Source organism: Apium graveolens, chromosome 7 (assembly GCF_009905375.1).
Source record: "Apium graveolens cultivar Ventura chromosome 7, ASM990537v1, whole genome shotgun sequence".
Classification (NCBI taxonomy): Eukaryota; Viridiplantae; Streptophyta; class Magnoliopsida; order Apiales; family Apiaceae; genus Apium; species Apium graveolens.
The window spans coordinates 52,745,089-52,817,177 of record NC_133653.1 but is presented as its reverse complement, the minus strand read 5'-3'; the positions used below and the strand labels follow the sequence as shown (position 1 = coordinate 52,817,177).

At 33.6% G+C, this 72,089-nt stretch overlaps 1 protein-coding gene across 1 annotated transcript; it reads left to right on the top strand.

The window, feature by feature from the left end:
• Positions 1–28,157: 28,157 nt before the first annotated feature.
• On the top strand, positions 28,158–28,918 carry LOC141671250 (uncharacterized). The gene is made up of 2 exons (XM_074477417.1): positions 28,158–28,715; positions 28,808–28,918. The coding sequence occupies exons 1-2, from the start codon at positions 28,207–28,209 to the stop codon at positions 28,884–28,886; spliced, it is 588 nt and encodes a 195-aa protein (XP_074333518.1). The 5' UTR covers positions 28,158–28,206; the 3' UTR covers positions 28,887–28,918.
• Positions 28,919–72,089: the final 43,171 nt, after the last annotated feature.

The following is a 72,089-nucleotide window of genomic DNA, read 5'->3' as shown; positions in this document are numbered from 1 at the left end:
GGGATCATGGAGTCTGTTGAAGGAAAGTCATGGCATGTAGTCCCTGATTTTCTGGTAGTCAGTTGTTTAGCTTTCTATATGTAATAGTGCTGCAGAATAAAAAATAATCTGCGTGGTCTTTTGACAAGCACAAACTTTGTTTCTATGTTCTTACTTCTAAACAGCTTATACATGTATCTATAACTGTTTGATCGTTTACAACAATCTTCAGGAACAATTGCACCTCGAGAAAATGATGCTGTTGGGACTGAAAGATCTGTTCTTATTTGTGATTCGTTTTCCAAAGGGTGGTGTGCAAAGGGAAATTCTTGTAAGTTTCTACATTTACAAGATTCATTCAGTTGGGAGCCATCAACTCCCTTTCAACCATCGTTTCCTCTCACTCAGAGTTTGTTGTCTTCAGTAAAATGAATCAACTCTATTCTTGATGTCACCGAACAATCGAAACCAGGTGAAGTACATTATATAGTTTTTGATGGTTTCCATGGGAGCTCAAAATGTCTATCTTGTGAATAATCTCTTGGCCAAAATATTACGAACCAGCAAAACTATGGAAATGGTTTACCTCCGTTTGAAACAGGAACTGCTGTGACTGGACACGATATGGCTATACCAGAGGATAATGTTAAGATAAGTAAAGATATAGCCAAGGATCCAAAATCAATGAAAAAGTTTCATCTTACTCTCATAGAAAAGGTCAAACAAGTGCTCCGACCTAAAAAGCAGGGGTGCGCCACCCCCCTCGAGCACTGCGCACTAAAAGCTTCGGGGGTGCGGGTGCGTTCGGGGGTGCGCACGGGGTGCGCCACGCGGCGTATCTTCTATTTGGGAGCCGGGATTTGCAGGGGTGCGGGAAGGGGGTGCGGGAAGGGTATGTTAAATAATTTTTTATATTTTTTACTATCAAGTCCATAAAATCACGTAAACTTACGTGTGTTTCATGAGGAGCAGCCCTAATTTCGTGAGTCTAGAGAGGAGAGGCAACCGCGACTTCATCTTCATCGTCTTCTCCGTCACAACTTCGGCATAGGCAGGCGGCAAAGGCAGGTATATAATTGTATGTATAGGCTGTTTATTGTATGTAAAGGTTGTAGCCGTGTAGTGGGTAGCCTGTATGTATGTGTATGTACTGTCTATGTATATTGTATAAACTATAAAGAATAAACTGTGTTTTCTGTTTTATTTTATAACTTTTGTTTGTGTGTGAGTGTGACACACTGCTGTTGTGTAAACTAGCTGCTAATATAATGGTATTATATTAACTTTTGTTAATATAATACCATTATAGTGCTGTGTATCCAGGTGAGGTGGTTGATTTGTGGGTGGCCACGTGACTGCTAGCTGCTACCAACACAAGACCTCTGTCCTGTTACTTTTTCAATTAGATTTGTTAATTTAATGTTTGTTTATTTGTTTAGTAATTAATTTTATTATACTGTTTTGTTTGTATATATAATATACTGTTTTGTTTGTACAATTGTGTAAACATGATTGACTATGTAACGTGTATTGTTTGGCAATTTGTTTTTTATTTTTTGGGTTAAGTATCACTTTGGTCACTGAAATGAGAGGCATGTATCAAAAGTTTCACTCTAGTAATCGGGGTATCACTTGTACCACTATAGTAGAGAATAATGACACATCGTCAGAGTTGACCTGTTGACTTGACGGAAAACGTAACATCTCTGTCGTGGAAGCATATGTGGACACACGTGGACTCTCTCCCTCCCTCCCTCCCTTACCCCCTCTCTCTATCGCTCTCCTTTTACCCTCTCTTTAGCTCTCTCTCTCTCTCTTACCCTCATACCCCATATAATATATTATTATATACATACATACAGATCGATTATGCTTGGACATGACTGCATCAATCATTCTTAGCTTTATCTCTCAAGAAATCATCTGGGTCGGGATGAACCCGGCGAACTCTTTTTCTGGCTAAACCCGCACGATTGTGCTCGGTGTTTAGTCCAAATAGCACAACCAACATCCCAGCAACTCAATTAACATTACCACCCCTTCTAATGATGCCAAAATCTACGTTTCCAATCGGAAACTCCTTCAAATCGGCAAACTCGAACCTTTCCCAGCCAAACATCGATTTCAGTAGTTCATGAAGAAGAATAGAAAATCTATTCAAAGTTCTCAAATAACCCTTAAACTCGACTTGTACCAATTAGCAACAAAATGAACGTGTAAACATCATAAATAGATTATAGACAACATACAGAAGCTATTCATGAACTCAAAAACATCATAAAACCCCTAGAAATTAAAGTCCCAATTCAAGTCCATACCGACGAACAACAAAATTACAAAATACTTGACCTTATTCTGATCCCAATTACATGTACCCTTCTTCATCTTCTGTATATATATGTATGCATAGTTTGTTTGTTTTAATTATTAGATAAAGAATTTTCAGTGAGCTTCTTAAATGTGTGTTTTGGATTTTTTTTATAGTTACTAATTGTTTATGTGGGGTTTGTTTGATAATTTCATGTGCGTCCACGGGTGTGTCCATGTATGCTTCTACGACACTGACGTTACATTTTCCGTTAGGTCAACAGGTCAATTCTAACGGTGTGTCATTACTCTCCACTATAGTGGTACAAGTGATACCCCGATTACTACAGTAAACCTTTTGATACATGCCTCTCACTTCAGTGACCAAAATGATACTTAACCCTTTATTTTTTAATTATGGCTCTAGGATGGTGAATCAGTGACTCAATTTTTACTTCAATTTTGTCAGGTCATGGAGTCTAATTCATCCGAAAATTCGGGGCTACAAGTACCATAGTTTCTCTAAGCCAGCAAGCTGGAGATGTTGATACATTATGGAAACATGTTACAAAAGTTGCAAAAAATACAAGAAAGAGGTGGAAATAAAAAAATCAGATACAATTTTTGTAACAATGAATTAAAGGGTTCTTATTAAAGGGTAAAAGCACATTTGCTAAAGATTAAAGGGCAATCTTGTTGGGTATGTTCCTCCAACTTACAATGCTTTACATACTACCTTGTTACAAAAGGATAGAGCACATGTTGAAAAATTGTTAGATCCCATCAAGACAACATGGAAGGAAAAAGGTGTAACTATAGTTTCCGATGGATGGAGTGACACTCAAAGAAGGCCTTTGATAAATTTTATGGCGGTCACTGAACTTGGTCCTATGTTCATAAAAGCAGTCAACTGTGAAGGAAATGGGAAGGATAAATATTTCATGGCAGACTTAATCAAGGAGGTCATCATGCAAGTGGGAGCTCAATATGTGGTTCAAGTCATAACAAATAATGCTCTTATTTGCAAGGCGACAGGTATTATAACAAAAGAGTCAAATATTTTGTCCATTTTTTGATATTTTGTTTTGTATGTCTATTTATGTTGCTTATGTTTATTTATTTTTTTAGGCATGCTTGTTGAGGCTCAGTTTCCTCACATCTTCTGGACATCGTGTGTAGTACATACTCTCAACTTGGTATTGAAGAATATTTGTGATCCTAGTAATATTCAGTCTAATAAAGATGCTTTCATTGAGTGTCATTGGATTAAAGAAGTGGTCGATAGAGCACTAATGATTAAGAATTTCATTCTTAATCACAATATGGTGGCAAAAATGTTCAACAATATTGCACCTTTAAAGCTTCTTGGAGTTGCTGAAAGAAGATTTGCATCAACGATCTTTATGCTCAAAAGACTTAAACTTCCGAAACGTGCTTTAGAGAGGTTGGTGCTTAGTGAGGAGTGAAGCACTTATCGTGAGTATGATCAAGCCAAAGCCTCCCTCATAAGGATGGCAATTCTTGATGAACTATGGTGGGATCAAGTTGATTACATTCTTGAGTTTACAGATCATATATATGTTATGGTTCATTTTGCAGACACGGACAAGCCTTCACTTCATTTGATTATGATATGTGGGATGAAAATATTGAAAAAGTGAAGGGCATCATATATAGGCACGAGAGGAAAGAACATTTTGAGGAGTCCCCATTTTATGATGTAGTTTATCCCATTCTCATTGATAGATGGACTAAGAGTTCTTCACCACTTCACTGCTTAGCTCATTCGCTCAATCCAAGGTCAACTTATAACTTTTAAATATTATGCAAATGCAACACTCACAACTTTAACACTTTGATTTTACTAATTTTATTTCTCACCTTATTTGTAGGTGTAATAGTGACGCATGGCTTAATGGAGTTCAAGGCCGCCAACCTTCTCATCTAAATGTTGAGTTATCTGTTGAATGAAACAAATGCATAAGAAGATATTTTTCGGATGGGGAGGCAAGAAAAGATGTGAATGCGGAACTTGCTAGATTTTCAGGACAAATGGATATCTTTGGTAGTGCCGATTCTATAGAGGATAGAGGCACCGAGGATCCCAAGATGTGGTGGATCATTCATGGAGCTTCGGCTCCAAATCTTCAAAAAATAGCTTTGAAGTTATTAGGACAACCGTGTTCTTCTTCTTGTTGTGAAAGAAATTGGAGCACTTGCTCTTTTATTCACTTGGTTAAAAGGAATAAGATTCTACCATCACGGGCGGAAGACTTGGTTTATGTCCATACCAATCTTAGACACCTTTCAAGAAAGAGTGCACTATATATGAAAGGAGAGACAAAGTTGTGGGATATTGGAGGTGATCGATTTGATCCACTTGATGGTGCTGAAGAGCTTAAGATAGCTACTCTTTGACTTGATGAGCCGGAGATAGAGTCTATGATCATTGAAGATGACTGAATTTCTATAGTTATTTGTCTTTTAATTATTAATGATTGCTATTTGAGATGTTGAACTTGTTTATTTGACAACTTTATTAAATCAAAATGCAATTTTTGAATCATAGATATCTCTGTAATATTATATATAATATATATTATTTTATTTTTTTTGCCGTACCCCCCGCACCCGAATCCCCATATTTTTATTTTTGCCGAATTCATGTATCCCCGCACCACGCACTCGCACCCCCGCACCCGCACCCTTGCTTTCTATGCTCCGAACCATGGGCACGGTCAAAAAAATTTCATCAACTCTGCAATCAGCGGATCCGTTTTCTTCTCCAGAGGACAAGATCATTGCGAAATGGGTCAAAGCGTATTAAGAATTATGAATTTTTTGAAGAACTTAAGTAGCATTATATGTTTATAGCTTCATGCATGTACTCGAACATCAGATTCTTGGATTGATTAAATTGGTTTTTACATGCAGCATAACATGGAAAAATATGGAAAACAGTGACCTGGATGTCCTTCATGTATGTGTTTCTGCCTTGAAGCGGTGAAATTTAGTTCAGTAAAGGACATGTTTAGTCAAAGGAAAGAACTGGGAGCAAGAATCGTGACAAACAAACATTATGTATTTCTTTTAATATTTCTAGTTTTGACAATAAGACTGTTTCTTGTTATGAGATTTTTAGGTTACCAAATAAACAAACAATTTTCCCAAGGAGGATAAATCTTTAATTAGTACTCGGTCCATCCCCCCTCAATGTCCCCCTTCAATTATTTACATGGGGCACAAGAGCTCTTGTAGTTGCATATTTTTTTTAAATTTTTTTTGTTCAAAATAAAAATATAATGTTCAAATGTTTATACAAAAAAAAATTAAAAATGAATTATAGAACTATAATTTATAGATTCCTTAAAATGTGTGTCCAGCATGAAGCATGTAAAGCATGTGAAAAAATATATAGAGAAATGAGGGGGACGCATGTAGTATATTTTATTCAATTATGATCTATTTAGGTTTTTCTCAACAACATAATTAGAATAGTTAATAATTCTTAATAGATAGCTCCTTAAATAATTTAATAATTTACTAGCCCAATCAGATAGCTCAAGTGGTTAAAGAATTATTCCTTACCGATCTCGGTTCGACTAGATACCATTGTAAGTCATAGAAACTCTTTATAATGAAAAAAAATAAAATAAGAAAAATTCTAAATCGCGTGAAAATATAACAAATATGATATGTAAATTGATCAGTTGGAGAAGGTGAAAAATACAGTGAAGTCGTATTTCAGAAAAAAAACTTAACAATTGGCCAGAAAAATCAAATTAAAACAGAGGGCATTAGCTGAGATTCTATGTGGGAGGCTGTATGTTAATTCTCTTTAGTGACTATAGGGTAGACCTGGAAAATTGGATAGTCGGATAGGTTTTAGATCGGATCAATTCAACATTTAGATTATAATATAATTGGAAACCAATCGGATTAGATCAGATATGATTCGGTTTAGGACTTCTTCGGATTTAAAGCAAATAAAATTCGGATAAAAATCAGACATATTTGGTTTGGTTTAAATTCGATTCAGATATTTTTGGACCATAACTTATTCATTTTTTAATTTATGAGACTTTAAAAAAAAATTTATTAAATATAGTACTTTTAATATAATATATTATACTTTTACAAAATATTATGATTAAATAATAATATTATCATAAACATAAAATAATTTGAAATATCAATTTTGCTTATTTCGGATCACATTCGGTTTAGATAATATATATGACTTGGTTTTGTTCGATTCCAGTTTATAATCGGATCTAGTATTTCAGATCATTTCGGTTAATTTTTAGTTTAGATAATTTTTGGATCGGTTTAATTTGGTTTTCTGATAATTATTAGATTATATGATTCAAATCACGGTTCCGTGAATTTCGGTTTGGTTTTTCGGATCTAGACCCATTTTTCCACGTCTACTATGGGGACCATTAGATTAGATTGATATAATGATTTTGATTAATTTTTAATTTTCATTTTATCTTGTAACCGTTGTCTAATGTTTATTAAAAAATAAAAAACGGGTACATCAATTTACCGAATAACCATTGTCTTATCTCAATTTATTAAAAAAACAAAAAAATGGCTTTATACATACATGCTCTTGCCTGCTTTTATTACAACGTTCAGTTTCAGTTTCCCCTACCCCAAAATTCTAATTTCTCCCCATATGTCCCAATTATTCCCTTCTTTCACCCTCGGCCACCTTCTCTCTCACTCTCCACCATCTCTCTCAATCTCCACTCTCTCTCATTCACTCCGTCACCGTCCCTCTCTCCTGCATTGTCTCTCCCTCCCTAATTTTACTACACAAATCTCTCTCACTCGCTCCCCCCCTCTCCCTCTCTCCCCTCCCTCATGCTCTCTCTCACGCCTCGCTCTCTCCCTCAGGCTTTAACAAAAAACCCCTTTATAAGAAGATATGAACCCTAATTGAAATTTAGTACAAACTAAGCCAGATTATTTCAACCCATCTTAGGATTCTTGGTTAGCTTTCAATTAGTAAGATTATGTACTATTTCTCCATATTTTATTTAATTTATTTTCATATTTTAAGATTCTTTGGTTTGGGTTTTCATATTTTTTTTTGGTTTTTACCGATCTGAAGTATATAGAGTTGCGGAAGCTGGTGCGAAGATTGATGCTGATGATTTAGCTGTATTTCTCGCTGATATTTCCGTGAGTTTGTTTGCTCGATTTCGTAATTTTAGATTTTTTAAATTTTTATGAATTAATGTTTGATTGTTTGAATATCTCGATTAAGTGATATATATCGATTATAGTGAATGTGTATATGTTTTTGGTTTTGATTAATTGATAATAAAATGTTGATGTGATGTGAATTTATTAATGTTTTAGACAAATGAATATTTGAAAGATGTGATTTTTATTGATTGTTGGTTGTGCTGTGATTTCAGGCATTATATGAGTGTCGGTAGGATATTCAAATGATGTGTTTTGCGGATTATTTTTTGGATTAATTAATAGTGATTATTATTGCATGACATTTTTATGAAATCCTGAAAATTTTCCGGTTTCGCATCCTTGTTTTGGTTCATATTTTATGTTTAAAATTCAGTTATTTTTTATTTTAATTGATAAATTTGGTTCGAATGATTATGAGTTTGTTATGTAATTTATTGAATGTATTAAGTAGGTAATTTCAGAATGTTAAAGAAGAAAGAGTACTTGGTTCCGTATTGGATTCGAGGTTTTGTTATACTTTGGGTATAAATTATGTAAATTTCGGGACATGTGAGATGGATTAAATGTAGAATTGAATTTGCATGTAGTAGATATGTATTAGTAAGTGCTAAAATGGTTTTTGTTGATTGTTATTATTGAGAAATGGAATAACATATTTACGAATACGTCATGCCCTATTTTTGAAAGAAATTATAGATATGTAGCAGGATTATAGATGATATGATTTAATGTGATTTGGTTATAAATAAAGTGTGTCAGATTATGTGAATACGTGATTGCTTGCTATATGTAAAGTGATGAGTGAATCGAAGGTATAAAGCGTATAAAGGTGCTAACCTATTATGTGTTATGAGTGATATAAGTATAATAAGAAAATTGAATAATACGTTTGGGGTAGAAAGTTAGACATTCTGAGAAATGTAGGGAATTGATAAGGTTTCTAATTAGGGTTCGTTTGTATTGTAGATTTGGAAAGCGAAGGCATTCAGGATATGAAAGAAAAAGAGGTCTTAAGTTACAGTAGCTCAAATCCTGTGAAAAAGGAAAGCTTTTTGAGGCAAGTAACTCTGCCTTCTATTGTGATTTTATTATAGAGAGATGTTGATGTTATGCATTGAGAAAGTAAAAAATCCTCTTAATACTATTATTGAACCTCGTGATAAAACCTTGTTATTAGTTCATTTGTTTCAAGTACATATACCATGTATTTATTTCTTGTTACCGTTACGATCTTTTGACCCTAAGTGATGTAATGAATCTTTCATACCCAATACCTTGTTAACCTAGATTCTTATGATAGTAAACTTGTGCCATGTTAATGTACCTTTCCTTAAAACTATCATGATAACAGCCTTTTTAATACCTTGCTTTCAAAGCTTGGTTTGATCTTCACAAAAGTTATGAGAATCTCTCTGAGAACCCTATCATTTGAACTTATGAAATGTTGATATACAAGGCTCGAATCTTGAAAGCCTTGAAACCCTATTTTGAATTCCTTTCCTAGATATTGTAAATATACTGTCACCTAGTTTGTTAAAAATAAGAATGCCTCTACTGTCATAATATTTAGAAATTGTTTTAATAGTTACTTGCTGAGCCTTTTTGTTCATTTATTTGTGTTGATCTAACCATGGTAGTTAAGCAAGAAGATGGTCAGACTTAGATGCACCGCTCATAAGAGCGTTCCTAGCGGTCCTAGCGGTCCTTTCCGTACCATCGGATTTTAGGTGACAGATCAGGTAGATGATGTGTGAGGAAGCGACGATAGTTGGTAGGAATTGTAATAGCTGGTTCAGATACTTTAAGGTTATCTGCTGATTTCAAGTCGGAATCAAATAATTTGGATTTATTTATAATAAGGGTTGTAATTATAATATCCTGGTTGGTAGTTATAATCTTTTCTCATACTTTATCCTGTTTAGATCCTAGTAGTTTTCGAGGTTTATTATATTTCTGCTGCTATATTATATTAGTGAAAGTGTTGTGGGTTCTCATTCTTAACCCCAAGTTTGAGGGCGTCACACCATGCATAGCTTTGTGAAATGTGCTCAAATAATTTCTGAAGAGTAAATTGGCATAGACATATGTTAGTTTATTTTATAGAATTTATATCGTAGTGATTTCGAGAGGAACCTACGACCATTGAATTCTAGCTAGTGAGTTGTGCTCTTATTGTAGTATTACACTGCATTATTACTGACATGAACGAACATATTAGAGTGAAGTAATTATCTTAGCTCGACTTCTCATATTCGAACATCCAACTCTCTTTGCTAGCATATTATTAGTTTGTTAATCTAGTTATTAATTAGTTTAATTAGATAAATCAAAAACTTTAATTCTTGTGTTCTACAGACCAATTGTTGGATATTATTTACTATTTATACAAACTTACAATCCTTGAGGAAATAAATTTAGTATTTATTACTATATTACTTTTTTACCATTGTACACTTGCACTTTAGTATTTCACGCAACATCATCCACATGTCCACGCGAAGCTAAAAAAATTATCTCTAATTTGAAATTGGTTTTATAATTTATTTTTGACTAGATCATCTCGGAAACATGCCTGATCGAGTTAATGAACTAGTGCTCAGCCAATCATATTCTCTTTTATTAGTCAAAAGCCCTTTAACTTTTTTTGCTCATGAGCCCTACACTGAGGTCCCGTGACCGAACAACGCATCTTTTTTTTACTCACAAGCCGTGAGCCAAGACTCAGTCGTGAACATGTCAAGAGAATTCACAACTCACTTGTCAACTAAAACTAAAATAACATTTATACAAATTAGCAGTTTTGCACTAATTTCTTCATGAATGTCACTAAAAAAATGTCTTAGATCCACATATGAATGTTTACATCCTAATAGAAAGAAATGACTTCCACTTATTAGTTTCCAGAAATTATATCAAAAACACATCTAATTTGTGCCTCAAACTTTCAATTTTCTGAAAATCCCCCACAAATTCATATAGAAATGCATATTATGCTCATGAATTGTTGTTCACAGTTGGTACACTTATGGGTCTGAACCCTTTTAAGTCTCCTACTTCAAATTGTAGTGGATATATATAGAATATTTCACCTTGATTTTTTTTCTTTTTGGTGTAATAACACTTCATAGATGATGAAAATTCAATGGCTATGATGCCGATCTACGATTTGGAGATGTTAATGGTCATGTCCCGATCATGTTTATCGAATGCTTCTAGGAATAACCCTTTCGTCAAATTGCAACCTCAAAATAATATTCGTTTAGCTGGAATTCTATAAAGATGTATGACTAACATCTCATCTTAAGATTGACCTCATTCAGAGTTCTAAGAACTCTTTCCATACTAGCAGTATCACTATCTCTTGAGGTTTACATGGGGTAGAATCAGATACGTGAGTATATATACATATATACATTAAAGGTACTACAGTTTCATCCTTATGACTTGTTATTACCTTATTGAATACACTTCGAGGGATCTCCTCCCAGATATATTGGGTTCCCGCTGTATATGAACCAATATTGAAAGTTACCAACAGTTCACATTAAGGCTTAATGACCTTTTATCCCTTAAAGTCTGGACGATTATACCTATAAGCCCCAAAAGTATGAACTCATACCTTTTGGCTCCTAAATTATAGTGTATCATTCCCTTTCATCCTTTTCGGCACTAAAATGACATCTCGGCCAAACCCAGAGGGTAAAAATGTCATTTAATAAATTTGTTTCCCTCCAAAACACACGCTATAAAATCTAATAATTTTTAAAAAATAGCATAATCACTATTAAAAAGCACGTGATATAAAATCTAATTTGACTATTAAAAAGCACGTGATATAAAATCTAATTTGACAATACTAGGTAACAGGAACCTGTGTTGACCGTAATTTGACTATTAAAAAGCAGGTGATATAAAATCTAATTTTTTTAAAAAAAATTAAACATCTCTAAAATTAGAAGGTAACATCATTCATACGGTTGGATCATTGAACAAGAATTTAAAAAAAAATACAATCACCACTTGGGACAAGTCTTGGTTATAGGAACCGTGTTGACTGTAATTTGACTATTATGAAAATACACGATATAAAATCTAAATTTTTTAAAAAATATTTAGACATCTCTAAAATTAGTAGGTATCATCATCCGCATGGTTGGATTGTTGAACAAAATTTTTAAAAAAATAAAATAACCACCCGGAACAAGACTACGCAATATGAACTCGTGTGTACCGGGGTTTGCCTATTAAAAAAGCACGTGATACAAAATTTATTTTTTTTAAAAAAATACACATCTCTAAAACTAGTAGGAAATAACAACTGTATTGTTGGATCAATTAAAACTTATTTAAAAAAAAATTAGAACATGAATATAACAAATAAATTTTAAGAATAGTACAATAACTAAGGCACCTCTAAATAACCAATTACAATACCACAAAGCAAATGCAATGCCTGAAGTGCCACGTCAGCTGCCACGTAAACAAGTGGGCCCCACTATGTACCACGTCAGCATGCCACGTCAGCATTTTGGGACCCACTGGTGCCACGTTAGCATGCCACGTCACCGGTGGGTCCCACATGTGGGGCCCAAAATGCTATTGTGGCATGACACGTCAGCATGCCATGTAAACACCCGTGGGTCTCCAATATGCCACCTCAGATTTATTTTCTATGTCAGCATTTAATAAATAAAAAAATATCTAATGCAACGCTATAACCTCTACTTTTGCATGCTGCGCAACACTAACATTTATTAGCAACGGTGGCTTCAATGTACCGCAACGTTTTCACCACTGTGTTGCAATAAAATGAAAATTTTGTAGATAATGCAACGTTTTTCGTGGAACGCTGGATAAAAACCGTTGCCTATGTGCACTTACGGCGTAGTGATATGTACATCCTCTTGAAGGTACCTTCATATTCTGCAAGAGGTAGATCTAACATTGTTAATAATTAAAAAAGAATTTGACTTGATAAATGTATGGAAACCACTAATCCAGATCTGACCTGGGTCTATCTCAATCTCCACTTTGGAGTTGGGATTCCTTTTCAAGAACTCTATTCTATAATCCAATAGCTTCTGGAACTGCTCTTCCTGGGATCCATTTATAATCTTTATGCGCTTTCTTTTTTCTTTTCTGAGAATATGATGTTTGAAATCTATTTGCAAATCCTTCAACACAGTCTTGTGAAAGGCTTTATTTGGCCAGTTTGGATTAATTTTGAAATCTCGGAGGTATTTTCTGCATAAAAACCCAGAATTGATGAGGGGTAACCCAACTTGCTCTCTAGCATATATATGGTCTGCAAATGCAATAAAGAAATGGTCAGTTATTAAATTATATACAGTCCAAAAGGTACAATAGAGAAGATAAAGAAAAAGGAATAAATATACATGGTCCCACAGTTTTTATTAGCATGCTTTTGTCAAAATTTAATGATGCAAATAAAGTCCAAGACATGGTGGTTGACACATAGCCCTGAACCTAGTTCTTTCACCTTTCCTGAACCTTATGACCCTCCCCTCAGTAGCACTATGATTCTGTATTACCTCCCTGCACTGTCTATGATTAGTGAATATCATTCGAACTCGCCACTTTGGGTTTTCTTTCTCTTTAAACACTGGAAATGCTTTTCTCCTCTTCTCAATCAGAATGACATCTTCAATTTAATTGTCTGCCCGGCTCTCCAGATCATCATGGCCATATTCACCCATCGTGTCCACATCCGTCTCAACCTGTCTCTCTTCACTTAGGCCAAGTCTTTGCTTAAGTTTACCAATCCATTCAACTTCCTAATCTACATTCTTAGAAAAAAAGAAGGTCATCATCTATCATAAAGTAGTCACTATCAACAAAGTCATAATCATCAATTTCATCACTCCAATCTCCTACATCATTGTTGTCATCTCCTTCGCTCCTTTGAACATTTTGATCTTCAAATGGTACTAATGCTTCCTCATTCGAATGGTAGACATACACATCTATTTTATTATCATTCTCTAAAACATAAGACTTCATTGTAGATACATCTACTTCATTTTTTTACTAACACTAACCCCACTTCCAATTCTCTCTTACACAGTCGGAAATACAGCGAACCAAAGGCCGCATAACCCAACGCCTTAGTCAACCCTCTAAGATTTTCTAAAGTAATTTCATCAAGGTCTCGGAAATGATACACAATGACTTTTCCTCCTATATATTCAGTTCTAGGAATCCATTTTAACTTTCCACCATAAAACAAAGACATAATTACAACATCATCACCTTCAACAGAAAATAAATGGATGTAAACACATTTAACACACAAATATATACATCTGACTACATTATTTACTCATTAGGTTTAACACACAAACAAATCAAAGGTCAAGAACTACTGGGTAAACATAATAAATGGATAAACATTAACAAGAACAAACATACCCAGTATTTTAAGCATTATATTCAACCAATCGATCAAAATATACAATATTTATCAGTAAAATATAAAAGGAGGATAAGAGAGATACCAACAGAGGTGTCGTCGCTATATGCCATTGAATGATCCGTACAATCCAAGCTCAAAAATTGTTAATCGCCACTATAATCGCCACTAATATTGAGTTTATCATGTTTAATTTGGGAGAAACGGAAGTCTTCGCAACTCTAGGGTTCAAAGACTGTAAAAACATCAATCGTTAGGGAGCAAATTTAGTAAAAGACATTTTTACCTCTCTGATATGGGTTGAGATGTCGTTTAAATGCCGATACGAGCTAAAGGGAACGATACATAATAATTTAGGGGCCAAAATGTATGAGTTCATATTTTTTGGGCTGATATGTATAACGGCCAAAAGATCATTAAGCCTCATATTAATAAACAATTATTTTGAAGTCAAATTATTTCCCAATGAATGATAAAATAAATGTTAAAAAGATCAAGTTATAGATTTTTAGATTACATTTATTAAACGTTTGCTCGAAATATAAACTAACAATATCTAATATGCAAATTGTCAAAAAAATTGATAAATTTTATAAGAGAAATTAGAAGATGAGTTAGTATAAAAGCAAAATTTTATTTAAGAAAGTGTATTAGATTCAAATTCTAGTAAAAAATTGAGAGTTCATAAATTTTGATAGATTGTAGCTAATTTACGATTATATGCATGCGAGATTTCAAAAAGTGTAACATACACTATAAAATCCAACAAAATTTATAAAATTTTAAAATCCTTTTAAGTCATTATTTTTAATATCACTATATTTTAAGATTATTTAAACTTGATTGAATAAAGTTTTTGAAATACATATACAATACCATTGGTGTTTGTAAGATTTTTTAAAATCTTTGTTGAATACACCTATTGAAATTAAAAAAAAATCATATATAATCCAAATTAAATACACCAATTCTTTTATTTAAAAAATTCTTTTAATATAAAATTTATGCAAATACAATGTTATAGAGAGTAGAATCCATACTATTAAGTACCTCAATAGGGCACTCACCCCCAATTTCGAAACGCTGCCCAAAAGACACTCATACTCACCAAACACAACAAAAATTCAATTTTCACCCTCAAACATTGTTGAAATTCACTAAAGCTAATAATAAGAACAACAATGCAATGCAGAAAAAGCAACACTTGTATTTACAAACTGGAATGTATTTAATGTCTACATTGTGTTCTCTCTAGTAAAAATATAAAATTGAACGTTTACATGCACTTATATAAGGCTAAAGCCCACCCAAGATGGTGGCTAGAAAATAGCAAACTAACCTAGCTAATTTATCTCCACTATTCCTACTAATTCAAACTACCTCCTACAAATACTCAACTAGCTACTTGACGAGATCACACCTATACATATAAAGTATTACACGTTTAAATTATTCTTAACGTTAAACATAAATATAAACCCAATCCCATCAGCTAAATAAAGTCCATCAACCTAAACAAATGCCATTAGTTTAGATTAAAATCCAAACAATCTCCCCTTAATCTAAACTTCTCTTCGTTGCCCATCTGGAATCTTATTTATCAGCCCATATGGCTCTCAACTTAGCCCGTATGGCTCTTTCAATATAGCCCGTATGGCTCTTTTGTTTGCCCGTATGGCTCTTTTATTTGCCCGTCTGACAATTTCATTTTTCCCATCTGGCATGACCTTCAGTGCCCGTCTGGCAAGATCTTCGGTGCCCATATAGCAAGCTTCTTTATCGGCCTATTTGGCTAAGCCCGTAGAGCTTTTCTTCACAAGCCCGTATGGCTTTCAATCTTTACACCCTCTTTAACCTTTGAAGATATACATCGATCCATCATCCACAGATACGTACACGTGCTACACGTTCACTCCATAAATCACAACAGTATTATTGTAAAATTGACCATCCATTACAACCGTTGTCCTCCATCAACCACATGTCCAGCATATCCGTATACATATCATGTACACACACATCACCCTGTACTCCTTTTGACACAACCTTTTACTCCACCAACATATCCTCCTGGAATGGCCTTAAAAATCTTCATTGTCCAGCAATGAAGCATCACTCTAACGCTGTGCAGCAAAAAACAACTCATCTTCTTTTCCCTTGTCTCGCCATTTCCGTCAGTGCACCATACTGCTACTTTCTTCATTCTCTGTGACAACACCTTCTCATGTCCTCTTGAATCGAAAGCTCTGATACCATGTTGAAATTCACTAAAGATAATAATAAGAACAACATTGCAATGCAGAAAAAGCAACACTTGCATTTACAAACTGGAATGTACTTAATGTCTACATTGTGTTCTCTCTGGTAAAATTATAAAACTGAACGTTTACATGCACTTATATAAGGATAAAGCCCACCCAAGATGGTGGCTAGAAAATAGCAAACTAACCTAACTAATTTATCTCCACTATTCCTACTAATTCAAACTACCTCCTACAAATACTCAACTAGCTACTTGACCATATCACACCTATACATATAAAGTATTACACGTTTAAATTATTGTTAAAGTTAAACATAAATATAAACCCAATCCCATGAGCTAAACAAAGTCCATCAACCTAAACAAAGCCCATTAATTTAGATTAAAATCCCAACAATAATGTCAAATTCTAATAATGAAATTCACCTTCACAATGCCATCTCCTATCTTAGGATCTCAAAATACAGATCCCTCAATATTTAATCAATTTCAGCGAAATGGTTAGCATTTGATCAACTTATACCCTTTTCTTATATGTGTGCATATATAAATTATGTGTGTGTTGGTGTATTTGTTAATTTATTGCACTTAATGTTATGTATGTATGCATATATATATATGTACATATGCATATATGTATGTGTATATGTAACTATGTAACCATGTCACTAGATTGATCTTCTGATTTTTTTTCAATTTGTGATGTTTTGTAATTGGTAAGTTTGGGTTTAGAGTGATTTAGGCTTACCTTATATTTTTGATACTCAAATAGTAGGCTACCTTTCATTTTATGAAAATTCAGAATAATTTGGTATATGTTATTAACTTTTTATTTTGAGTTTATTAGAGATTGTATTGTTAAAATTGTTTGAAAGTTCTTTTTCAATTTTCTGAAATTCATGTGTATGAAAAAACAGAGGTCACTAATTATTGATACATACACTTTTTGTATTTCTTTGAAACTTTTTGAAGAAAATGTTGAATATTTTTTACTTTGCAAAATTTTAATAATGGCACAAAATTAATTTTTGGATACAAATATGTTTAAAAAATAATAATAAATAAGGGTGTATTTAGTGTTTATGTAATATACCATCAAGAAATAGTAAGCTTTATTCATGTGAATTCTAAGTAATGTATCTTGAAAGAGAAGCTTAGGCATATTTTTGAGTTTCTGTGATTGCAAACAAGTAAATACTGATTTTAAATACAAATAACTAACAATTTGCATCATTATAAATTGTTTGGAGATAATTAAATCATTGATAAATTGACAAGAACATATTGACAATGATTAGAAGGGGTGTGTACAATTGCAAGCTGCTTTGTCAATAGAAAAGATTTATCAATATAAGTCAATCTTGTTGGTACAAATTAAAAAATGTTTGTAATTTGCATACCCAAATATGTTGGAGAAGATAATGATAACGATGACAATGATTCACCTAATGACGAGTATTGATGAAAAGAAAAAAAGGCATGTGCACTTCTGGACAGACATATGAGAAAGAGTAGATCGGTAGCTATGAAGCTTCTGTAACTATGAGGGGGTTTACAGATAACTGGCCAGTTTTGATATTAAAAAATAATACACATTTTTGTGTATTTACTTTAGATATGCATAAGACATGTTTATATTGCATTTGTACTATAAATATACATATACACTAGATATGCACATATAGACATATATAAGAGTTAAGAGAGTGACCTTAAAATAACATAGTGATTGGAAAATGATTGCATGTGGGTTCGTGGATCCATTCATTTTTTTTCTTTAATTCGAAGCTTTTACAAAAAAAAATTATATTTGTGATTGTGTTATGGGAGGAGTTATATCTTTAGAGTTGAGAATTAAGGATTCTAGGTAGTTGGTCTTGCAGTCAGATGCAAGTTTTTGATTTAGGTGGAAGTGAACAATATTTAAGGACAATGACATATGGCCATTATACAAATTAGGTATTCAATAATATTTAATAATCAACTATATTTATTTTGATACTTGGCGTTTAGATAAATATTTGAATAACATAATCTTGATTAAAATGACGTATGGACTAAGCCAATAAATATAAGATATTCTACTGTAATTAGAATAGTTCATACACCTAAACCCTCATTTTTAATCATTAATAAAATTGAAAGATCATTTATTTTCATTTTCAAAAGTAGTAAATATACATGTCCTGTTGTTGGGAATTTGACCTGATTTAAGGTGAATGCGGAAGCATTTTGATAACATGTGTGCTCACATCATGCAAATCTATATGACAATTACCCAAAAATAAACCAAAAATATAGTAAAAGAGAGGGGAAATTTGACCTGGTTCAACAAGCTTACATGGACAATAGGAACTTCACTAGATAAACAGAGATTATAAATCAATATATGCTACACGAAATTTATTTTCAAATTCAGCCTATCATACCTATTATGTATATCCCTTACTCACTAAAGTGCTTTCCTCCAAATCTCTCCCTATCACTATTTTCTAACAAACTTTCCTTCTCTCCATCTTCCAAAGTAGACATAACTATCCTTTGAAAAGTTAATCAGATAACTTGGAGAACTATAAGGCCTAGACGGAATGCTAATGTTTTAGCCACTTAACTCACCCGAAAAAAAATATTAGGGAAGTAGGTGTGTCCTCAATTATGACCACCCACAAACTAGCGCAAGGAAAGTTTCGTACTAGATGGAATATCTGGTAGCTATAGAGTAGGAAATGGGAGAATGAAGTGAGTAATGTGCATTAACATATAATAAGGATGGGTATTCATAGAAGTAGTGGATGATATGAGTGCTAAATAAGTTGAAAGAGATATGTAGTGATAAGATGAGGAGAGTAGGTTGTGATGTGGCCAAATAAGGGCCACTTATTTCACCATCACCCCCTTTCGAACCTCCAACTCTTTCCATCCCTTTTCTTCAAAAAGAAACAACTTTTCCTACCATAGATTACATTAAAAAAAAGCCCCTCTTAAAGGCTCCAAACTATACCCCAGTTTGCACATTCATTCTCCAGTGGCCCAATATTTTCATTTAAAATGTTAAGCCTGTAGGGTACTTACACCTACAAAATAAATTATAAAAATAAGATATATACACAAAGGTGTGTGTACCTACCTAAATCTAAAGAAATTTGAAAATAGAAAAATTTAATACATACATTCAATCAAATCTCTTTAAGCTGTATAAACTGCCAAGCTCATCTTTTTGATTAATTTTATATTTCATTTGATCATCCAAACATGAATTGAACAAGTTTTCATATGCAAATATAAAGGCAAATGACATATTTACCCAAATGTTTTAACACATACACATGCAAAACCCGGGTGTATGTATATATAACTTGTGCACCTTGTGTATGGAACATGCACATGCAAAAATGCTTTTTACTTTCTCGACTTTTGTTGCTTCACATTTCAGTCCTTTGAACTTTCACAATTTGCAACCTCAAGATATAATATTGGATTCTTTGCAATGTGGGCCACCTCTAACACCATTTTCTCAAAATTCTCGGTCAATATTAAATCTTTTAAATCCCACAAACATTTTCAAAACTTAACAAAATTAAATTTAATTGATACTCTAATTTTTTCGGCACGGCTCCTTATCCTGACCTCTACATGAAATTACACCAAAGTAAAAGACAGTAAGGTACATTTGATAGGGAATGAGGATTGGCAATATATATATATATGGTGATATGAGAATAAAAAGCAATAGTGGCCCAATAAGGGCACTTATTTAACATTCATGACTTATATGTTGAAGATGATATATTTTTTTGACTTTTATTTGACATCATGTAATTCTTTTTCTTTTCAATAATATCATGAATATTTTTATATTATAATGCCTCTATTTGATTAATTACTTGAATATGATCAGGTTGTCACATATCTTTATTGAAAAATATCTTTTATCCTATAAATTTATTTTTTAATAATTAAACCATCTCATGGGAAACCGAATATCGCAGATGTATCTATTTTTTATATATTTTTATTATATGTATCAATTATTTTCTGAAAATCCGTACTGTAGCTAATTTATTCACTCAGGCTAAAAGCCAAACAATATTTCATTTGTGACCGCGATAAAAATATTATTAACATTCATAGTCACCCAAACTTTTTGTTTTATTTCCCATGCATAACACAATAATTAAATGTGACTGAGCGTAGATGCATGATACCCCGGTGTATGCTTACTCTACTTAGATTTGTTTGTCTAGAAATTGTCATAAACATGGATATCCATCCAATCTGTGAGTATATGCTTACTCTTGTTAGACTTCATGTCTTTGGTGTTGCAAAATAGTAAATAACCTTCCAACTAATTGTTGGGATTATTATTAATCTAAACATATTTTTTTGTTTGTTTTATTTATATTCTTGAATAAATATGTGAATGTTGCAGCATAGAACAAGTCTGTAGGTGGTTGAGTATGTTTAGGAAACAAACTAGTCTTCAGAGAAAAACTAGGGAGTGCTCCTGTTTTTAGAAGCTTTAGTTATACATTTATATTATAGTTTGGTCTCTTCTTGTAACTGCTAATAATACCAATTGTAAGCATTCCATATTAGAAGTAATATATTCAGCTTCTTTCTGTTAACTTTCATTTATAGACTATCATCTGGTATCAGAGCACATCTTTCATGTGAAGCAAATCAGAGTCCAAGGTTGATGGAGACGAGTAAGAGTAAGGAAGGAACGTTTGGACTCAGCTACCCAATGCTGACAAAAACGAATTACACTACCTGGGCCATTAAGATGAAAGTCTTTATGCAATCTCACGGGGTTTGAGATGTTGTCGAACCAAAAGGATCCTAAAGCTGCAGTGGAAGAAAAGATGGACAAGCGAGCCTTGGATGTCATCTATCAAGGCATTGCTGATGACATGCTCTTGACAATTGCTGAAAAAAAACATTAAAAGAAGCCTGGGAGCCATTAAGATTCTGTGTCTAGGTGCTGATAAGGTGAAACAAGCGAAGGCTCAAACACTCAAATCAGAGTTCGAGTCACTAAGAATGAAAGATTCGGAGAAACTGGATAACTTATGTATGAGACTTAATGGTCTGTTGACCAACATCAGGGGTTGGGAGAGATAATTGTAGAGGAGTACGTGGATCTTCAGATTACTCTTACATGGATCTTCAGAGAACACCGATGAGGGACATCAACTCTTACTGACAGAAGATGAATGGCAAAAGAGAAAAAACAACGAGGGTAAGCTTCTCTTAATAAAAGAAGAATGGTTAAAAAGCTCTGGTAAAAATGTGCAGCCTAGTGGGAGTGATTATCATACAAAAGACAATCATTTTGTTCGCGATATGAGTCAAGTAAAATGCTTCAACTGTGGGTATGGCCATTTTGCAGCTGAGTGTCGTAAACCTCGAAGAATAAGATAGAAAAGAGGTGAGGTAAATTTAACACAGCTAACTGATGATGAACCTGCACTATTGATGGCTCTGTGTGAGAATTGTGCAGATGGCATGGTTACGTTTACTGAAGACAAAGTCTCGAGTGATATTAAAGAAATGGAAGCAAATACTTAGTATCTCGACAACGGAGCCAGTAATCATATGACTGGTCATCGAGTGAAATTGGAAAAATTAGACAGATCGGTGAAATGAGATGTTAAGTTTGGAGATGGCTCGCTAGTAAAGATTGAAGGCAAAGGTTCAATCAAAATCGTGTGCGAAAATGGAGAAATTAGAGTCTTGCAGGGAGTATACTATATACCTACACTTCGAAGCAACATAATAAGCTTAGGCCAATTGTCTGAAGAAGAAAATCGAGTGGTGATGAATGGTGAAAACTTGTGGGTTTATGACAGCTGCGGTAGGTTACTTATACAATTCAGAAGATCAGCTAATCGACTATATAAAATATAGATTCAGGAAGCTCAACACTATTGTTTCCTGACAAAGGGTGAGGAAGAAGCATGGCTATGGCATCAACACCTCGGACATGTGAACTTTAAGGCAATACAGATGATGTTAAAACACAACATGGCACACGGGATGCCCCATATCTGCCAACCCAATGAAATTTGCAGTGGTTGTCTCATGTCTGAACAAACACGTAAGTCCTTTCCATCTCAAGCTAACTTTACTGCAAATATAGCATTAGAGTTAATTCATTTGGATTTATGCGGCCCAATATCCCCACCCATTCCAGCAGAAAACCGTTATTTTATGCTTCTAGTTGATGATTATAGCCGTATGATGTGGATTTATATGCTTAAAACTAAAAATGAAGCCTTGGATTGTTTAAAAAAATTTAAATTGCTTGTTGAGAATGGTGCAAAGCAGGGAATTCGAGTGTCAAGGACAAACCGTGGAGGTGAGTTCTGCTCAAAGGTGTTTGAATCTTTTTGTGAGGCACATAGTATACTACGATATTATACAGAACCCTACACACCGCAACAAAACAGTGTAGTAGAGCACCGTAACTGAACTGTAGTTGCCATGGCCAGAAGATTACTTAAAGAAAGAAAAGTGCCTACACAATATTGGGGAAAAGCTGTTAAGCACGCTGTTTTTGTCTTAAATAGAGTTCCAACTCGAGCCATGTCAAACATTACTCCACATGAGGCCTTTTTCGATAAAAAGCCACATGTTGATTATCTAAAAGTCTTTGGATGTATAGCTTATTAGAAGACCCCGACTGTGCATGCAAAGAAACTCGATGATCAAAGTCAGATGGTAGTACATTTTGGTAGAGAACCAGGTATAAAAGCTTACCATCTATTTGATCCACTCACCAGGAGAATACATGTCAGTAGGGATGTAGTTTTTAATGAAAGAAAGGCATGGGATTGGGACTCTAACACAGACTCTTAATTGAGGAGAGATGGACATTTTATTCTGGGAGATTATACACCAGACATCATGACACAAGAAGATGATTTTGACATGGAACGAGATGAATTTATCTCGCCTGAAACTTCTTCTATGCACATGGAACAAGATGAATCTGTCTCGCCTGCAACACCACGGACGCCTCGGCCCTCTTTATCAGTTGCTACGACCTCTCAAAATGGAAGTGAAGACATCACACTATCCAGTGCATCGAGTGTTAGCAGTGAACATCCTCAAAGATTTCGAAATCTCGCTGATATATATGCCAACACAACCGAGATAGAAGTCGAAAAAGAATTATTGTTAATGGGTGTTGATGAACCCATTTATTTTGAACAAGCTATTACAGATACGGTATGGAAAGAGGCAATGGATCATGAGATCAACTCTATTGAGAAAAATAATACCTGGTAACCGACAAATCTACCAAAAGGACACAAAGCCATCAATCTTAAATGGGTTTTTAAAGTGAAGAAGGATCAACACAGACAAGTGAAAAAGTACAAAGCACGTCTCGTGGCGTAAGGCTATGTCCAACATAAGGGAATAGACTATGACGAAGTCTTCACCCCCGTGACGAGACTCGAAATAGTCCGTTTACTTCTTGCACTAGCAGCCAAGCATGACTGGGAGGTGCATCAGTTTGACATCAAATCTGTATTCCTTAATGGAGTAATATACGAAGAGGTCTATGTATCACGGCCTAAGGGGTATGTCAAAACAGGTTATGCACATAAAGTTTAAGAGCTGTTAAAGGCACTATATGGCCTCCGTCAAGCGCCAAGGGCCTGGTAAGCTCGCCTTATTCAATATTTATTGAAATTAGGATTTGCTAAATGCCCATTTGAGCATGCAGTTTACACCAGAAAAGATGGTGACAATTCTTTAATTGTTGGCGTTTACGACGATGATTTACTAGTTACAGGTACCAGCCTCTCTGACATTGTCAAATTCAAGGGGGAGATGGGTCGTGAATTTTACATCTCTGATCTTGGAAAGTTATCGTATTATCTGGGATTAGAAGTGACTCAGGGTAATGGTTTTATTGAGCTGAGACAGACAAATTACGCAAAGAAAATGCTCGAAAAGGCGGGTATGGCTGAATATAACGTTGTCAAGTTTCCAATGGAACACAAGCTTCAACTGAGTGGCGACTTGACTGGTAAACCCGTAAATCCTACACACTTCAAGAGTATAGTTGGTGGTTTGAGGTACTTGGTACACACACGGCTTGATATCGCTTACGCAGTGGGAATCGTCAATAGATATATGGATAGGCCGATAGAAACACATATGAATGCTGTGAAAAGAATTTGTCGCTATGTGAAAGGGACACTGTTGTATGGGCCGGTGTATGCAAAAGGATGAGGAAACTATATTTTATCCGGGTTCTCTGATAGCGACTTGGCAGGTAGTTTAGATGATCGGAAAAGTACAGGATGAATAGCATTTTATCTCGATGAAAATCTGATCACATGGGTCTCACAAAAACAACGTTGTGTTGCTCTTTCTTCGTGCGAGGCAGAGTTCATGGCAGCTACAACTGCTACTTGTCAAGCAATATGGTTACAAAGAATTCTTGGTCATATTATAGGCAACAAGCTAGGCCAGGTTACTCTATACATCGATAATAGATCTGATGTTGATTTAGCTAAGAATCCTGTCTTTCATGGGAGAAGCAAACACATAGACCTGAGATACCATTTTATTTGAGACTATGTTGAGCAATGTTTAATTGTGATAAAACATGTTGAAACAAGTGAGCAGCGCGCAGACATCTTAACCAAAGCATTAGCGGCAGTGAAGTTTGAAAGAATGAGGGATTTACTGGAAGTTCGAAATCTGGGGAATGTTTAGATTAAGGAGGAGTATGTTAGGATTATTATTAATCTAAATATATTCTTTTTGTTTGTTTTATTTATATTCCTGAATAAATATGTGAACGTTGCAGCATAGAACAAGTTTGCAGGTGGTTGAGTATGTTTAGGAAACAAACTAGTCTTCAGAGAAAAACTAGGGAGTGCTCCTGGTTTTTAGAAGCTTTAGTTAGACGTTTATATTTATAGTTTGGTCTCTTCTTGTAACTTCTAATAATACCAATTGTAAGCATTCCATATTAGAAGTAATATATTCAGCTTCTTTCTGTTAACTTTTATTTATAGAATATCTCTAATATTATATTAGTTGGTCATTTAGAGCCTCCTAGAAATCATAAGTCATATGTATATTATTACAAATATAGAATAGGTTGATGAGGTGTATTAAGTTGAATTTAAAGTAATCTAGGTGACCAAAAATAAACTTAATTGTTCTTTATTACCAAATGTCAATAAATTATCAGGAATATTTAAGATAAATTTTTAGTTTTTACCTATGTAAGTCTAAGGGGATTATTAGTTTTCAGATGTTGATTAAACAATGAAATGACTTTTTCATCTTGTTATTGGTTTCCATCCATATAGATTTATCTTTTCTGCATTTGGTTCCACCAAAACTTGTTTTTCTATTTTTGTTTAATTTCAAAAGCTATTATTGTATATTCTTTTCTTATATCACCTTCAGGAACAATTGCACCTCGAGAAAATAATGTTGTTGGGACTGAAAGATCTGTTCTTGTTTGTGATTCGTTTGACAAAGGGTGGTGTGCAAAGGGAAATTCTTGTAGGTTTCTACATTTACAAGATTCATTCAGTTGGGAGCCATCAACTCCCTTTCAACCATCGTTTCCTCTCATTCAGAGTTTGTTGTCTTCAGTAAAATGAATTAACTCTATTCTTGATGTCACCGAAAAATTGAAACCAGGTGAAATACATTCTATACTTTCTGATAGTTTCCATGGGAGCTCAAAATGTCTATCTTTTGAACAATCTCTTGGCCAAAATATTGCGAACCAACAAAACTATGGAAATGGTTTACCTCCGCTTGAAACAGGAAAACACGATATGGTTATACCAGAGGATAATGTTAAGATAAGTAAAGATATAGCCAAAGATCCAAAATCAATGACAGTGTTTCGTCTTACTCTCATAGAAAAGGTCAAACAAGTGCTCCGACCTAAGAAGCAGGGGTGCGCCACCCCCCTGGAGCACTGCGCACTAAAAGCTTCGGGGGTGCGGGTGCGTTCGGGGCTGCGCGTGGGTGGGCACGGGGTGCACCACGCGGCTTATCTTTGTATTTGGGAGCTGGGATTGGCAGGGGTGCGGGAAGGGGGGTGCGGGAAGGGTATGTTACATAATTTTTTATATTTTTTTTACTATCAAGTCCATAAAATCACGTAAACTTACGTGTGTTTCATGAGGAGCAGCCCTAATTTGGTGAGTCTAGAGAGGAGAGGCAACCGCGACTTCATCTTCATCGTCTTCTCCGTCACAACTTCGGCATAGGCAGGCGGCAAAGGCAGGTATATAATTGTATGTATAGGCTGTTTATTGTATGTAAAGGTTGTAGCCGTGTAGTGGGTAGCCTGTATGTATGTGTATGTACTGTCTATGTATATTGTATAAACTATAAAGAATAAACTGTGTTTTCTGTTTTATTTTGTAACTTTTGTTTGTGTGTGAGTGTGACACACTGCTGTTGTATAAACTAGCTGCTAATATAGTGGTATTATATTAACTTTTGTTAATATAATACCATTATAGTGTTGTGTATCCAGGTGAGGTGGTTGATTTGTGGGTGGCCACGTGACTACTAGCTGCTACCAACACAAGACCCCTGTCCTGTTACTTTTTCAATTAGATTTGTTAATTTAATGTTTGTTTATTTGTTTAGTAATTAATATTAATATACTGTTTTGTTTGTATATATAATATACTGTTTTGTTTGTATATATAATATACTATTTTGTTTGTACAATTGTGTAAACATGATTGACTATGTAACGTGTATTGTTTGGCAATTTATTTTTTATTTTTTAATTATGGCTCTAGGCTGGTGAATCAGTGACTCAATTTTTACTTCAATTTTGTCAGGTCATGGAGTCTAATTCATCCAAAAATCTGGGGCTTCAAGTACCAGAGTTTCTCTAAGCCAGCAAGCTGGATATGTTGATACCTTATGGAAGCATGTTACAAAAGTTGCAAAAATACAAGAAAGAGGTGGAAATAAAAAAATCAGATGCAATTTTTGTAACAATAAATTAACGGGTTCTTATTAAAGGGTAAAAGCACATTTGCTAAAGATTAAAGGGCAAGGAGTTGTAGTTTGTGCAAAAGTCACTTCTGAACATTTAAAAGAGTTTCAAAGGGAATTGGCGGAGGTCGAAGAAAGAAGGAGACTGATAGATATTCCGCTACATCCTTCAACTCAAGCTCAATCTTGTAGTGCATGGGGACCAATTGAGAAAAGGCAACCCATAGAAACAAAAATAAGGGCTGCGGATCCAAACAATCCAAATAACAAAGCATATAAAATGGAGATGTGAGCACTATTGGATAGTGAGATTGCAAGGGGATTTTATTCCAAGGGTTTGCCTTTTCATTATGCTAGAAGTCCACATCACATCAAATCATACAACATGGCTTCCGAGTTCAATCTTATTGGGTATGTTCCTCTAACTTACAATGCTTTACATACTACCTTGTTACAAAAGGAGAGAGCACATGTTGAAAGATTGTTAGATCCCATCAAGACAACATGGAAGGAAAAAGGTGTTACTATAGTTTCCGATGGATGGAGTGACACTCAAAGAAGGCCTTTGATAAATTTTATGGCGGTCACTGAACTTGGTCCTATGTTCATAAAAGCAGTCAACTGTGAAGGAAATGGGAAGGATAAATTTTTCATGGCGGACTTAATCAAGGAGGTCATCATGCAAGTGGGAGCTCAACATGTGGATCAAGTCATAACAAATAATGTTCTTATTTGCAAGGCGGCAGGTACTATAACAAAAGAGTCAAATATTTTGTCCATTTTTTGATATGTTGTTTTGTATGTCTATTTATGTTGCTTATGTTTATTTATTTTTTTACGCATGCTTGTTGAGGCTCAGTTTCCTCACATCTTGTGGACTCCGTGTGTAGTACACACTCTCAACTTGGTATTGAAGAATATTTGTGATCCTAGTAATATTCAGTCTAATAAAGATGCTTTCATTGAGTGTCATTGGATTAAAGAAGTGGTCGATAGAGCACTAATGATTAAGAATTTCATTCTTAATCACAATATGGTGGCAAAAATGTTCAACAATATTGCACCTTTAAAGCTTCTTCGAGTTGCTGAAAGAAGATTTGCATCAACGATCTTTATGCTCAAAAGAATTAAACTTCCGAAACGTGCTTTAGAGAGGTTGGTGCTTAGTGAGGAGTGGAGCACTTATCGTGAGTATGATCAAGCCAAAGCCTCCCTCATAAGGATGACAATTCTTGATGAACTATGGTGGGATCAAGTTGATTACATTCTTGAGTTTACAAATCATATATATGTTATGGTTCGTTTTGCAGACACGGACAGGCCTTCACTTCATTTGATATATGATATATGGGATGAAATGATTGAAAAAGTTAAGGGCATCATATATAGGCACGAGAGGAAAGAACATTTTGAGGAGTCCCCATTTTATGATGTAGTTTATCCCATTCTCATTGATAGATGGACTAAGAGTTCTTCACCACTTCACTGCTTAGCTCATTCGCTAAATCCAAGGTAAACTTATAACTTTTAAATATTATGCAAATGCAACACTCACAACTTTAACACTTTAATTTTACTAATTTTATTTCTCACCTTATTTGTAGGTGTAATAGTGACGCATGGCTTAATGGAGCTCAAGGCCGCCAACCTTCTCATCCAGATGTTGAGTTATCTATTGAATGAAACAAATGCATAAGAAGATATTTTTCGGATGGGGAGGCAAGAAAAGATGTGAATACGGAACTTGCTAGATTTTCAGGACAGATGGATATCTTTGGTAGTGCCGATTCTATAGAAGATAGAGGCACCGAGGATCCCAAGATGTGGTGGCTTATTCATGAAGCTTCGGTTCCAAATCTTCAAAAAATAGCTTTGAAGTTATTAGGACAACCGTGTTCTTCTTCTTGTTGTGAAAGAAATTGGAGCACTTACTCTTTTATTCACTCGGTTAAAAGGAATAAGATTCTACCATCACGGGCGGAAGACTTGGTTTATGTCCATACCAATCTTAGACACCTTTCAAGAAAGAGTGCACTATATATGAAAGGAGAGACAAAGTTGTGGGATATTGGAGGTGATCGATTTGATCCACTTGATGGTGCTGAAGAGCTTGAGATAACTACTCTTTGACTTGATGAGCCGGAGATGGAGGCTATGATCATTGAGGATGACTGAATTTCTATAGTTATTTATCTTTTAATTATTAATGATTGCTATTCGAGATGTTGAACTTGTTTATTTGACAACTTTATTTAATCAAAATGCAACTTTTGAATCATAGATATCTCTGTAATATTATATATAATATATATTATTTTATTTTTTTTGCTATATCCCCCGCACCGGAATCCCCATATTTTTATTTTTGCCGAATTCATGTATCCCCGCACCACGGACTCGCACCCCCGCACCCTTGCTTCCTAGGCTCCGAACCATGGGCATGGTCAAAAAAATTTCATCAACTTTGCAATTAGTGGATCGGTTTTCTTCTCCAGAGGATAAGATCATTGCGAAATGGGTCAAGGTGTGTTAAGAATTATGAATTTTTTTAAGAACTTAAGTAGCATTATATGTTTATAGCTTCATGCATGTACTCGAACATCAGATTCTTGGATTGATTAAATTGGTTTTTACATGCAGCATTACATGGAAAAATATGGAAAACAGTGACCTGGATGTCCTTCATGTATGTGTTTCTGCCTTGAAGCGGTGAAATTTAGTTCAGTAAAGGACATGTTTAGTCAAAGGAAACAACTGGGCGCAAGAATCGTGACAAACAAACATTATGTATTTCTTTTAATATTTCTAGTTTTGACAATAAGACTGTTTCTTGTTATGAGATTTCTAGGTTACCAAATAAACAAACAATTTGCCCAAGGAGGATAAATCTTTAATTAGTACTCGGTCCATCCCCCCTCAATGTCCCCTTCAATTCTTTACATGGGGCACAAGAGCTCTTGTAGTTGCATATTTTTGTTTTTAAATTTTTTTTGTTCAAAATAAAAATATAATGTTCAAATTTTTAAACAAAAAAAAATTTAAAAATGAATTATAGAACTATAATTTATAGATGCCTTAAAATGCGTGTTGAGCATGATGCATGTCAAGTATGTGAAAAAATATACAGAGAAATGAGGGGGACACATGTAGTATATTTTATTCAATTATGATCTATTTAGGTTTTTCTCAACAACATAATTAGAATTGTTAATAATTCTTAATAGATAGCTCCTTAAATAATTTAATAATTTACTAGCCCAATCAGATAGCTCAAGTTGTTAAAAAATTATTCCTTACCGATCTCGGTTCGACTAGATACCATTGTAAGTCATAGAAACCCCTTATAATGAAAAAAAAATTAAAATAAGAAAAATTCTAAATCGCGTGAAAATATAACAAACATGATATGTAAATTGATCGTTTGGAGAAGGTGAAAAATACAGTGAAGTCATATTTCAGAAGAAAAAAAAACTTAACAATTGGCCGGAAAAATCAAATTAAAACAGAGGGCATTAGCTGAGATTCTATGTGGGAGGCTGTATTTTAATTCTCTTTGGTGACTATAGGGTAGACCTGGAAAATTGGATAGTCAGATCAGTTTCGGATCGGATCAATTCAACATTTGGATTATAATATAATTGGAAACCAATCGGATCAGATCGGATATGATTCGGTTTAGGACTTCTTCGGATTTAAAGAAAATAAAATTCGGATAAAAATCAGACATATTCGGTTTGGATTAAATTCCATTCAGATATTTTTGGACCATAACTTATTCATTTTTTAATTTAAGAGACTTTAAAAAATATTTTTATTAAATATAGTACTTTTAATATAATATATTGTACTTTTACAAAATATTATGATTAAATAATAATATTATCATAAACATAAAATAATTTGAAATATCAATTTTGCTTATTTCGAATCACATTCGGTTTAGATAATATATATGACTTGGTTTTGTTCGATTCCAGTTTATAATCGGATCTAGTATTTCAGATCATTTTCAGTTAATTTTTAGTTTAGATAATTTTCGGATCGATATAGTTTGGTTTCTTGATAATTATTAGATTATATGATTCAAATCACGGTTCCATGAATTTCGGTTTGGTTTTTCGGATGTAGACCCATTTTTCCAGGTCTATTATGGGGACCATTAGATTAGATTGATATAATGATTTTGATTAATTTCTAATTTTCATTTTAAGAGATGTTAGTATTTGATCATATACCTATTTATATATCTATTACACCTGTCACATTATTGCAGTACATTTGGTTGTAGAGGGTGCCATTTCCTTTGACATGATTGACTACAAATTAAGTTCTTGCCGGTATGTATTGATGTATGCAGAGTGTTTATTAATGTTGATAAGTATCCAATGGTTAAATCTATATATTTCATGTACTTTTGTTAGAACTTACTTTCTGATTCTTTTTTTTTGAAAAAGAGGTTATATATGTGATTTATTCTGTGTAATCAAGGTGCAATTCCTATTAATGATTTTGTTGTTGTGTAATCAATGATTTTGTTGGTGTGCAATCAAGCTGCAAGAACAAATAAAAACTTTTCCTAATGATGGTTGTTAATAACCATTGATTTGCTATTTATACGTAAATATTTGTTTAAGGAAGCAATATGAACTTATATTTAGTATAGTACTATATTATAAATTTAAGACAATTTTTTTGTTTATATTTTACATATAGAGAAGTATATATTTTCTCTTTAAAAAAAGAACAATAATTTGTTATGAAAATTGCAACTTGTAAATTATTAATGTTACCTAGGGATGATCAGGTAGGCAAAAGATACAGCTTTATCTATTGACATATACATGACCGAAAAATAAAGTATCCATTATTCGTGTGTTTCTGTAGTTCACAATTGTAGGAAAACGGCGGCAAATGAGTAATATTTATGTGAGAATGTGAGATGCGGAGGAAAGTGAGTTGTGATGGATTTAATCTTGATTTGTCATGTCATTTGGTTATTTTTATTAATCATAATCAACAACGTATACAGTAAGTTTTGATCATTTGTATCCACAGATATGTGGTTGATTTTTAATATGGGTGTCAACATATGACAACAGGTGGCAGCCTATGTCAGTAGAAGAGCCGATAACCGACCAACGTCTATAACGACTCGTGTGTTTTTGAATTATTTAAATATGTGATTATTACGGAAATTATTAAAATAAAATATGTGTATTGGTTTTGACCGCTCTGTGTTGGTTGATTATTGTATATGTGTAATTTATAATATACCGGTTTGTTCGTGTGATTAATTATGGAGTCGTATTGGATTGTTGTTATTTTCTAAAGTGGATTTGGTGCAAATTTATTTGCATAAATATTGGGAATGTTTCAAATATTATTTTTATGATTTTATAATTACAATAATTATTTTTAGGATTTTATAAAATTGAGAAATCAATATTTGATTAATTATTTATCTTTAAACGATTTTCTGAGTATGTTTAATGGTAAAATCCATATTTAATTCTAAAATTCTTCAAAAATTACGAAACTCATATTTATTTAAGTTTGGAATATTCTGAGAATTTTAAAATTATTTTGGAAATTTTCGGGATTAATTTTACCTGCGCGTTATTTCGTTAATTGTTAAAAAGCGGGTATAAATCGCACTTCAGAAATTGTTTTAAAATTTCAAAATTTATGTTTTTATTTACTTTGGGATATTTGTAACATCTTAAGACTGTTTTCGTAAATTTCTGAATTTATTTAAAATGCAGCTTGATTCGTTAATTTCGAAATGGTGATACGAGTTACATTTCAAAAATGTTTTAAAAATTATAAAAATTCTATTTCATTAGTTTCGGGATTTTTAGAAAATTTTAGGATTTTTTTGGGTACGGTTTGGGTAATAATTATTCGCAGATTTTACCGTTAAAATCAATTAAAATGATACGAATCGGTTCGTAATCAGCCAGGACACGACACGTGTCCATTAAACGGGACACGTACCGTGTAATTAAACGAAACAGAGGAGTGAGTCGTTGGAGATGGTAAACATCAATTTGTAGTCTCTCAATCTCTCATCTCTCGTCCTCTCTCTCTCACTCTACTCTCTCTCTCCGCTCTCTCTATTATTAATCTCTCTCGATCTTTCATTTCTTTTCTTGTTGTCGTTCCTTCTTATTACTCCTTATGCCGCCTGTGTTTCGGTAACTACTTCCAGCCTTTTTGTTTCGATTGCTAATCGATTCATCTATGATGTTATATGTATATGTATACATACGTGATTGTATGTATGTATATTGATGTGTGTATACAGTTCGTGTATGTGTGTGTTTATGTGGGTGAAGTTTGGGTGCTTGGCTTTGAACTTTCCGGTCGTCCCTGTGTTCTTGGTAGCTTTGCGATGTTCGTGTTGTGGCACGTTGTGCGCGTGTAACCCTGTTCTGTTACCTTGTTCTGTTGGTTGTATTCCGGTTCAGTAATTTGAATTAATCCGTGTAATTATTTTAATTGCAGGGAATTATGACTACGATTCATGATATAAATAATTTTGTGCGTTTGGTTTTAACTGAATTAATTGGTGGAATTTTTGTGTTGGAACCCGAATAATTGGGTGCCCCGAAAATTTTGCCGCCGTCGGCGATGAGCTTCGGCGAGCCGACGGTGGACAATGATGAATCATTTCTGAGTCCTACAAATAAAAATATAAACATGCGAGTAATAATAATTAATAACTAAATTATATCGGTGATTGGAATTTGTAAGTTAGAACTGGTTGTCGTGGTTCGAATTGGATTGTGATTTGTGTTATTGACGTCGATTGATGTTTCGACGGGTAGTCCGATAAACAAAGGAGACGCTTCCCGATTTCTGGGAAATCAACTATGGAAATGTGGGGACATCGAATGAATATATATACCTATACTTTATACGAGCGTGATTGTATGTTGTGATGAATGTTCTGTCCAAAATGACGAGTATACGTATTTTCTGACAATGAACACTGGATCGATTTCGAGAATATGAACCCTAATTGTGTTCTGTATTATTCTAATATGAATAATTACGAGTCGGGTTTGAATATCGTTGGGTAAGAATTAGTATCGAGGATATGTCAAGCATACCTAAACGTCTAACGTAGGGCATTTCGACCCTGTAGGTTATGATCGAGAACCTGAAAGTGGACGATGGACTAAAGATAACCTAGTGGTCAATTGACGAGTTCAGTAGAGTTTCAACAGGAAGACCTAAGTGTCAAGGTCGAATCCAGAGTTACATAGTGGTTGGACGTAAAAGCCTAAGCGGCAGAGTTGGTCCAGAATTGATCAGTAATAGTTATAAAGCCTTGTAAGGCAAGTATTTCTGAACTTTGCTTCAAGTTATATATTACCAATGTTTTCGAACTGTTTCATAACATGTCGCTATTATTCAAAATAACCCTTGTTTACATTGCAAGTGCATTAACTATTTACCCTTGAATCCCTGATTTTTCTTGATCTTGAGCCATAAGCCTTATTCTTTATAAAACCATCCTTTGCTGATCCTCATATACAAACCACACAAATATGATACTACTTTTCAAATGTATCACTACCAAATACAAAACACTGAAACCAAATTGTTTGAAAACACATAAACTTTTATACTTCAACCATTCTTTATAACATCAAAGAACTATACCTTGAAAAATCATTTCTGACCTAATACCGGATGCTGGTACAAATTGAAAACCGTTTCTTATACATACCCTGATATATCCTTGAGATATCCATGAGTTTCCTTACGTTTTTATGCAAATGTTTAACCATAATTGTTTATGATCTTGTTTTATTGAATTTTATTGTTATCATATGGAACTGCTTCAGGTTTGGATATTTTTTATTTATTTGGACCAGATTCGTGGTCAGACCATACCAATGGTCAAGTTAGCCAATGTGTGCCTTGGATCCAGTAATTAGAGTAGTGTTGTGTGCTTGCTTGGGGTTAGAGCGTGACTGATCAGCAGCCTAACCTTGGTTTTTAAAACTTAAAAATGAATATCCAATTCTAATGATGAGTTAAAAAGCAACTTGATTTCTTTGAATCATTTCAATTGATCATTGTTTAACCTCAGTTATCACTATTATGACTTGCTGAGCTAGTTAGCTCACCCTTGTGAATCTTTTATATATTTTACAGTTGAAAAGAATGTGGATGATAGTGAAGTTCCTCAGGCCAAAGTGCAGGCTAAGGTTCCAGGGAGTTGAATCAAGCTAGCAGAAGCTTCATGCGATATAGAGATAATCAGATTGTAAGAATGATTTTATTATCAATTGTAAGTTAAATTAGTTAGGATTTGGTACGTTGTAATAAAAGTTAAGGTTGTGGCTTGTTTTCATACTTTAACCTGTTGCGATCCGTGGTTTTGTGAAGCAGGGTCATTATAAATAATATTTCCTATACGGGTTGTTATATTGTGTTTGTGCTGTGGACCCCAAACTTCTGACCCGGGTTTGGAGGGCGCCACAGGTTGGTATCAGAGCTACAGGTTATAAGTCACTGAAACAAGCCTAGATTGTTGGGATTGGGTAGAGGGATTAGGAATAGGAATAGGAAGTAGAAAGATAAGACGTTGTGAGATTGAGTGCGATGGTATAGTAGGTCTCCGGCATAGTTCGTATTGCGATTCGGGATTCTCAGCTTGTTACGTGATTTCCAGACAATGGTAATGGCATATCATGATTCCCCGGTGTCATTGGATCATTTGGAGCTTTCCGTTCAAGGATCGTCACCTTCTCCCAGATTGGATTTGCACCTTGTTCCTTCACCAGCATTAATGATACTACCTTCTGTTATAACGATTGCACTTCTTCAAGCTATTCTACGCTACTTTTCTACCTCTTGATATGAGACTACCTATTCAAGAACCTCCATCTATTTATTCTTGTTTCACTGGACATTCGGTTGTGAGCGTATCTCTTTAATCTACCCTACATCCTGTTCTATACCCCCAGCTTAGAACTTGTCCTATGAAGCAATTGTACCTACAAGGATGGATTCGAGAGCTATGGTAAATGGTGAGCGCTTGAGTTATAAATAGAGGTGAGACGAAGTTTAGAAAGGAGATTTAAGTGTTTCATAGGATAGCTGTTATTAGGTTAAAAGAAGCCCTTAGTGACTAAGTCACCCGTAAATAAGTATGGGATGAACTAGATGAATTTTGAAGGAGTAAGTGAGAAAAGTATAAACCTGAGATTTTTGTGAAATTAAATGATGATGATATGATAACTGCGATATGTAAAGTAGTGATATGATGTGATACGGGTAAACTTTGTTCTATGAAATAGACTTGTGGACTATTGGATAGTCTGTTCTATTTAACTACTGTAACGATAATGTCGGGAGTATCACCAGTATGGGAGCTTTGATGTGAAACTACGAATAAGATAATGTGCGACAATAATTGAAGTTTCATCAATTAAGGAAGGTAAGTGGATGCGATGAAGGAGAAAAAGGTAGATTGAAGTGAACGAACTTTTATGTGATTGTTTCTTTAATATGGTACCTCGTTATAGGTCGGAAGGACAACAATCAACTCATATAGTAAGGACAGCCAGGTTTGTGATTTTTCAAACTTTTTAGACAAATTTTCGAAAAAGATTTTGCTTTATAAATTTCTAAAAGCCTTTTTGAATAAAATGATTTTTAAACATTTGTTGTCGAGTTACTATTTGAGTTTCTTGTTTGTTAGAAAGCATGGATTACCTGGAAAGATGCTGTTTCAGACCTAGTATTGCTAATTCCAAGAACGAAGTAACCTGCGATTATGAAGAAGTTGATTATTCCTAACAGTAAGGTGCAAGTATTGTTTGATAAAATTTACAGCATAATCGGTGTACGGAGTAACTATACATTGAATTACTAGGACTATCAGAGTTCGAAGAATTCATTGATTCACCAGAAGCCGGAGCGTGATCGAAAAGATTGAAAATATTTCCAAACCTCTCTAAAAGAAGAATATTATTAACAAAAGGATAGTTATATCGTACGGTTCGTGGTTATTCTAAATTAAAAGAGGATGCCTGAAGTTATCAGATAAGAATGCCATTATGATCGAATTGTTAAAGTATTATACGTGTAGGTGCGACGTTATAGACGCGAGACTTGACAAGTAAGAATCTACCAAAATGCTTAATTTCCGAAGGCATTTCAACGTACTTTCTAAAGCTATTATATGACACAATGGAGATATGATCGAACAAGCTCGAAAGATGAATATAAGTGAAATGTGGATGGTAACCAACGGTATCGTTCTTGTCTTCAATATTACAGCGTATATTCCTTCTCAATTCTTAAAAATGTATGAACTTCTTTTCTCAGATAAATTCTTTTCAAAGATATCAAAAAGGAGGATATTCCAATCCTTTCAAATTTATTTGCTTCCCACAAGTTTTGCTTTCTGATTGGGATAAACAGTGTTATGGTGAGACACTTTGTCAGAATGACGAAGAGTCGGGTGGGACACCACCTAATCATGTGATGTATGCCATACGGTATGAAAGGTTGGCCATCTTAAGTACCAATGTGGTTGTCTCATTCATATTCAAATCCTTGTTTCTTCTTTGTTTTCAACTTTCAATTTTGTTGAATTGTGAATCCTTCTAGTTGTTTCGTTGTACTGTCGTTCTTTGCAAGAGGTTTTTAAGCAGAAATCAACGTATCCTTAATCAAGCGGACGAAGTTCCATCTACCTCTTATGCATGGAAAGGAAACACGGGCACATGACGAGGATTACAAATTACTAGCCCCAGTGAAGAATCCACTAAGAGTCAAGGAAATTTACTCCAATGAGGAATATGTTTCCGAGAACGAGAAATTGTGATTTTCTTGTGAAATATGTTATTCAGAATACGTACGTGATGACATGGATGATTAGGGTGAATACCTTATGCATTAAAATATTAAAAGATATGAGAGAAACTTAATTGTTTATCTCTCAAGGTTTTATTGATAAGATTAGGATCAAAGGATTAATAAGTTAAGACTGTGAAAGTGTTGAATAAGGGAGTACTAATGGTGAAATTAAGATTCCCGGCAATAAGATGTGAAGAATTGATATCATGGAAGATAAGAGGTTTTGATATTATTCTAAGGAATGGATTAAGTATTAAAGCGTGATGTCCAGGAAGACCGTCTTGATGAAAAGATAAATTCTGAGGATGTGAAATGAGAAGGTGATGTGGTTCAGAATATGAAAGAAGGTAAAGAATTTGTTGATGATGATTATGGTAATCAAGATGTGAGCATTACGGTGAATATGAGATAAATAAAAGTCAGGAGTAAACAGAATTTGAAGATTTTATAGTTTTAAGATATATTTCCAGACGAATTACCAAAAATTTTCTTCCCGATAAAGAAAAAAAAAAGCTCGCGATTTACTTAGCGCTTGAGATGAAACTAATGACTACGGCCTTATCTAAAATGGCACCAGTTAGAATGAGGAAGTTAGCAAAGCGGATGCAAGAAATGCTAGGAGAAGAAGCAATTAAACCCAGTATATTCCATGAAGTGTACCAGTATTATTTGTTAATAAAAAACTGGAAGTATGAGATTATGCGTCAACTAAAGCCAGTTCAACAAATTTACTATCAAAAGCAAGTACAGGTTACCTCGACCCAATAATTTTTTTGATCAAACGAAAGAAGCAAAGTACTTTTATGAGATTGATTTAAGACTTGATATTTCACTAATTGAAGATTAAACCTATGGATGTATCAAGGATAATTTTCATAACTAAGTACTGTTCTCATATTGTCATCTATATTAACCAATATACCAGTAATATTTGAACTAGATGGACATCACCTTTAAGGAATATACGAGTAAGCTATAGTTGTGATACTTAAAGTCAACGGAGGACCATGCGAAGCAATTAATGATAACTGGGAAGTTAGAGAAGAAAGAAGTTGTATGAAATATAGTTCTTAGCATAAATAGTCAATATAGAAAAGATCAAAAGAGATTCAGCAGAAGTTAAAGTTACTATGAATGAAAAGAGACCAGAAACACTCACAAAAGTAAGAAGTTTATATGAAGTAAAGAAGGGTAACGAAAGTTTTACAGAGTTAAGTGAAAGAATGGTTACAACACCTGTTTTATCATTTTAAAAATATCAAGGAGGTTTGGTAGTGTATAGTAATGCTTCTCATTAGGAAATAGGATGTGTGTTGATGCAACACAATAGAGTTATTATATATGCATCCAGACAACTGAAACTTTATGAGCAGAAGTATCCTACCCATAATTTGGGATTAACAGTAATAATATTTGTTTTTAAGGATTTGGGAAACATGATATGTATAGAGAAAGGTGTAAGATCTATACGGGCCATAAGAGGTTGAAGTATGTGTTCACGAGGAAAAACAAAGATAAAGGAAAGTAATAACGGATATAGAAACTATACCAGAGGAATTAACTATAGAATTCTGAAAGTTGGAATTGGAAGCTAAAGTTCATAATCCAAAAGGAAGAAGATGGATAGTGTAACCTTTCAGTTGAAGTTGTGAAGGGAAAAATAAGATGTCAAGAGAAAATAATGGATCACGATGTTAGTAGTTAGAAAATAGAAATTTATACGCCCAGGAGAACGATCACGATATCTCCAGATTTTCTTCCAGCACTTGGATGCTACAAGTAGAAGAATTAAGAAATGAGATCCCACAGGGAATTCACAATATTAAGTATTTAAGTTATTGAAGAGATGTCATGATATATGGATATTTAAAGAAAAATAGTGATAACCAAGTATAAAAATGAAATTTCAGGATAAATCAGGAGGTGTTGGACAGGTCAAAGAGTTAAAAACGAAATATTGGAATGCCTAGTGGATAAAGCAGATCCAGGAAGTGACTTTACAAGAGGCGACTCGTGAAGTGGGAGTTTAATAAAACAACGAATAAGAATAAGTGACCCCTATAAAGAATTAATTTCCTACGAGACCTAATTCAAGCAATCTATTATATCTCGAGGAATAACTTAAGATCCAACCTAAGAAAATTTCAGAGATTATGATTATAAGGAATTAAGGAACATGGTGTATAAGGAGTGCTTGGATAAGCAAACAGTATTTATTGATAACATCCTCAGCTACTCAAAGAATAAGAAAGTCTGTGTGGAATGCCCATGAATTTCTCTCCAAGGATCAGAAGGAAAGTAACTATGCATTGAGTCTTCAAGAATGAAATTTTGACTAGGGTTAACAAGAGATTCTGAATTAATCCATTAACAACTACCTTAGTAAAACTGTATGGTAATAGATGCATTATGCCGGAAGAGAAGATTGGATGTAATTAAGACCACCAAGGAGCTAATAGACGAATTGGAAAGAGTGGAATCTGGAGTTTAAATACTTAAAAGTGATAATACGTGAATATATGAGACTACTTTTCAGCCTTAATTGATGAAAAAAAATAAGAGATGCTTAAACGTTTAGAAACCAAGTTACAAACGAGCATAATCTAACATCCTTATGTGGTGAGTTAAAGTATGGAAATGATTTAGGAAATGTAAGATATGTTGAGAGGTGAAGTTTTAAGGAAACACTGGAATGATCATTTGTGAGCAATGTCAGTTTTGGAATGCCCCTGTATCAAGCTTCATGTGAACGCAAGTGTACGTTCCCATTTCTATCCTAAGTTGTTAAATCCTAAGTTAAATCGGCACGCCAAGAGCGTAGTGCTATTAGTTGAAGCAGCTCGGAGTAGACAAAGAAAGAAAACGAAATTGTATTGAGAGAAAGTATGAGTATAGAAATAGGACCAGTAGTGTTAGTAAAAATGTCGTCTTGAAAGAGATTGGATAAGTTTGAGTAGAAGGGACAAGCTAAGTCCTAAAATTAGTAAACCATTCGAGGTATTGATGCATATAGGTAAAGTTGTTCATAAAATGATATGACCGTCACTCCAGTGTGCATACCTAATGTATTTTACTTGTCAATATTAAAGTGATAAGTATTGAGTTTAAACTAATCAATATAGCTCTTGTCTGAGTCATATTGGATTGTTTTTTATTTTCCAAAATGGATTTGGTGCAAATTTATTTGCATAAATATTGGGAATGTTTCAAAAATTATTTTTTATGATTTTATAATTACAATAATTATTTTTAGGATTTTATAAAATTGAGAAATCAATATTTCATTAATTATTTATCTTTAAATAATTTTCTGAGTATGTTTAATGGTAAAATCCATATTTATTCTAAAATTCTTCAAAAATTATGAAACTCATATTTATTTAAGTTTGGAATATTCTGAGAATTTTAAAATTATTTTTGAAATTTTCGGGATTAATTTTACATGTGCGTTGTTTCGTTAATTATTAAAAAGCGAGTATAAATCACGCTTTAGAAATTGTTTTAAAATTTCAAAATTTACGTTTTTATTTACTTTGGGATATTTGTAATATCTTAAGACTGTTTTCGTAAATTTCTAAATATATTTAAAATACAGCTCGATTCGTTAATTTCGAAATGTGGATACGAGTTACATTTCAAAAATGTTTTAAAAATTATAAAAAATCTATTTCATTAGTTTCGGGATTTTTAGAAAATTTTAGGATTATTTTGGGTACGGTTTGGGTAATAATTATTCGCAGATTTTACCGTTAAAATCGATTAAAATGATACGAATCGGTTCGTAATCAGCCAGGACACGACACGTGTCCATTAAACGGGACACGTGCCATGTAATTAAATGAAACAGAGGAGTGAGTCATTGCAGATGGTAAACATCAATATGTAGTCTCTCAATCTCTCATCTCTCGTCCTCTCTCTCTCACTCTACTCTCTCTCTCCGCTCTCTCTATTATCAATCTCTCTCGATCTTTCCTTTCTTTTCTTGTTTTCGTTCCTTCTTATTACTCCTTATGCCGCCTGTGTTTCGGTAACTACTTCCAGCCTTTTTGTTTCGATTGCTAATCGATTCATCTATGATGTTATATGTATATGTATACATACGTGATTGTATGTATGTGTATTGATGTCTGTATACAGTTCATGTGTGTGTGTGTCTATGTGAGTGAAGTTTGTGTGCGTGGCTTTGAAATTTCCCATCGTCCCCGTGTTCTTGGTAGCTTTGTGATGTTCGTGTTGTGGTGCGTTGTGCGCGTGCAACCCTGTTCTGTTACCTTGTTCTGTTGGTTGTATTCCGGTTCAGTAATTTGAATTAATTCGTGTAATTATTTTAATTGCAGGGAATTATGACTAGATTCATGATATAAATAATTTTGTGCGATTGGTTTTAACTGAATTATTTTGTTGGAATTTTTGTATTGGAACCCGAATAATTGGGTGCCCCGAAAATTTTGCTGCCGTCGACGATGAGTCTCGGCGAGCCGACGGTGGACAATGATAAATCATTTCTGAGTCCTACAAATAAAATATAAACAAGCGAGTAATAATAATTAATAACTAAATTGTATCGGTGATTGGAATTTGTAAGTTATAACTGGTTGTCGTGGTTCGAATTGGATTGTGATTTTTGTTATTGACGTCGATTGATGTTTCGACGGGTAGTCCGATAAACAAAGGAGACGCTGCCCGATTTCCAGGAAATCAACTATGGAAATGCGGGAGCGTATGCGATAATTATCGGGATGTCGAATGAATATATATACCTATACTTTATACAAGCGTGATTGTATGTTGTGATAAATGTTCTGTCCAAAACACAGTAACCCTAATTTCGTAAAATGACGAGTATACGTATTTTCTGAAAATGAACACTGGATCGATTTCGAGAATATGAACCCTAATTGTGTTCTGTGTTATTCTAATATGAATAATTATGAGTCGGGTTTGAATATCGTTGGGTAAGAATTAATATCGAGGATATGTCAAGCATGCCTAGACATCTAACGTAGGGCATTTCGACCCTGTAGGTTATGATCGAGAACCTGAAAGTGGACGATGGACTAAAGATAACCTAGTGGTCAATTGACGAGTTCAGTAGAGTTTCAACAGGAAGACCTGAGTGTCAAGGTCGAATCCAGAGTGACATAGTGGTTGGACGTAAAAGCCTAAGTGGCAGAGTTGGTCCAGAATTGATCAGTAATAGTTATAAAGCCTTGTAAGGCAAGTATTTCTGAACTTTGCTTCAAGATATATAATACCAATATTTTCGAACTGTTTCATAACATGTCGCTATTATTCAAAATAACTCTTGTTTACATTGCAAGTGCATTATCTATTTACCCATGAATCCCTGATTTTTCTTGATCTTGAGCTATAAGCCTTATTCTTTGTAAAACCATCCTTTGCTGATCCTCATATACAAACCACACAAATATGATACTACTTTTCAAATGTATCACTACCAAATACAAAACACTGAAACAAAATTGTTTGAAAACACAGAAACTTTTATACTTCAACCATTCTTTATAACATCGAAGAACTATACCTTGAAAAATCATTTCTGACCTAATACCGGATGCTGGTACAAATTGAAAACCGTTTCTTATACATACCCTGATATATCCTTGAGATATCCATGAGTTTCCTTACGTTTTTATGCAAATGTTTAACCATAATTGTTTATGATCTTGTTTTATTGAATTATATTGTTATCATATGGAACTGCTTTAGGATTGGATAGTTTTTATTTATGTGGACCAGATTCGTGGTCAGACCATAACAATGGTCAAGTTAGGTCAATGTGTGCCTTGGATCCAGTAATTAGAGCAGTGCTGTGTGCTTGCTCGGGTTTAGTGCATGACTGATCAGCAGCCTAACCTTGGTTTTTAAAACATAAAAATGAATATCCAATTCTAATGATGAGTTAGAAAGTAACTTGATTCCTTTGAATCATTTCAATTGATCATTGTTTAACCTCAGTTATCACTATTATGATTTGTTGAGCTAGTTAGCTCACCCTTGCGAATCTTTTATATATTTTACAGTTGAAAAGAATGTGGATGATAGTGAAGTTCCCCAGTCCAAAGTGCGGGCTAAGGTTCCAGGGAGGTGAATCAAGCTTGCAGAAGCTTCATGCAGTATAGAGATAGTCAGATTGTAAGAATGATTTTATTATCAATTGTAAGTTAAATTAGTTGGGATTTGGTACGTTGTAATAAAAATTAAGTTTGTGGCTTGTTTTCATACTTTAACCTGTTGCGATCCGTGGTTTTGTGAAGCAGGGTCATTATAAATAATATTTCCTATACAGGTTGTTATATTGTGTTTGTGTTGTGGACCCCAAACTTTTGACCCGGGTTTGGAGGACGCCACAACGTCGATCATTGATGTTGGTCGATTGTCAAGTCTTCCGCTGACGTAGGTCGATGTTGGTCGGTTATATGGTTTTATAAAAATGTTAAAAAAATATAAAATTGATGGTGGATAAAACTTTTCCTACAATCGGGTTTATGGAAGACGCCATGTAAAAACTTCATAAATCGGCCATATTATAACTAACCACTATATGACAAAGATGGTCGGTGGTATTAAGAAGACAATCGGTTATATGGCAATACCCTAGGTTTTTAGGTAAATTATATTTTTTAAAATGGATTGTTATATCTTTAGTCAGTCGGTTATCTGGTTTATAAGTGGAAAAAAACTGCGGCAGTTGCAGTGGAATTCCCATATACCAAAATCATTCTATAAAAAGAAATTCGATTGCACATCAAATATAATACTAATCTGACATCAAATCAAATGTTATTCTAAATCATGTAGAACACATCCAAACACTACATGAAATAAAGCAAAAGGCATCACCCTTTTAACAGCGGTTTGAAATGCCACTGATGTTAACAGGTTTTTTACCATCGCTTGAATTTTAAATGATATTAAAGTATTTGTAGACATCAGTTTAACACATAACTGTGTCTAATCTCATTTAAAAAAAAACTAAAAAGAACGACTACAATACAAATATATACATTCCTCCTCAATGAAAATTCTAATTTCCCCCATCCAAAATTATATTCAACTTTCCCCCTTTCTTTTCCCCTCACTTTACTTCACACCTCCGAACTCTCTCTCCCTCTCTCCCTCTCTCTTCCCCCCGCTCTCTCTCTTTCGTCTCGCTCCCTTTTCAAGCTTCAACTCTGAATTTATCCTTAATTTTACAACACCCCCCATTTTAAGAATGTATAAACCTTAATTTTAATTAAGTACAAATGGAGCAAAATTAGTTCAACAAACCTTCAATTTCTTGGTTTGATTTCTACAATTAGTTGAACCCGACTTTAATTAGCAAGATTGGGTTAATATTTGCTCATATTTTGTATAAATTTTATTCTTTCTCTCAATACATCTGGGATTTTATTGAGTTTAGGAGTTAGTTTTATCTATAGAGGTACGAACTCTATGTTTTTTCTATGGAATTAAAAAGCATTATAAATATTGTTTTCATTTTTCTTTCATGTTGTATAGCGTTTAAATGATTTCTTTTCGGATCTTCGTTTAACAGAAAGATCCAAAAATAGGAGAAATTGAATTTTTATCATATATTTTCAACTTAAAATTAAACCATCACTATCTCACCGGAGAGAAGTTAGATTGAAGCTTGTGTGACCTTTTGTTTAAGTTATCATTATTTGTATCATTATTTTTTTTACTGAGCTAATCATATAACCTTGAAGATTTCTTAGTTCTTAGTTTCTAATCAATTCCTTAGTTATCTCAATATTTTTTAAATACAAAGTTTAATGTAAATTCCAGTCTATTAGAAATACACAAATGCAATTTTAGATATGATCACTGCAAGGTCATAATTCTATTGCGTACGCAATTATCAAGATTTTTGTAAATGGTCATGGGATGCTTTAGTTGCTTATGACTTTCCCCCATAATGGATTTGATGTTTGAAAAAATAGGGAGAAGCTTCATTATGTATGCCACTCATTGGTAAGATTATCTAAATTTTCACTAATAATAATTGTCTTCAATAGTTAGTTACTGTAGGTGATCTCTTGTTGAGTTGAATTTGGTACACATGAATGATAGAGTTAGGTACTCTATCAAGTAGCACTACTAGAAATATGGGATCATACATCGGTTCAGAACCGATGTTAAAAAAAACTCTGAACTGATGTCTTCACGTGTGATGTTAAATGTCATCAGCCTTTGACATCGGTTAACAGCCGATGTCGATTACAATGCTATACATCAGTTTTAAGATTAAATGTGATGTCTTAGCAACAAATTTCAGCTTATATTACAGTATTTCTAGGTGAATATGGGTATATTATAAGGTATTTATCCATTAAAACATGAAATCTACAAGCTCTAAACGCCATTTATTAAAATTCTTTCGAACAAACCGATGTGAAATGCTACATCAGACATCGGTTAGATTAGTTGCCCGATGTGAAATGTTTGGTCAGACATCGGTTAAGCTAGCCCCCCGATTTGAAATGATGGATAAGACATGGGTTTTCTTCATGAAACGGATGTTAAATCTTTTTGTTTAACATCATCCAATTTCTCTAACAGATGTTATTTGACTTAAAATATATTGTGTTTCTTTTCAGAACCGATGTCAAATGACTATTTCACATCGGTTTTTTTAATTCTTTTTCGTTTAATATTATTTTAGATGATGTCTTTTGTACATTTTTTTACATCGGTTTACATGTACCATTGTGATTTTAATGTTCTGTAAATTGCATGTCATCCTGGTACTATTTACAGCCATAGGGAACCAAAAGAATGCAACATCCCAACAAAAAACATCCAAACAGAAACATAAAGGTATTTATCCAAATTACAAGTCTAATACCAAAATATTACTCATATCATACTATACATACATTTCAAATAAAATACAAGCATTCCATTAGCCAACTTATACTATACTAATTTTTAAGTACCCTATTCTTAAATACCGACAACTCCATCTAATTTAGCCAATCAACCCAATTCCGACAAACTAAAGAAGAGTCTCACTTCTACATGATCAAACCAAAGAGCAGCAAATCAACCATGCAGGCCGATAATGTGTACGTCTGGTTCTAATGGTGCCGATGATTTAGACTGTAATAAAAATAAACAATATCAATCATTATTGTAGAACATTTGATATATAAACTAGAATTAATAAAAAGTTTATGTTAGATGATAATATGATTTCATAAAAAAAAGAAATAGAGATATAAAATAATCTTATTACCGTGTGAACAAATTTTATTATTTGATTATTTGAGAATACAATATCACTAATACATGTACCAAATTCAAATATGTTATCCTCTATATAGCAGAGAATCACAGTGAGTGTCAAACACCAACAATAATGTCCAGTCATCAATAAACCACATTCATAAAGCATTTCCTATAAACTAATCAGGTCGAGGGAGACCAACTGTGTTCTTAATAGAATCCGTAATAAAAACAGTTATCAGTACAGCGGATAAGAGGCCTGCATAATGAGTATTTATCATTAGCTCATCATCAGTGTACAAGATTTTCAGTAGGATATTGACTAGGTGATGAAAAAGCAGTTTATCTTTAACTGCTGAGATTATATAATCAATATGTACCCACCTAAAATACTATGGTGCAGGTCATAGACACTTCTTCTCCGGATATAAAAAAGGTTGAATACAGCAATCGGCAGCAAAACTACATACATCTGTACAATACATGAACATGCTATCAGCAATGCTATCTCTATAGTCCGGAAAAATCAATTGGTCTTTACACAGTGAGAGCATAAGAAAATAGAGAATGTACTCATATATTAGATAGGGCTATATACATCTTCTCAAAATGAGCTTAACACTATAACTAATACCCACAACTAATCCAGGTATCCTAGTCACAGTTAAGCAATACTTACATAACCAACATCTCAAATGACAAAAGCGGCCAGGATGCACAGAGAGACATTGATTGCAAAATGATACAAGTACAAGCTCTGGATAATTAACTGGATACATATTAGAGTTCTTGAACCAGAAACGACATAAATTTTTGTCGTTAAAAGAATAAATTCAATTGTGAGACAGATTCGTTCATTTGGTTCACAATGATTCAATTTTTTCATAATTGCATTTGTTGTCCATAAAATCCATAGGACTACCATTTTCTTTGCTAAGAAAAATATGTTATAAATTGAGGTCTGTATGTTAGTTCAAATAGAGGGAAGGGCGGTTGGATAAATGCTGCAGTAATTTTATAAAGAGAGTTAAAAGAAAACCCTAGCATTTCATCCCTGATTCATGTGAACAAAAAGTAGTAAATCACATAGACCCCTTAACATATGAAAGACTGGTGGTGAAAGCCTTTCAAGTATACCAAATGGAGTAAATTAGAAAGATTTATAGTTTCATACTACATATTCACCAGCAAGTCAAGCCTAAAGTAAATACATATACTAAATCTCAAGCAAGTTGTAAAAGATAATATGCAAAAAGGCTAGCTTTTACCAATAATTGGTGATATATTAGAAAGGGTTATTACAACTTTTACACACATGCATAAGAAATTAGTGGCAAAGATTAGATATATTTACCTTTGCAAATTCATACAATCAAACATAATGTTCTTATGTAGTGATTAAAGGATCAGAACTTGCGATGACATAATCAGCAACCCTGTCCAATTATGGGTAAAAACTAAATTTAGCAGATAGTATATTTTATAACATAGATACTGGATAATGTCAGTAGTTTCAAATGCTGAAGGTGATGGTACAAAAAATAATATCTTTAATAATGAACAGGTGGAAGGAGGGTAATACATATGTAAGACCAAATACATACTCTTTGCAGGACTGTGAAGCAGTTTCAATACGTCCAACAGATTTCAGTTCTTCTTGAGAAATATAGGTCAAAAAATTAGTATATCGACGTGAAAATATTCATCTTTATAATCACAAGGTGAAACAAGAAGAAGAAAGAGTGACTGGAAAATATACAGGTACCATGTTATACATATAAATAAGGTTTGATTATTAACACATTACAGGTACCATTAGAATATATATTATCACTTATCACTTAACAAAGAAAAATGAGACGGTGTATCATCTGAATTACTAAAAACAGTAAAGAAATATTAAGTGTCTGTTTAATCATTTAAAATAACACAGAACATATAGATATCACAAAAGAATATTATTGGATGTTGCTAGTTATCTACTTTTCTTATTAAAGACGTCAACAACCAAATGAGACCTGTTAGTTGGTCCATTTGAGAAAAATTCTACTTATGCCATCTTGTCAGTTCAACACAGAATTAGGTGAGGCATGAATCTGTGGCTCTCAACATTATTATTCAAATATGGCCAACATACTAGCCTTTTTTTGGACTATATAATGAATATGACAGAAATCACATAAAAACGGTGCACCCAGAGTTCCTACTCTTGTACATTTAATATTTACATACAGACCCTCTAAGAAAGACATAAGAGGCGATATATAACTCACCAGTCTGGTACAGATCTTGAGAAAAAATAGTCCTAGAGCCCAATCCTGATACAAAAGGAATGCATGACTTTCATCTACTGGTACCAGCATTGGCACAATTACCAAAAGTTCAAAGAGCAATTCAATCAAAACTGGGATGACAAAAATCTGGGGAGAGAAATCAATGTCAGAGTTGATAAAATAAATTAGAGAAGTTGTAATCAAAGACCAGATTCTTACCCATATTGGCAATAATACAGAGCTCTTCAGAACAATGCCACACCACTTCCATATATGCTTTAAAAGAACTACAGCTACAACAGTCCAAATGACATAGCTCTCAATGATAAAAGCATGGAGATCTAATACAAAAAATCTAGAGCTAAATGTGTTAATAACACCTAAACTTAATTGCAGAACATAATAGAATAAACAAAACTGAACATACAAATATAAATATACACCAACATATCTATATAAATACACAATGGATGTAAATAAAGCTAAAAGAGAGAGAAAGAAATATGTTACCGATTGAAGGTTGGTTTCAAGCTTCAAAGCTTCAGACCTATAATAAAAGCTTCATTGAAATCAAAACATAAAAGTTTGAAATAAATTTAAAATTTACATACATAATCAAACCAAACATTTGCTTTCTCGGCTTGATTTTAAGCTACTAAATTAACTAAGACCACCAATTTCTAGCCCGATTTGTAATGGAAAACTCCTTCCCTTTTTCAAAACATCGTCAATCGCTTTTACCATGGCCAGAATCTTCCACCAAGATCTAGATAGGGAGACGGAAGAGAGAGCATAATGAGATGGTAATAGAGAATACAATAGAAGAGTGAAGAAAGAGAGAGTAAATCTCGATTCAGTGATTTTGTATTAGGTTTAAATTGGGTTTTACAAGAAAGGAGCGGTAAGAAAGGAGACAAAGAGAGACATAAAGACAGAGAGGGAGAGAGAGAGAGAGAGAGAGAGAGAGATGAAGGAGATGAAGTTTAATATTTGAGAGAGAGAATCAGAGTTTTTGAGATAGAGCGGAGGTTTGAGAGAGAATTGCAATTGTGGTCTGAGAGAGAGACAACAAAGAGAGAGAGCCGCGAGTTTGAGAGAGAGAGCCCTAATGTGTGAGTCGAGGTTTGGGGGAGAGAGGGAGAGAGATAAAGATGGAGATGGAGAGAGAGATATAGAGATATATGGGTGTGTGAGTAAAGGGGAAGGCGGAAATAATTTTTTAACTTTTTTGTTACGGGGGAAAATTTGGGTACTCAGCGGGGAACAGAAACATTTATTTAGTCATTTTTTATTAATGGTTATAGACAACGGTTAGGATAAATAACCGATGTTAAAGTGAAAAACATAAATTTGTTATTATTTTAAAATTGAACATAGACAACGGCTACTATGTAAAACTGATGTTAAACAGGCTTTTAACATCGCTTTTTTTAAAACCGATGTTAAATAGGGTTTTAACATCGGGTGCATTACATACCGATGTCTAAGCACCGATGTCGTATCTACTATTTTTTAGTAGTGTAGGCCATCCAAACACTTTAGTTCACCTAGATGTTAGGGAGCTTAAGAACACTTTTGTACTTATTAATGGTAGTCGTGGAATGAGCCATATACAATTATCTTTGTTAATAATAACTAGCATTTTTTATATTTTTTTAGTCTAGTATTTACCTAGCGAGTGTCTGTTGTTTGATATATGTTCATCTTGTTACATGGTATGCTTATAACTTTCAATTTATTCATATAGGCTAATAAAAATTATTCCAGCTTTCTTGATGTAACCTTCTTCTTCAATGCAAGTTCAAAAGGAAGGTAAGGAAAAATTAAAAGTTTATGAAGTTGTGTTAATGTCTGAATGTTAATTTCGTATCCAATTCATCACATATATGTCAATTTTTTGAGAAGTGTCATATGTCAAGTTGATTAATTTTAATCATTGTCTTTTTCTATTATTGGTTTATGGTATGTCAAATTGTAACCTGGAAGATAGACTGAATTTTCATAGTTGGTAGCATTTTAGGAACAAGAAAGAAATATGGTATCTATTAAAATTATGGTGAATTTGAACAGGTTTATGTTTTATTGCATATTTTATTATTTTAATTATTTTTAAAGCCACTATTCACTTGGTATTTTGGATCTATATGGTGGTGTTGAAAAAGCTACAACATATAAGCTTCAACACCTATCAGTAGTGGCCTTTCACCGGCATATAGTTCAACATCCGATCAACTAAATTATTGTCCATACTCTGCACTTGGGACACATGAATGGGTGTTGTTGCACATTCCATTGATCTGCGTCTTGAAGAAATGGATGATGGTCCACCAAAATAACTTACGTATTCTTTCAAGTTTCAACTAATTAGCTTTTCACTTCGATTAATTTTACTTATGTTGTTACTAATTTTATTTATCGATATTTTATGTTTTCTTGCATTCTATATTTCAATATTTCAACAATGCCTTATGGGTGCCTCAAACTAATCATCCACTCTAATTGTGGAATTAATATTTATCAACTCCCAGTTCTAAAGACTACACTGTAGACAACTCAGACATAAATTCAAATTCTACTCTAACTAGTGACGAACATGAGGTGCATGTTTTTTGTTTGTGTAATTATGGGCGTAATGTAGATGTTTATATTTTGTTAGATGTTTGAATGTAAACCTGTAGTAATAAATTGGATGTTCGGGTGTTAAAAAATTAGTGGCTATTGAAAATTTGGTAATGAAAACAGAATTGGATTTTGGTTTTGATTGCGATATTTTATTGGTTAGTATTTGGTTTATAGCTATGCAAGCACAGGGTATACAAATCAAAACCTAACAACGGATTCAAAAGATACATATAATTGATGTCTCCCATGAACAAAACTTCAGTTTAGTTTAAGAAAATCAATGTTAAATTATATCTTTAACAATAGTTAAAAATTAATAAAAAATAATGGCCTATATAACTAATGTCTAAGATTATAGTTTACATCATTCCAGAAAATAATTGATGTTAAAATTACTTTTTTACAACGTTCTGATTTGCATAAACGTTATCTTTGTCTTTTTATCCCTTATGTATCGCGTACATAAATTGATAGAAATTACAAGATAAACTAATGTTGAACTAGTGATCATGTGTTAAAATGTAAGATATTAAAACAAAGACATCAGTTTCTAAGTTATAATTGTGGTCTAGGTATATCCTAAACAACGGTTATGAACCGATGTCTAAAAAACTGGAACTTTCTCTACACATGCGAATACATTACTTTTAAAAAAATTTAACATCAGTTTACAACCAATGTCTATTGCTCTACTTAGTGAAGTGAAACTAATTTAAAATATTAAAATCGTCCGATAACTAGCAAAATCATTAACACCCTCGACAAACCATCAAATATTAAAATCATCGTTGTAGATGATTACGTCACAACAATGTTGAACCACACATTCCGATATTATAGGACATACCACCATACAAAATTTATATCAACGAAACTAGAAACCAAGTTCACGGAAAAAAACATTACTAATCAAACCAAGTAACATCAAATGATCCACCTTCTTCATTTTCGTCCACGCCACAGCCACTGCCTCTAACCTCAACATCATTTTCCTCATCCATGTTCGTGTATCCTTTTCTTCCTCCAACACAAGGCGTTAAGTTTCCTACATACATATGCATCTGAATCAATTAAAGAGCAATAATTAATATTAATTGGTACAATATAAAAAATAAGGAATCAACTATAACTGCTTCAATACGAGCTTGTTTAAAACAAGATTCAATTTCTTTTGAGGAGGTCCTCAAATATGATCCCGATAATATGCACAATTTCACTATTGATGAAACTATTATATTTATCCTTTCGAGTTGGGTTAGCGGATAGATCGGAAGTCTCTAGAGCAATGTATTGAAAGTTGCCTAGATCTTCATCATATAGCGGAGGTGGAAATTGTTGAGGATTGACATGGATCACCATCAACACATTTCTAACAATCGGGAGAAAGATATTATTAGGGAGGACCGGCCTCAAACATAATTTCTATAGTGTGTGGCAAGGGGGCATAAGATGGATAGCTCTAGCATTGATAACATAATTTTTTTGGGCTTTTACCCATTAAAAATCAATGTTGCTTCTATCTACCAATCTCATAGCTAATTCCTTGATATGGTTTGGGTAACCTCCAATGGCATACGATCAAGTATCGCGGGATATAGCTCTTATTCATTATTCAAGTTTAATTAGTAAATTTTTCTCATTCTCATGATATAAACATGCATGTATGTAGTCTAAAAAATCAAAATATGCTAATTAGGAAAGATTTCCACAATGCGCATAGAGGCTGGGGTATTATATACGGAATTTTTTGGATGTGAGTTGAACCTAGTGTGAGATATATCCAAAATATCAGATTTTGTAGTAGATTGTTTGAACTTTTTTGATCATTTCCTTCAAAATAAGAAAACAATGTATATTATCAACAAATGAACGAGTTTAAATTCATCACCAATCTCTCAAACATATAACATGTCAAAAACAAGGTTTTAACTTTCTAGAAACAAGTAGAGGAATATATTTTTACTTATTACGAACTCGTCAACTGTAGAATTTATCCATTTTGGATATTTCACATTCATCTCAGTATATCTGTAATAGCCCATAGGCCATCATTCTCGAATCATCTCAAGCAATGGCGGATCAAGAGATTGAGAAATGGTGTATTACCGACTAATAATCAAAATACTATTAAATATTTTTTTGTGATCCTAAATATTTTGTATGACTGATGTTATTTTTTCTATAGACCTATTAGTGCGATATTAAATTTATTTTACCGTATGTTAACGATGAATACACAAGCAGCATAAATAAAGCATTAAGAGTTTATTTCATTCCTTAGATTTGTGAATTATTTTATCTTTATTAATAAAATAAGCATTTTTCATAACTATTTTCCCTGTGGTTATATTCATAAGTGAAGTTCAAATATGTATCATTAAATAATCAATTGCAACTACAACTACTACAAAATAGAAAAATAATCAATTTATGAGACTCAAAATGAAGAGGTTGGGGAGTTAAAATAAAAAATTGATGTGCATGTACACTTATAGAAAGACTTTTTTTTCAAAAATAATGACACACCATGTCCTGTTGTACATCCGTCACTGATCCCAAACAACGACTTCTTCGCCTCATCATCTTGAATAATACATATACATTTTAAAAAATTAACACAATATAAAGATACAAGTTATGAAACCTAACTAGAAGCATGACATAATTATATGAAACAAACCAAGGCAATAAATAAATTTGATGCACATCAAAGATATTGATATGCCTCAGTCTCAGTGCTTGCAAGAATTTTAATTTTAAAGAATGGCATTGTCATCTCAAATTAAGTTAATTTGAAACTCAAATCCAGTTTTATATTTTAAAATTAAGTTCAATATTGACGGAAATAAAACCAACGAACACTTTTATATTAAAATCAAACTAACATCAAAATTGCACAATCTAAATGGCACTCTTCGATATGTAAATGTACCATATAAACATGTGAATGTAGTCTTTTTTCCTGGTCATCAGGGTGTATAAGGATCCGAAAGAACCATGAGTACCCATCCAAATGACAAAAGAACTTATGTTTTGTAAGGCTTCAAGAATTTGATCAATGAAAGGAAAAGGGTCATGATTTTTTTAGTGGTGTTTTTTTAACCCGTGATAGTTAATACATATTCGCGAGTATGTGACAAATCTAGTGGGGATTAATTCATCTCTATCATTCCTAATCAGTGTGGTTCCTCCTTTTCAGGAACTAATTGAACTAGACTTACCTATTTTGAATCAGAAATTGGGTAAATGGTGTCTATATCCAGTAGTTTAAAAACTTCCTTTTTAATGACTTCTTACATGTTAGGATTTAAGTGATATTGTCCCTGTATGCAAGGCTTATGATCCTCATCTTGATAAATTATATACATGCAAAAGTCTTGGCTAATACCTTTAAAATCATCAATAATATATCTAATTGCTTTTAAATGCATACGTAACCCATATAGAAGTTAGAAATTTGATCATCATCAAAATTAGAGCTAACAATCACATGATATTACTCAATATCATCAAGAAATGAATACCTGAGATTAGATGGAAATAGATTTACTATAATCTATTCACCCGAGATTTATCACAAGAAGTAATAATATTTGTTACCTCAGAACTTTGGCTTGGATCAACCTTATCATCCAACTCAAGAAGCAACGAGTCAACTTCAGTATGTCCTTCTCCTTCTGAAGCTTCAAGCATAAGAACTACTTCCAACACATTATTCAATAAAATATGAGGTAGCTCATTTTGAACAATTTCATCAATGAAATCAATACATCAACAAGTATTTTCAAGTACAATGGACTTAAGAGCAGAGGTTAGAGTAAAAATAATATTATAATCACCTTCACTCAAAGTTAGAGTCCGGTTTTTCTCATCAATAACATCACATACAGTACAGAGGAATGGCCTACCCAAGATGATGGGGGTTTGGCTATCATATTCCATATGTAATACCATAAAGTCCATAGGAATATTAAAGTTTCGAACTCTCACTACAAGAAACATGATAAAAGACATCACCCTTCTAACAACGGTTCAAAAAGCCACTGATGTTAAAAGTATTTTGAACAGCGGTCGAGTTTTAAACGATGTTAAGGCCTATTTAGATAAAGGATTATGTTGTAACCGTTGTCTAATCTTTATTAAAAAAAAAAATGGGTACATCAGTTTACTGAATAACCATTGTCTTATCTCTATTTATTAAAAAAACAAAAAAAAAACGGCTTTATACATACATATTCTTGCCTGCTTTTATTACAACCTTCAGTTTTAGTTTCCCCTACCCAAAATTCTATTTTCCCCCCATTTGTCCCAAATCTGACCCCCTCTCTCTCACTCTCGACCCTCTCTTTCACTCTCCACTCTCTCTTACTCACTCCGTCATCGTCCCTCTTGTAACGCCCCCAAATCTCGGGTCAGAGGATTTGGTCGTCACTATAAAACCTCAATCCATATTAACCTGTTAAATTAATAAACAAATGTCAGCGGAAGATATTTATCATCTATGACCCCAAACTAATACAAGATCTTTTCAGGTTACAGTTCTAGAAACAAGAGATCCAAATTCCACAAATAAATTTTTCACTTTCTTTTAAAACTCTTTTCAATAAGTTTCAATCTCAAAACTTAACCCGCTTGTGGCGCCCTCCAAACTCGGGTCAGAAGTTTGGGGTCCACAACACAAACACAATATATCAACCTGTATAAGAAATATTATTTATAATGACCCTGCTTCACAAAACAACAGATCGCAAAAGGTTAAAGTATGAAAACAAGCCACAACCTTAACTTTTATTATAACGTACCAAATCCCAACTAATTTAACTTACAATTGATAATAAAATCATTCTTACAATCTGACTATCTCTATAACGCATGAAGCTTCTGCTAGTTTGATTCAACTCCCTAGAACCCTAGCCCGCACTTTGGACTAAGGAACTTCACTATCATCCGCATTCCTTTCAACTGTAAAATATATAAAAGATTCGCAAGGGTGAGCTAACTAGCTCAGCAAGTCATAATAGTGATAACTGAGGTTAAACAATGATCAATTGAAATGATTCAAAGGAATCAAGTTGCTTTTTAACTCATCATTAGAATTGGATATTCATTTTTAAGTTTTAAAAACCAAGGTTAGGCTGCTGATCAGTCACGCACTAACCCCGAGCAAGCACACAACACTGCTCTAATTACTGGATCCAAGGCACACATTGGCCTAACTTGACCATTGGTATGGTCTGACCACGAATCTGGTCCATATATATAAAAACTATCCAATCCTAAAGCAGCTCCATATGATAACAATATAATTCAATAAAACAAGATCATAATCAATGATGGTTAAACATTTGCATAAAAACGTAAGGAAACTCATGGATATCTCAAGGATATATCAAGGTAATTATAAGAAATGGTTTTCAATTTGTACCAGCATCCGGTATTAGGTCAGAAATGATTTTTCAAGGTATAGTTCTTTGATGTTATAAAGAATGGTTGAAGTATAAAAGTTTCTGTGTTTTCAAACATTTTTGTTTCAGTGTTTTGTATTTGGTAGTGATACATTTGGAAAGTAGTATCATATTTGTGTGGTTTGAATATGAGGATCAGCAAAGGATGGTTTTACAAAGAATAAGGCTTATGGCTCAAGATGAAGAAAGATCAGGGTTCATGGGTAAATTGTTTACAACACTTGCTATATAAAACATGGGTTATTTTGAATAGTAGCGACATGTTATGAAACAGTTCAAAAATATATTTGCAATATATCTTGAATAAAAGTTCAGAAGTACTTGCCTTACAAGGCTTTACAACTATTACTAATCAACTCTGAGCCGACTCTGTTACTCAGGTTCTAACGTCCAACCACTAGATTTCATTGGATTCGACTTTGACACCCAGGTCTCTTGGTTGAAATTCTACTGAACTCGTCAATTGACCACTAGGTTATCTTTAGTCCATCGTCGACTTTCAGGTTCTCGATCATAACCTACAGGGTCGAAATGCCCTACATTAGACGTCTAGGTATGTTTGACATATCCTCGATACTAATTCTTACCCAACGATATTCAAACCCGACTCATAATTATTCATATTAGAATAACACATAACACAATTAGGGTTCATATTCTTGAAATCGATCCAGTGTTCATTTTCAGAAAATACGTATACTCGTCATTTTACGAAATTAGGGTTACTGTGTTTTGGCCAAAACATACAACAGAACATACAATCAGGTTCTGTATAAACATACGTATATATATTTACTTATACTCGCTCAACGTCCCGATAATCCTCGGATACGCTTCCCGTATTTCCATAGTTTGATTTTCCGGAAGTCGGACAGCGTCCCCTTTGTTTATCAGACTACCCGTCGAAACATCATCGACGTCAATAACACAAATCATAATTCAATTCGAACCACGACAACCAGTTATAACTTACAAATTCCAATCACCGATACAATTTAGTTATTAATTATTATTACTCGCATGTTTATATTTTTATTTTTAGGACTCAGAAATGATTCATCATTGTCCACCGTCGGCTCGCCGAGGCTCATCGCCGACGGCGGAAAAATTTTCGGGGCACCCAATTATTCGGGTTCCAACACAAAAATTCCACCAATTAATTTAGTTAAAACCAATCGCACAAAATTATTTATATCATGAATCGTAGTCATAATTACCTGCAATTAAAATAATTACACGGATTAATTCAAATTACTGAACCAAAATACAACCAATAGAACAAGGTAACAGAACAGGGTTACACGCGCACAACGCGCCACAACATGAACATCGCAAAGCTACCAAGAACACAGGGACGGCCGGAAAGTTCAAAGCCACACACCCAAACTTCACCCACATAGACACACACATACACGAACTATATACACACATAATACACATACATACAATCACGTATGTATACATATATATATAGCAGCATAGATGAATCGATTAGCAATCGAAACAAAAAGGCTGGAAGTAGTTACCGAAACTCAGGCGGCATAAGGAGTAATAAGAAGGAACGATAACAAGAAAAGAAAGGAAAGACCGAGAGAGATTGATAATAGAGAGAGCGGAGAGAGAGTAGAGTGAGAGAGAGAGGACGAGAGATGAGAGATTGAGAGACTACAGATTGATGTTTACCATCTCCAACGACTCACTCCTCTGTTTTGTTTAATTACACGGCACGTGTCCCGTTTAATGGACACGTGTCGTGTCCTGGCTGATTAAGAACCGATTCGTATCATTTTAATCGATTTTAACGGTAAAATCTGCGAATATTTATTACCCAAACCGTACCCAAAATAATCCTAAAATTTTCTAAAAATCCCGAAACTAATGAAATAGAATTTTTATAATTTTTAAAACATTTTTGAAATGTAACTCGTATCACCATTTCGAAATTAATGAATCGAGCTGTATTTTAAATAAATTCAGGAATTTACGAAAATAATCTTAAGATGTTACAAATATCCCAAAGTAAATAAAAATGTAAATTTTGAAATTTTAAAACAATTTCTGAAGCGCGATTTATACCCGCTTTTTAACAATTAACGAAACAATGCGCAGGTAAAATTAATCCCAAAAATTTCCAAAATAATTTTAAAATTCTCAGAATATTCCAAACTTCAGTAAATATTGATTTCTCAATTTTATAAAATCCTAAAAATAATTATTTTAATTATAAAATCATAAAAATAATTTTTTTTTGAAACATTCCCAATATTTATGCAAATAAATTTGCACCAAATCCACTTTGGAAAATAAAAACAATCCAATACGACTCCATAATTAATCACACGAACAACCCGGTATATTATAAATTACACCTATACAATAATCAACCAAGACAGAGCGGTCAAAACCAATACCCATATTTTATTTTAATAATTTCCGTAATAATCACATATTTAAATAATTCAAAAACACACGAGTCGTTATATCCTTCCCCCTTAAAATGATTATGTCCTCATAATCTGGTCTAATTAATTAAGTGAGGATATTTGTCAAGCATATCTGACTCAAATTTCTAAGTAGACCCTTCTACTCGAAGGTTCAAACGTACTCATAATAGGTATGAACTCATTTCCAAGGACTTGCCTTTAACGATCAAGAATTTGGATTGATCACTATATGCAAAACAACTTAGACAAGAGCCCCATTGGCTTCTTGATCAATTACTTAGTTTAAACCCAATATTTATCACTTAATATTGACAAGTAAAATACATTAGGTATGCACACTGGAGTGACGGTCATATTATTTTATGAACAACTTTATCTATATGTATTAATACCTCCAATGGTTTACTAATTTTAGGACTTAGCTTGTCCCTTCTACTCAAACTTATCCAATCTCTTTCAAGACGACATTTTTACTAACACTACTGGTCCTATTTCTATACTCATACTTTCTCTCAATACAATTTCGTTTTCTTTCTTTGTCTACTCCGAGCTGCTTCAACTAATTAACACTACGCTCTTGGCGTGCCGATTTAACTTAGGATTTAACAACTTAGGATTTAATAACTTTCTTTCTCCCATTTTATTCTAATAGAAATGGGAACCTACACTTGCGTTCACACGAAGCTTGATACAGGGGCATTCCAAAACTGACATTGCTGATAAATGATCATTCCAGTGTTTCCTTAAAACTTCACCTCTCAACATATCTTACATTTCCTAAATCATTTCCGTACTTTAACTCTCCACATAAGGATGTTAGACGGTGCTCATTTTTAACTTGGTTTCTAAACGTTTAAGCATCTCTTATTCTTTTTCATCAATTAAGGCTGAAAATTAGTCTCATATATTCACGTATTATCACCTTTAAGTATTTAAACTCCAGATTCCACTCTTTCCAATTCGTCTATTAGCTCCTCGGTGGTCTTAATTACATCTAATCTTCTCTGCCGCCATAATGCATCTGTTACCATACAGTTTTTCTTAGGTAGTTGTTAATGGATTAATTCGGAATGTCTTGTTAACCCTAGTCAAAATTTCATTCTTGAAGACTCAACGCATAGTTACTTTCCTTCTGATCCTTGGAGAGAAATTCTTGGGCATTCCACACAGACTTTCTTATTCTTTGAGTAGCTGAGGATGTTATCAATAAATATAGTTTGTTTATCCAAGCACTCCTTATTCCTTATAATTACCTCATGCACTCGTCATTTCACATAATATCACCCGAGCTCGCAATGCTCTTAACTCACCTTAATCGTAATCTCTGAAATTTTCTTAGGTTGGATCTTAAGTTATTCCTCGAGATATAATAGATTGCTTGAATTAGGTCTCGTAGGAAATTAATTCTTTATCGGGGTCACTTATTCTTATTCGTTGTTTTGTTAAACTCCCACTTCACGATTCGCCTCTTGTAAAGTCACTTCCTAGATCTGCTTTATCCACTAGGCGTTCCAATATTTCGTTTTTAACTCTTTGACCTGTCCAACACCTCCTGATCTATCTTGAAATTTCCTTTTTATACTTGGTTATCACTATTTTTCTTTAAATTTCCATATATCTTGACATCTCTTCAATAACTTAAATACTTAATATTGTGAATTCCCTGTGGGATCTTATTTCTTAATTCTTCTACTTGTAGCATCCAAGTGCTGGAAGAAAATCTGGAGATATCGTGATCGTTCTCCTGGGCGCATAAATTTCCGTTTTCTTCTTCTCTTGACATCTTATTTTTCCCTTCATAACTTCAACTGAAAGGTTACATTATCCATCTTTTTCCTTTTGGATTATGAACTTTAGCTTCCAATTCCAACTTTCAGAATTCTATAGTTAATTCCTCTGGTATAGTTTCTATGTTTGTTATTACTTTCCTCTATCTTTGCTTTTCCTCGTGAACACATACTTCAACCTCTTATGGCCCGTATAGATCTTACACCTTTCTCCATACATATCATGTTTCCCAAATCCTTCAAAACGAATATTATTACTGTTAATCCCAAATTATGGGTAGGATACTTCTGCTCATAAGGTTTCGATTGTCTGGATGCATATACAATAACTCTATTGTGCTGCATCAACACACATCCTATTTCCTAATCAGAAGCATTACTATACACTACCAAACCTCCTTAATACTTTTAAAATGATAAAATTGGTGTTGTAACCATTCTTTCACTTAACTCTGTAAAACTTTCTTTACCCTTCTTTACTTCATATAAACTTCTTACTTTTGTGAGTGTTTCTGGTCTCTTTTCATTCATAGTAACTTTAACTTCTGCTGAATCTCTTTTGATCTTTTCTGCATTAACTATTTATGCTAAGAACTATATTTCATACAACTTCTTTCTTCTCCAACTTCCCAGTTATCATTAAATGCTTCACATGGTCCTCCATTGACTTTAAGTATCACAACTATAGCTTACTCGGATTTTCCTTAAAGGTGATGTCCATCTAGTTCAAATATTACAGGTATATTGGTTAATATAGATGACAATATGAGAACAGTACTTAGTTATGAAAATTATCCTTGATATATCCATAGGTTTAATCTTCAATTAGTGAAATATCAAGTCTTAAATCAGTCTTATAAAACTACTTTGCTTCTTTCGTTTGATCAAACAAATCATTGGGTCGAGGTAACAAATACTTGCTCTTGATAGTAAACTTGTTGAGCTCTTGTTAGTCGACGCATAATCACATACTTCCATCTTTCTTATTAACATTTAGTACTGGTGCACCTTATAGGATATGCGGGGTCTAATCACTTCTTCTTCAAATATCTCTTGCGTCTACTTTGCTACTTCCTCATTTTAACTGGTGCCATTTCGGGTAAGGCCGTAGTCACTGGCTTCGTCTCAGGCGTTAAGTCAATCACGAGCTTCCTTTCTCTATCGGGAAGAAATGTTGATAACTTATCTAAAACATATCTTGAAATTCCTTAATTGCTATTAAATCTTCAAATTTTGTTTGCTTTTGACTTTTATGTATCCCGTAATCACCATAATGTTCATATCTTGATCATCATAATCATCATTAACAAACTCTTTACCTTCTTTTATCTTCTAAACCTCCTCATCTTCTCATTTGGCATCTTCAGAATTATATTTTCATCACGACGGTCTGTCTGGTCATCACGCTTTAGTAGTCAATCCATTTCTTAGAATAATATCAAATCCTCTTATCTTCCATAATATCAATTCTTCACAATTTATTGCCAGAAATTTCAATTCCACCATTGGTGCTTACTTATTCAACAATTTTACGGTCTTGACTTGTTAGTCCTTTGATCCTAATCTTATCAATTCAACAGGATAATTCATCTTATCAACAATACCTTAGGAGCTAAACAATCAAGTTGCTCTCACATCTTCCAATACATTAACACATAAAGTATTCACGATAATCATTCACATCACCACATTCGTATTCTGAATAATATATTTCATAGGAAAATCGCAATTTCTCGTTCTCGGAGACGTATTCCTCCTTGGAGTAGATTCCCTTGGTTCTTAGTATATCCCTAATTGGGGTTAGCGATTTGCAATTCTCGTCATATGCCTTTGTTTGCTTTCCATGCATAAGAGCTAGATGGAACTCCGTCCGCTTGATTAAGGTTACGTTGATTTCTGCTTGAAAACCTCTTGCAAAGAACAATATTATAACGAAATGACTAGAAGGATTCAAAGTCCAACAAAATTAGAGTTGAAAAGAAAGAAGAAACAAGGATTTGAATATGAATGAGACAACCATATTGATACTTAAGATGGCCAGTCTTTCATACCATATGGCATACAGCACATGATTAGGTGGCGTCCCACCCGACTCTTCGTCATTCTGACAAAGTGTCTTACCATAACACTGTTTGTCCCAATCAGAAAGCAAAATTTGAGGGAAGCCAATAAATTTGAAAGGAATGGAATATCTTTCTTTTTGATATCATCATAAAGAATTAAGAAAAGAAGTTCATACATTTTTAGGAATTAAAAAGGAATATACGCGGTAATGTTGAGGACGAGAATGATACCGTTGGTCACCATCCACATTTCACCTGTATTCATCTTTCAAGCTTGCTCGATCATTTCCCAATTATATCATATAACAACTTTTAGAAGTATGCTAAAATGTCTTCGCAACTAAGCATTACGGTATATTCTTACTTGTCAAGTCTCGCGTCTGTAACGTCGCACCTACACGTATAATACTTTAACAATTCGATCATAATGGCGTTCTTATCTGATAACTTTGGGCTACCTCTTTTAATTTAGAATAACAATGAACCATACGATATAACGATCCTTTTGTTAACAATATTCTTCTTTTAGAGAGGTTTGGAAATCTTTTCAATCTTTTCGATCACGCTCCGGCTTCTGTTGAGTCAATGAATTCTTCGAACCTTGATAGTCCTAGTAATTGAATGTATAGTTACTCCGTACGCTGATTATGCTGTAAATTTTATCAAACAATACTTGCACCTTACTGTTAGGAATAATCAACTTCTTCATAATCGCAGGTTACTTCGTTCTTTGAATTAGCAATACTAGGTCTGAAACAGCATCTTTCCAGGTAATCCAGGCTTTCTAACAAACAAGAAACTCAAGTAGTAACTCGACAACCAATGTTTAAAAATCATTTTATTCAAAAAGGCTTTTAGAAATTTGTAAAGGAAAATCTTTTTCGAAAATTTGTCTAAAAAGTTTGAAAAATCACAAACCTGGTTGTCCTTACTATATGAGTTGGTTGTTGTCCTTCCGACCTATAACGAGGTACCATATTAAAGAAACAATCACATAAAAGTTCGTTCACTCCAATCTACCTTTTCTCCTTCATCGTGTCCACTTACCTTCCTTAATCGACGAAACTTAAATTGTTGTCGCACATTATCTTATTCGTAGTTTCACATCAAAGCTCCCATACTGGTGATACTCCCGACATTATCATTAAAGTAGTTAAATAGAACAGACTATCCAATAGTCCACAAGTCTATTTCATAGAACAAAGTTTACCCGTATCACATCACATCACTACTTTACATATCGCAGTTATCATATCATCATCATTTAATTTCACAAAAATCCCAGGTTTATACTTTTCTGTCTTACTCCTTCAAAATTCATCTAGTTCATCTCATACTTATTTACGGGTGGCTTACTTACTAAGGGCTTCTTTTACCCCGAAAACAGCTATCCTCTGAAACACTTAAATCTCCTTTCTAAACTTCGTCTCACCTCTATTTATACTCAAGCGCTCACCATTTACTGTAGCTCTCGAATCCATCCTTGTAGGTACAATTGCTTCATAGGACAAGTTCTAAACTGGGGGTATAGAACAGGATGTAGGGTAGATTAAAGAGATACGCTCACAGCCGAATGTCCAGTGAAACAAGAATAAAATGATGGAGGTTCTTGAATAGGTAGTCTCATATCAAGAGGTAGAAAAGTAGCATAGAATAGCTTGAAGAAGTGCAATCGTTATAACAGAAGGTAGTACCATTAATGCTGGTGGAGGAACAAGGTACAAATCCAATATGAAAGAAGATGACGATCCTCGAACGGAAAGCTCTAAACGATCGAATGACATCAGGAAATCAGGATCTGCCATTGCCGTTATCTATAAATCATGTCACAAGCTGAGAATCCCGAATTGCAATACGAACTATGTCGGAGACCTACTATACCATCGCACTCAATCTCACAACGTCTTACCTTTTTACTTCCTATTCCTAATCCTAACCCTCTACCCAATCCCGACAATCTAGGCTTATTTTAGTGACTTATAACCTGTAGCTCTGATACCAACCTGTGGCGCCCTCCAAACCCGGGTCAGAAGTTTGGGGTCCACAACACAAACACAATATATCAACCTGTATAAGAAATATTATTTATAATGAACCTACTTCACAAAACCACGGATCGCAACAGGTTAAAGTATGAAAATAAGCCACAGCCTTAACTTTTATTACAACGTACCAAATCCCAACTAATTTAACTTACAATTGATAATAAAATCATTCTTACAATCTGACTATCTCTATACAGCATGGAGCTTCTGCTAGCTTGATTCAACTCTCTGGAACCTTAGCCCGCACTTTGGACTGAGGAACTTCACTATCATCCACATTCCTTTCAACTGTAAAATATATAAAAGATTCGCAAGGGTGAGCTAACTAGCTCAGCAAGTCATAATAGTGATAACTGAGGTTAAACAATGATCAATTGAAATGATCCAAAGGAATCAAGTTGCTTTTTAACTCATCATTAGAATTGGATATTCAGTTTTAAGTTTTAAAAACCAAGGTTAGGCACGAATCTGGTCCACATATATAATTCATTTTTAAGTTTCTGACCACGAATCTGGTCCATATATATAAAAACTATCCAATCCTAAAGCAACTCCATATGATAACAATATAATTCAATAAACCAAGATCATAATCAATGATGGTTAAACATTTGCATAAAAACGTAAGGAAACTCATGGATATCTCAAGGATATATCAGGGTATTTATAAGAAACGGTTTTCAATTTGTACCAGCATCCGGTATTAGGTCAGAAATGATTTTTCAAGGTATAGTTCTTTGATGTTATAAAGAATGGTTGAAGTATAAAAGTTTATGTGTTTTCAAACAATTTTGTTTCAGTGTTTTGTATTTAGTAGTGATACATTTGGAAAGTAGTATCATATTTGTGTGGTTTGTATATGAGGATCAGCAAAGGATGGTTTTGCAAAGAATAAGCTTATGGCTCAAGATCAAGAAAGATCAGGGTTCAAGGGTAAATTGTTTGCAGCACTTGCTATATAAAACATGGGTTATTTTGAATAGTAGTGACATGTTATGAAACAGTTCAAAAATATATTTGCAATATATCTTGAAGAAAAATTCAGAAGTACTTGCCTTATAAGGCTTTACAGCTATTACTAATCAACTCTGAGCCGACTCTGTTACTCAGGTTCTAACGTCCAACCACTAGATCTCATTGGATTCGACTTTGACACCCAGGTCTCTCTGTTGAAATTCTACTGAACTCGTCAATTGACCACTAGGTTATCTTTAGTCCATCGTCCACTTTCAGGTTCTCGATCATAACCTACAGGGTCGAAATGCCCTACGTTAGACGTCTAGGTATGTTTGACATATCCTCGATACTAATTCTTACCCAACGATATTCAAACCCGACTCGTAATTATTCATATTAGAATAACACAGAACACAATTAGGGTTCATATTCTCGAAATCGATCCAGTGTTCATTTTCAGAAAATACATATACTCGTCATTTTACGAAATTAGGGTTACTATGTTTTGGCCAAAACATACAACAGAACATACAATCAGGTTCTGTATAAACATACGTATATGTATTTACTTATACTCGCTCAATGTCCCGATAATCCTCGGATACGCTTCCCGTATTTCCGTAGTTTGATTTTCTGGAAATCGGACAGCGTCCCCTTTGTTTATAAGACTACCCGTCGAAACATCATCGACGTCAATAACACAAATCATAATTCAATTCGAACCACGACAACCAGTTATAACTTATAAATTCCAATCACCGATACAATTTAGTTATTAATTATTATTACTCGCATGTTTATATTTTTATTTGTAGGACTCATAAATGATTCATCATTGCCCACCGTCGGCTCGTCGAGGCTCATCGCCGACGGCGGCAAAATTTTCGGGGCACCCAATTATTCGGGTTCCAACACAAAAATTCCACCAATTAATTCAGTTAAAACCAATCGCAAAAAATTATATATATCATGAATCGTAGTCATAATTCCCTGTAATTAAAATAATTACACGGATTAATTCAAATTACAGAACCGGAATACAACCAACAGAACAAGGTAACAGAACAGGGTTACACGCGCACAACGCGCCATAACACGAACATCGCAAAGCTACCAAGAACACAGGGATGACCGGAAAGTTCAAAGCCACGCACCCAAACTTCACCCACATAGACACATATACACGAACTATATACACACATCAATACGCATACATACAATCACGTATGTATATATATATATTTAACAACATAGATGAATCGATTAGCAATCGAAACAAAAAGGCTGGAAGTAGTTACCGAAACTCAGGCGGCATAAGGAGTAATAAGAAGGAACGATAACAAGAAAAGAAAGGAAAGACCGAGAGAGATTAATAATAGAGAGAGCGGAGAGAGAGTAGAGTGAGAGAGAGAGGACGAGAGATGAGAGATTGAGAGACTACAGATTGATGTTTACCATCTCCAACGACTCACTCCTCTGTTTCGTTTAATTACACGGCACGTGTCCCGTTTAATGGACACGTGTCGTGTCCTGGCTGATTAAGAACCGATTCGTATCATTTTAATCAATTTAACGGTAAAATCTGCGAATAATTATTACCCAAACCGTACCCAAAATAATCCTAAAATTTTCTAAAAATCCCGAAACTAATGAAATAGAATTTTTATAATTTTTAAAACATTTTTGAAATGTAACTCGTATCCCCATTTCGAAATTAACGAATCGAGCTGTATTTTAAATAAATTCAGGAATTTACGAAAACAGTCTTAAGATGTTACAAATATCCCAAAGTAAATAAAAACGTAAATTTTGAAATTTTAAAACAATTTCTGAAGCTCGATTTATACCCGCTTTTTAACTATTAACGAAACAACGCGCAGGTAAAATTAATCCCGAAAATTTCCAAAATAATTTTAAAATTCTCAGAATATTTCAAACTTACATAAATATGAGTTTCATAATTTTTGAAGAATTTTAGAATTAAATATGGATTTTACCATTAAACATACTCAGAAAATCATTTAATGATAAATAATTAATGAAATATTGATTTCTCAATTTTATAAAATCCTAAAAATAATTATTTTAATTATAAAATCATAAAAATAATTTTTTTTGAAACATTCCCAATATTTATGCAAATAAATTTGCACCAATTCCACTTTGGAAAATAAAAGCAATCCAATACGACTCCATAATTAATCACACGAACAACCCGGTATATTATAAATTACACCTATACAATAATTAACCAACACAGAGCGGTCAAAACCAATACACATATTTTATTTTAATAATTTCCGTAATAATCACATATTTAAATAATTCAAAAACACACGAGTCGTTATGCCGCTAGTATAACTTCGAAAAGAATTATACTAGGCCCAACTATAAAATACACAACTATAATATAATATAATATAAACAACTTTATATAATAGAATTTACACTAGTCCGCAAACCCTGGACCAACCACCTTCCAAAAGCTTCTTCTTTGCTTCCTCGAATTACGCGGCTAAACAGCGCAAGTTAATCCTCACTGGAGGTTAAATTTGAAAACAGGCAAGTATGAGCGAAAGAAATGCTCAGCAAGATCATTATAGTAAATATAGGGTCGTTTTGATATAAAATCAACAACTGCAATAACGCAGGATATTTTAAAATCATAATTGCCGAAACAAAAAATTTATTAAAGAATCGGGTAATTGTTTCTTACTATATTCAAAACTCTTTTTGATATTTTTGAGCGAAATGCTTCAGCAATACTTTGAATCTTGACGAGAATAAAACTCGTAAAATAGTGTTTACTGAAATATCCTAAACAACACTAACAAGAAGCAATGATTATGAAATAAATCATAAACTTTATTCAAAACCGAACTCTTGATAATAATACTCATTTTGTTGTCATATCAAATTAGATATCACTACGAACTTTGATGCTCACAACATCCCATATTGAAGTCAACACCAATCATATGTACTAATACCACCTTTGATATTTAACAACCAACAAAGTATCCACAAAAACAAAAACTGAATCAAAACTGCATTTCACCTTTAATCCAAACCAAAAACAGTTGATAAATCATTTATTCTATGATTATCAAAATAATTTAGAAACTACATTTTGGACTGGAACCAATTATACACTATATTGTTCCTGATGATCAGTCATGAAACAACACCGGTATCCCGTAGCCATACCATAAATATAGGTACTACCCGTATCCCGCAGCCATATGGTACCTATAGGGCGCAAGAAAAGGCATATATTTGCCTTGTAAGATATTACACTTCCGTATAATAGCTCACGTTGGACCGGTGCCTCGGCCTCTTACGCAACCAGTAACCATCCAATCTTAAAACATTTTATCGAAAGGGGTCATAATAATCGACAATCGAAATAAATTTATTCCCCCATTTACATGGGTAGGAATATTCACAACCAAATCATCTTTCCCAAAATCCAAAACATTTGTAAATCCAGTAATTTGATAAGTAAAATCACTTAGCTATTCTGAATATAGAATAAAAGAAGAGTACTTGCATAAACATAATCATTTAATTCAGCGATATGTAAAACATTTATCTATTACGAACTGAGAATAGGGAAAGCAATACTTGCATAAGAAAATTTAAAATAAATATCACTTGAAAAATAAGTGATGATAGGGATACATTCCTTTGGGTTTTAGCGGTTAGTCACACTCGAAAAGACGCATTTATTCTGACATTCTGTTCTCAAAACATCACCATCTTTCTTTTCAACATTTTCCTGATATGTTGCTCCTGTGATTCCTGGGTTTTAGCGGTTAGTCACACTCGAAAAGTCTGATATCCAATACCATTCCATTTTAATCTTTATCCAACATCTGTTTCTGATTGTCTCGAATGATCTGCATCTATAATTAAAAGATACAATTTAATCTTCTAATCCATAATTACTCAACGAGCTGCGCGTCCAAATCCTATCGTCTACCCACGATAGCCCACATATAAGGAAAACAGTCAAATACAAGACTCATGACCCACGTACGCATGTAATTTACATAGCGCATAAACACGTAACTCTCATATCACATAATTCATATAACACAGGACTCGGTTCATCAAAAGGTTCGACTCGGTAAGTTTAAAATTGAAATCAGGTCAAAATACAACTTTTTAATCAATATGCGACTCAGAATCGATTTTCAAATCAAGCGACCTTTCGAAACAAAAGAATTTGGGTCTCGAAAGTATTTTTATTGAAAGCGGAATATTTTTCTGAGTCTCGAAATTTTTAAATACCAAAATATAATTTTTAAAAGTTTAAAACAATTTTTAGGATTTATTTGAATTAATTATAAATAATTGTATTTTATTTAACTATTTATAAATAAAATTAATTCATTAAATGAATTAACCAATTAAATAAATCTATAAATAATCAATGAAAATAAATTATAAATAATTAAAACAAATATGGATTTTTGAAAATAATAAGAGAAATAATTTTTAGAATTTAAAATAATAACTAAATGATTTCTGAAATTAGAATAAATGATTTTTAGGAAATAGAAAATGATTTTTGATTAAATTAGAAAAATATAAAAACAGAAACAACTTTTGGTAAATGAGTTTTGGAGTTTGAAGATCAAAAAGAGCCAGCCCCCAAAAACATGGCCGGATTTTTGTTTGAATGTCGCCGGAATCTCGCCGTTTTCTGGAAACTCTAGAATCCGGTTGAGCTCCGGTCGGCGTTCAAATCTCCGGCCATACTCCGACTGCCCAAACCATGTCTAATCAGTCTCGTTTTTAAGCGTTTTTCACCCCCAACCAATTCAACACATCTTCAGAATTCCAAAAATTGCAACAATTTTGACAAACGATGACTGAAACATCGATTCCGATCAGGACGACGAACTAACGCTCGTCCTTCCTGGCGAATTAACGATTCGCTTCGTTTCTATACCAAACTCAACCATATATGAACGAAAATAAAGCTTATGCAATATACAATCTAACACAATCGTCCTTAACATCAAACAATCAGCCAACAATCCGCAAAATCAAGTTAAAACGAAGAACAACAACCCGAGTTCGACTAGCACG

Excerpts from the sequence above, each read along its gene's own strand:
- LOC141671250 (XM_074477417.1), top strand. The coding sequence starts at position 28,207 with ATGATTAAGAATTTCATTCTTAATCACAATATGGTGGCAAAAATGTTC. Across the intron at positions 28,716-28,807 it reads GCTCATTCGCTAAATCCAAG|GTGTAATAGTGACGCATGGC; the intron begins GTAAACTTATAA and ends CCTTATTTGTAG.